The sequence below is a fragment of the Ruditapes philippinarum genome, unplaced genomic scaffold (genome assembly GCF_026571515.1).
Source record: "Ruditapes philippinarum isolate M1 unplaced genomic scaffold, ASM2657151v2 ctg130_1_1_1_1, whole genome shotgun sequence".
Classification (NCBI taxonomy): Eukaryota; Metazoa; Mollusca; class Bivalvia; order Venerida; family Veneridae; genus Ruditapes; species Ruditapes philippinarum.
The window spans coordinates 212,771-284,859 of NW_026852081.1; the positions used below are offsets into that span (position 1 = coordinate 212,771).

General features: G+C 33.8%; 3 protein-coding genes and 1 long non-coding RNA gene across 5 annotated transcripts in view; 3 read left to right on the top strand and 1 right to left on the bottom strand.

Moving 5' to 3' along the window:
* Positions 1–438: 438 nt before the first annotated feature.
* LOC132748655 (uncharacterized) lies at positions 439–28,181 on the top strand. Its single transcript, XM_060738266.1, has 3 exons — positions 439–624; positions 25,284–25,622; positions 27,405–28,181. The coding sequence occupies exons 1-3, from the start codon at positions 526–528 to the stop codon at positions 28,014–28,016; spliced, it is 1,050 nt and encodes a 349-aa protein (XP_060594249.1). The 5' UTR covers positions 439–525; the 3' UTR covers positions 28,017–28,181.
* LOC132748648 (uncharacterized) lies at positions 25,999–27,251 on the top strand. The gene is made up of 2 exons (XR_009628302.1): positions 25,999–26,947; positions 27,099–27,251. It is a non-coding gene; the product is annotated as an uncharacterized LOC132748648 (long non-coding RNA).
* Positions 28,182–36,943: 8,762 nt separating the features above from the next.
* On the top strand, positions 36,944–49,455 carry LOC132748699 (TAR DNA-binding protein 43-like). The gene is made up of 4 exons (XM_060738317.1): positions 36,944–37,304; positions 43,412–43,581; positions 44,726–44,866; positions 47,339–49,455. Exons 1-4 carry the CDS (start codon positions 37,052–37,054, stop codon positions 48,029–48,031), a joined length of 1,257 nt encoding a protein of 418 aa, XP_060594300.1. The 5' UTR covers positions 36,944–37,051; the 3' UTR covers positions 48,032–49,455.
* A 5,815-nt stretch (positions 49,456–55,270) lies between these two features.
* The window catches only part of LOC132748710 (centromere protein L-like), a 22,883-nt gene continuing 6,064 nt past the window's right edge, over positions 55,271–72,089 (bottom strand). For both annotated transcript variants that reach the window (XM_060738326.1, XM_060738335.1), the window contains exons 4-12: positions 71,146–71,258; positions 69,392–69,476; positions 68,249–68,296; positions 65,899–66,056; positions 62,348–62,435; positions 58,703–58,808; positions 57,777–57,879; positions 56,306–56,368; positions 55,271–55,845 (exon numbers count right to left, since the gene is read on the bottom strand). In XM_060738326.1, the coding sequence (XP_060594309.1) occupies positions 55,762–55,845; positions 56,306–56,368; positions 57,777–57,879; positions 58,703–58,808; positions 62,348–62,435; positions 65,899–66,056; positions 68,249–68,296; positions 69,392–69,476; positions 71,146–71,258 (848 nt within the window). In that variant the 3' untranslated portion in view covers positions 55,271–55,761. The remainder of the gene's footprint in view (positions 55,846–56,305; positions 56,369–57,776; positions 57,880–58,702; positions 58,809–62,347; positions 62,436–65,898; positions 66,057–68,248; positions 68,297–69,391; positions 69,477–71,145; positions 71,259–72,089) is intronic.

The following is a 72,089-nucleotide window of genomic DNA, read 5'->3' on the forward strand; positions in this document are numbered from 1 at the left end:
CTTGTCCGGTCAATTATAGCCCGTTTCAAATCAAACGTATATGCATGATACTTATGAATTAATCGGTTAACGACAATCAAGTCGGCATCATACATGTATGAACGTGTCTTTCAATTTATCATCAGCAACATTGTTTTACTACGATTTTGTTGCTGAGAACTCTATTAAGCCTTTATATAAATATTCTTCTATATGATGTAAAATGTTTTAGACATATAATGATGAATGCGTTTGCACATTTGTAGTTATGTGAACTTTCCTCAAGAATCCGAGTTTTTCAATGGCGCCTAGATGTAGCGCCTAGATGTCAGTATCTCCCCAGTTATTTTTTTATTAACTAGCACAAAAGGTTTGTTTTTATTGAAATAATCGAGTATTTAAGGATCATGTTCACGTTATATTGTTGATTTATTACTTTCTTGCCAACCCACTTGCAAAAGTAGGTCGATCAATACCTCCGATTTTCCGAAAATAAATTGAGACTGTTATTGTTAAACTATTTGCGTGTTAAACTTAACAGGAAAAATGGAGTGTCGAATGTGCCGAGTTATTAAGTTACCAAATGAGTTTGCACCGGAGAATGTTACCGAAGAATGTGAACATCCATCTTTATTCTGTTTAAGGGTAAGTTGAATATTACATTTTTATTAATTAGTTTAATAATGCATGTGACGTGGTCACGTGGTCTAAGGTAAGGGCGTACATGTCTGGGCTTATTTTGAACAGGGTTAATAATCTCGTTTTTATTACGCTACATCCCTTTATAATAACTAGGGCGACATTACGCGCCAGTATAAAGGATATTATATCTTGTGTATGCTACATCCGAAATTACACATCATTGAACTTTCGTTTTCGATTGCTTTGCTTTAATTATAACTATGAATTTATCTTAAATAAATCAAAACTAGTTGTTCCCAATGGGTTCTTAATTGGTTCAAAGCAGGTCCAAGTAAAAGGCCAATGCATCTAGGCTGCCTTACGAGACTTGTATTTTCCATTTTGTTAACCAGGTTTTCCAAGGAAAACACTGGTCATTAGGTTGATAAAATATGTCAGATGTTACGGTTCGTACCGAAACATCACTCTCGAGGGTATCCCGCCCATTGGGAAGTAAGGCAGGGGCGTACCTACCGATACGCCAATACGCACGGTCGTATAAAAAGAAAAGAGTTTCGAAAAAGTAAAATATCACAAATAAAATCAATAATTTGGGCGTAGATTGATTAACATATTCGTAGCTGCTTATTGATTCTATAGGTATGCTTAGGATGTTACCTTATTCGAATATGCGTTAACAATCAAGAAATCAATTATAAGTAAAGGGAGTAAGCACATATGAGCAAATTAAAATAAAACAATTGCTTGTGTATATCAACGGGAAGCCATGTTAGAGAGAATTATTCTATTGTTGTGTTAGTCTCGCATCCGAGAAATCAGTGTTTATAAGGGGGTATGGTTTGAATTATCTTTAAAATTTCAGTTTATACCACCCTATGCGAAAGATGAGACTTTGAAACTCAGAAAACAAAATATTCGGCCTTTCAACAGAAACTTTGTCAACAGAAACTTGGAGTGACGTACACAATGTAAAACAATGATATAAAAAATTTCTTTGGAATTTTCTCTTTTTTTCAGATTGAATTAAGCTTTAAAGAATCAATGTTATAATGCTTATAAACCTCGCCAAAATCAAAATAATGATAAAAAATTGTCCAATATATTGCAATCATTTTTTTAGAAGAATCAAAATCAGTGAAAACTAAACATTTATTTCATGTTTTACATCTAGATCTACATATTTATATGCAAAATTAAGATCTTGTCTGCAACTTGGAGTTTGCGGAGTTAGCTGTATGGAATTTACCTTGTAGCTATAAGTCAGTATATTATTTGTTAATTTAGTAACATTCGTTCATCTTATATTCATTTCAAATTGTGTAGAATAGTTTGGGCCCTATGAATCAGATCTTTGCCAGCATCTATCGTTACAAACCGATTTAACCGTAAAAATGAATACATGTATTTACAAAATATATCACTACAGAAAGATGTTTCTACTGTATTATTTTATTGTGTATAGAAATAAGTTGCATACTTCTGCAAACAATGACATATATATATTCTTTATTATACATAGTCTCATCTATACATATTTAAAACATAGACAAATATACAACGAAAACAATGTATAGCCATATAAGACACATCATGTACGTCCCAATTATTTTATTTTCACCAACTTTAGATAACGAGTTGGCGAGCATCCTTTTATGTGCGTGAGGCATTTAACTTCCTGATGAAATATCTTAAATATTTGGAATGGAAACTGAAAGAGTAGAGTTGAGAATAAAAACTGTTAAAGACAATATTTGCTGTCTTCAACATTGACATAATACGAATTTAAAAATATTTTAAGGGACGTAAATGATCGTGCGATACTACATCTTAGCTGATAAATACGATAACATTTCGTTACACTAAGGCCGTGTCTACATCTATTCAAGTTTCTTACATGTCACATTTAGATAAGCTAAATAAATGGCCCTTTCAATATTTTATCAGGAACAATTTTTACTGGGATGTCTAATTAAGATTAGTGTTGGGTATCGGACTCAAAAATCACTATCGATAATCGGATCACCACAATCGATTGTCTTCCGATAGTATAATCGAGTTTTGCATTTTTTTTGGCCTTTTTTCTTTTAAGGTACCAATCCTTGTATGTATTTTTTTATACAGTAGTGACCATATTTTGAGAATAAATAAGCTCTTGTCTCCTTGATTAAAGTAAGATTAACTCTTTGAATTCAAAACAAACAACACAAATACCTAATACTACTTTGTGACAGGCAAGGATGAATTTGCTTTGATGTTCAGGAAACAAAGTCGTTCAAATTGCCCATTTATCACTATCCATGTTTTTTCTGTATTTCTTTTTTGATAACGCAAACAAAAAAGACTTTAGGATCCTCTGGAATTAAAGAGATTTGGTCGGGAAACTTCTATTTGACCGTGTGTAAAAAAGTTACGCCCTAGGCAATTCAGCGGTGGTAGAACATTAAAATAATCGATTGTTAAAAAGGACTATCGATTGTTGCCGATTTTGGGGTGATCCGATTAGTTATCGATTTTCAGAGACAATCGGGACAACACTAATTAAGATTGTCCAGGATTTATACCTTTGTCTTTGCAATGTTATCATGTTTCTGTAAAATATGTGAATAAAAAAGCGGGAAAATGATGCAATTAGCTAAAAACAATGGAGTAAATGAAATTGAAATGTGTACATTCTTTTAAAATAATGGAAAATGTGAGAAAAATATTTTTTGAGCTGATAAATTGATGCAAGTTCTTTATTTGATGAAAGTTATTCACTAAATGAACAAAATCATTTAAAATCTATTTTGACTACTTGAAAAACTTATTTATTTTTTTTGCTCTTCTGTGTATCAGTTTATTGATATGATCCTCTGACCAAGATATTTTATACATTTATTAAAATTTACAGATCATGAACACTGAATCAGTAACAAAAAAGTCAGAAAATAATAAAAAAACAACACTATCACGCCTTCGGGGCACATGTTTTGTGTCAAACCGGTGTTATCAGTGTCTTGACAGCCAAATCTTGTAGAAAAATAGAACGTGTTTTAACTTTCTTGCAAGGAATTATCTTCTTGGATGTCACATAATTTCTCTTTAAAACTCATTCAAGTAGGGTGTCTACACTATCCAATACAAGAGAATATGATACTTGCATTCAAGACTTGGATAGGTGTAGACGGGCTCTAAAACATTAAAGATTAAAGTCATACAGATCATTTTAAAGCACATTTTCCTTGATTGTATCTCATGTTAAGTTATGATGAAACAAAAGAAGTATAACAAAGAAAAAACTTGTTGAACATTTCTATTACAATAGAGTGACACCTGGCTATGTTTTGTTTTCCTATTAGTAAATAACTTTTGAACTTTTTAAAACATTGTCAATGTTAGACTTCGTGAAATTTCTCTTACTTTAAATGCATGTACTTGATGTTATTTTCATAACTATAGATAAAGACAATAGAAGTACAATTATCTTAGATGTCCCCTAAATCCCTCATTTTAGCACATCTAGCTATAGTTTATATATATCTCTGGCGACCCTTCGGCCAAAAAGACCTGCACTCGGCGTACACTCAAAATAAGCCGAGGTAAGCACCTGTAAAGAGGTTTGCTGTCATATTTATTTTCATATTTAAAATCAGGGATGTAATATTTTCGATCCTAAAAGATCGTTTAACACGACATTATTATTGTGCTTGTGGTATTTTTAATGGAAATGTAGGCCAATTTTGTTTTTAGCTATTTCTATTCGACTAATTCTTATCGGGTGGTTCCGGGATTGCTCATTTGAATATTATTTAATCACCCTTAGGATATGTGGCCTGTTTTTTAAAAGTGTCTTTTGACGGCTTGTCTGCGACATGCAATTTCATTTTATTTAGTTCCACCCATTGTTTTCTCGTTTAGAGCACACGCGTTCTTTACACGGGGACCAATAAATTTCCCCGGGCGCTTTAAGCGACGCGCTCCAGCTGTGCCTTAATCGCCAAATCAATCTCACCGCTGTGTCATAAAAGTCACCGCGGCGCTTGATTTTTCTTATCCCTGTTTACAATTTCGTATAGCACTTGCAGAATCGGCCTCCATGATTAATCAATAAACACAGCGGTCGTCAAACAGCGTGTATGATAACGGATTAACAGGTTGTTTAAAGGGTGCAATTAATGACCAGTCTGTGCGAAAATCCGTCAGTCCTAGGTCATGGCAGAATAAAAATATTTCGTCAGTCCTCATGTAAGGCTGTTTTTTGTTGTTGTTTTTTCTCAATGGGTCAGCATTGTGTTGTTTTCTTAATTTTATGATTATAGTGTAATAAATTGTTAAAATATTACATTATCTTGTATCTTTTTTGTTCATGAAATGTGCATAAAACTTTGCAACAGAATGTTTTTGGTCTTAAGAAATGTAGCACATTCAAGGTAAATATTCTTATTGTTATCATTTTTATTTTTGATTATAATTGTCCTTAAAATATAAACCTGGAAGTGTACTTTCAAATGGTTCATCATTTTACAATAAGAGCTTTGTTGTTATACATGTATGATTTTTGGCCTACTTTCACTTTGGACAGACTTTAGTGAAAACAAACATGGCTGACAAAGCGGAATCACCTTAAGCATAGGCTATAGATAGATATCATGACAACAACAGAAACTTTGATCTGCAGTTTGAACATGAAGTGTAATGTTTTTTATGAATGGTTTTAAAGCAATTCAACAAAAAAATATATATTGATCTCCCTAAAAATTAACAGTAGTTTTTTTTATATATTACCAATGGCAAATAGCTTTCATATCTTTGTCTCGCACGAATATGATATTAGTGAATTTCCTCATACCTACCTAAAATTCAGGTAACAGTCTTCTATTATTTTGATAAATACTGTATCACCATGTAACGCGTGTATAACAAACAAAAAAATCCTGAATTTGATCTTTTTGAAATTCATCCCATTTTTTCATTCCATAGTGTGTTCTACTTTCAGTATTGAAAGAAACCATTTTGACATGAAAAATATGCATGTAATATTACTACATGTATATTATAATACTAGTCCCTCTTGTTACTATTTGTATATTTGTTACAATTATAACAGACTTTGATATTTCTACTGACTACAGTAGTGACACAAACAGAACACAGTACAGTCATGTCACATAACATAAAAATATTTATTTATTTTACTTGAGTCTCGTCCATATTTAACAATTAGAAGAGACATATAAAATTACAATTACAATATGGTCATTCTAAAAAGAATTATCTGAGACTATATGTTTACATATACAGTAAAGTTCCACCAAAAAGACCACACAAAATGATGGCCCCATCAGCGGAAAGGTCCCACCAGCGAGCCACTTCAGCTCCATAACTTAAACTCTGGTTCTTTATATTGCCTAAATTTGCATGATCTTGAAACATTCAAGGTGGTCTTATTAGTTGAACTCCACTGCATATACAATTAATGAACACTATACATGTATATACACTAAGCAGTAAGCAGCATTTGTGGAACACCGAAGTGTTAACCTTATGATGACACTTCGTTGCTCCACCCATACCATGACTGCACATAAACCAGACATCAATATTTTCCATATAGTTAGGCAGTTAAAAATTAATAGGACACAGTTGCTAATCCAAACATAAAATTTATCTAAAAACAAGCTGACATGTAAAACACTTAAATTTCTGTCATAAGTAATGATCAGCCCTCTAAAACCAAACTTCCTTACTTTAATAAGATTAGAAATGAGAACTAGATTAGCAACCATGTCTTATCATGTGATAAAAAAACCCTAACTATTATTAAGAAAATCCTACCCATGTATAAAATCAATTTATTTCGACATTTTACTACTATATATCTGGAGACACCGCAAGTCTGAAGATATATACAAGTATTGTCAAAATCTTATATTTAATATACAATATTTATTTTATAATGTTTAAAATCATCTACTGAGTCTCAAGTGTTGTGATACATATATCTATTTCGAATGTTAAGAATTTGATAACAGGATTTTGCCGCACACTTATCAATATTTGGATTGGAGAGTATTACGTATAACTGTTCATCATCACTTAAGTTTTCAAACCCACTATCTATTTCTATAGCTTTTACAAACAAGTCGTTCCTAATGTCAGAATAAACATTTACAAGTCTTGTTTGTACTCAATGGAATTACTTTCCTTACCAGGTAGGCATCAGTGAAAGCATTTTTATATTAAAAATTTTTCCCCTCTTTTTAATTATGGACAGTGCATAAGATAAGTATAATTATGCAAAAAGTGGTTTACAAAACATTCGGAAAAAATCTACAATAGTACCTAATCTGAATATAACATGACCTGTGCGCAGGAATAATTTGGCAAGGTATCTGTAATGAGCACATTTTTTTGCGCGGAGCTTCTCAATTGCTGCATTGCAGCAACATTTGTACTTGTAGGTAATAGTAGTACTGTCGATTCAAATATGATCGAGAATGGGAAATCCTAAATATAAAATTACAAAGGGGTGGCACCGTGGCAGGAAAAAGTCAAATACGAAAACGAACAACAAGGAAAACAATTGAAGCAAATATAACATGGCCTGTTAGAATAGTGGTTTGTGTGCTTGTTTCGCATGCGGAAGGTCGTATGATCAAATCCCATTGGGGTAATACTTTTTTCCAGTGATCATACCTTTATATGGTATTTTTTTAATGTTATTCATTATTTACTTGTTTATGTTTTATATAAATTGTCCGAGAGTGCTAAATAGCGTATATAATAAGTTACAATTCAATTCAAATTTGTTAGCAATTCAAACAATGTGGTCATTTTCTGTGACACTCTCACTCGTGCTAGCGCTGTCAGTCGTACCGGAGTACCCCCCCCCCCCCTCGCTGGCAGTATCGGTACCTTCATCTGATGAGTCAACTATAAAATATATTCTGTCAATCTCCTTATCGACAGCATTATCTAATTCATAGCACCTGCTCATGTTTGACACATGATTTCCAGCCAACAGCGGTAATATTCCCGATGGCATCATCCACAACAGCCTGCAAATCTTTAAACTTAAAGGATAGAATCCTTGCAGCAACCTTCCCTTGGCCCATATCAGTTCGATTGGGTTGAGGTTAGCATGGTAAGGTGGAAGCCTAACACACTCGTGCCCGTGTTGCCATAGGATCAAATCCGTACGATAAATCGGTTCTACTGGCTTGTGTTTTTGACATGGTCAAACAATTCAACCCTGAGCATGTTTTGGCTGAATTGTTTGTTAAGGCGCTGTAACCATGACGTCATCACAATTTTCGTACTGAATTTCGTCTGACATTTGTCATTGCAAATGGTATAATAAGGTGCGTTGTCTATCACCACGACACTATGTTATGGAAGATTCAGAATAAGCTTCTCATTGAGCCACTTGGTGAAAATCTCCCCATTCATTTCCCCCATGGTAGTCACCTTTTGATGTATTTACTTTGAAAATGAGCTTGGCTGCGGAAACGAACCCAGAGACAGACCCAGCGTGAACGACAATCAACCGCTCTCCTTTGCTAAATGACACGTTCACAATTATTTCGTCCGACTGCCAGCATTTCGTCGTAGAGTGTGACGTATTTACGAAGGTCTTGTCCACATACACGATCGGTCTACCATCATCTCGGAGTTTCTTTATCTGGCGAAGGAAACGAAACCTGGAAACCAGCACGTCTTGTCTTGCCATGAGCAGCCTCCTATTGTTTTCACAACGCTTCAACTTGAATCCCTGAATTTCTTATTACACCTCGCAAATGAGCATCTCCAGCATCATATCCCATCTTCTCTTGAAGCTCAGCTAGCATTATTTTCGTCGTTGGAAACCGGTGTTTGACGGTAATAATTTCGTTTACTTTACGTCTAACAACACATAGGTCAAAGTCATCCAAAAATCCTCTCTTCGCCAGGAGTTGCTTTCGCACGATGCGGTAGAAACTCCTGTCCCGGTGTTGTTGGAGGCCCTTTTTACCGCCGTCTCTTCCAATGCCATCGACAGATTTTGCACCTTTTCCTCATACTCGCATACCTGAGTAATAAATATCACAAAAATATTTTCATGAACATCAAAGAATAGCAAAATGTAAAAAGGGACAATTTGACAGAGAGACTATATACATGTAACGAATAGTAAGATGGAACCTTCAAAACTCGTTCAATAACCGCTTTTGCGTGTTCGCAATAAAATAGATGATTTTCGTTGCTAGCCATTATGCCATGTGTAGCACAAAACCTCAATTGAATTGTAACAAACATTAGGTGTGTAATTTATATGCATGACCAAGGCACGAAATACCCGTGCATTGAAAAAAATAGATCAATTAAAAAAATGGAACTACTGGGATTAGCAGCTGCACCAGTATGATTGAGAAACCAACGCGCTAACACAATACACTACAGCGTCTCAATACAAAGACTGTGCTCAATAAGTATTATCATTCTATACATGCAAACTTGACTTACCTTTTTTGAAGTGCATTGGTCTATGTTATATTGACATATAGGCAGCTCTTTACTTGTAAACAAACGGGCTCCATTTTGTTGACCTAGTTTCTATTTAAGTAACGGGCGGCCATCTTTGTTACTATTTATAGTAACGTAATGTATTATTCCTCAATGCTGGGGTCTGATTACAAGTGCATCAAACGTGCATCAAACGTGAACATATAGTCACAGTGTCTTGCGTGTGTTGATTTAGGGACGGAAATACAACAATGGCCCATTCAACTGTCAAAATTTATCGCTTTAAAGTCGCCGTGTCTTTATTATGAATAGGAAGAAAGACGCCCTATTGTGTGGGTGTGTTTACACCAACCAGAGTTATACAAATGGAATTAGGTTTCTTTTTATTTGATTTATTAACTCTTCAAAAGGAACACTATAAAGGCTCAGTTGGATAAATTTTGACATTATGTATCTAGAAAAAAACGCCTTTTTGTCTTTTGTGTAACACTTTACGATATCAGTTTTCAAGATATTTGTTTCTATTGATAGATTAGTTAAAGTCCTTTAAAATAAACCCTATAGGTATTCGATTTTTTTAGCAATTCTCGATTAATGGCCATGTAGCGATTTTTAAACCACTTTTACAAAGTACATACAAAATATGTATTGTCATTGCGAGAAGTAAAGATCGGTAAGTGATCATTAAAATTTAAAAGTCGATCTATTTATATATTAATTCATTCAAATGTTAAACGCAGGGTACTTAAAAGGTGATATTATTTATAAGATATAAATGTTCAAAAGAGATAAAAAGAAAAAAGTGTAAGTGATTGTATTTTGGGTTTAACAAACTCATAGCATTTGTCAAAACCTTTCGTAGGATACCAAACGACGAGGTAATGCCTAAAAATAAAGGAGCTAGACCGCTTTTTACGCATGAGAGATTTCACTTCTGGTTAGACAGTTCGAGCTTGTAGCATTTGTCAAGACCTTTTGTTTGATATGCAACAGTCCTATGTTATGTCCAGTAACGGAATGTTAAATGTATTTATACGCATGAGTGATGTTGTCTGCAATATTCAAATACTCCTATCTCAGAAACGGTAAAAGATTGATCCATATAATGATACATTTTCTGTAACTACTCGCAGGTTTTATATATAAGTACTTATAAAAAATGTTTTAAAAATCGCTGAAAGGTCATAACACTAGAATAGCTGAAAATCGAATCAAGAACCTAAGGTTTTTTAAGCATTATAGTTCTATCAAATAATATGAAAATTTCAAAATGTATATCGTAAAGTATTGTACAACAGACGAAAAACGCATTTTTCTGCTATTTTTGCTCGGTTTTAGTTACCATTGCTGATATAATTTTGCACATTCACGATGATCAGTTAAAAAACATGTTGACATTTTTCTTCCAAAATGAGTTTAAACTAGTGCAATGTACCAGTTTTAAACTGACACTTTAATAGCTTATTGCTAACCGCATTTTCTTTAGACGAATAAACTTTGACAGTTGAATGAAGCATTGTCCGTATATCCGTCCCTAAATAAACATACACGAGACGTCCTTAAATAAATATACGCCAGACCGAGTGGCTACTTTAAAGGGATTAACTTTGACAGTTGATTGGACCATTGTCGCACATCCGTCCCTTAATCAACACACTGTGACTATATGTTCACGTTTGACGCACTCCTGATCAGACCCGAGCAATTAGGGATAATGCACCGATGATTTATGTAATTTGGTTTCGGCCCGCCTAGGAGTAAACGAGGTTATATTTTTTATTAAATGTATAAATATTATTTATTTTGAACATATTTAAAAACATAAGCTTTTTGGAATATTTTGTTTTTAATTCTTGTTTATTTGCTTTTAGTAATTAAGATGTGAAGCACGTATTTATTTATAGACATCTAATTTAGTAAGGCTATAGTTATAATGATGCTTTACCTTTAACCGCCTCCGTGGTCGAGGGGTTAGAGTCGATGACTTCTAATCCAGTTACCTCTCTGGCGTGGGTTCGATCCCCGGGAGATGCTTTGGTAGTTTAGCACGGAGGAAGGTAGTCTAGTACTGGTATAACTCTCCAGGAACGATGGTTAGGAAACTACCAAACTACCCGCCTATATGACTAAAATACTGTTGGGAAAAGGCGTAAAATGTAACAAACAAACAAACAAAACAAACTCTCCGTCTAGGGCCGAGGACCTAACCTACAAAGATTCAAGCCCTAAATTGGGTATACGAGTCAGCTAGAGATTAAGAATAGAACGAGGATGTCATTCGTTGAAATTATTGTTAAAAATGGCTGCTGCGCACATATTCAAATTTAGAGTCTAATATGGCCGCCGGAAGTGAGTCATATCTAAAATGGCCGCTCCGCATGTTCACTTCCAACATATCTTATATGCAAATGAGTTACTATAAATAGTAACAAATATAGCCGCCCGTTACTAACAGAAGAGACTATGTCAACAAAGCGACGCCCGTTTGTTTACAAGTGAAGTTCTGCCTATAATACTGGTAATATGCAAGAAAAAGAATCAAACATTGGCTGCCGGTAGACGGAATATCTAGCTCTAGGGTTACTGTTTAGCTGATAGTAGATATATATTCCGGTCTGTACCGGCAGCCTGTGTGAGATTCTTATAATCTATCTCCAGTCATAACATCATTTGATTACGTCACATGGTCAACAGCAAAACAAAGACAGAAGGGATTTTGTCACAATTCACATGATCTCCAAAAAGTATGTATAGTCACTCATGTGAAGTTTCATTGAAATTCCACCAGAAGCTTGACCTGTAAAAGCCAAACAAGATTTTTCTATTGATAGCTCTGACGGGCATTTTGTGCAGCTAAGCGGGACATGCCGTGATATGCACAACTAGGGATGGTACCGAAATCCTGTGAATTGTAGTGGAAATCCCGCCAGCAGTTCGACCTCTGATAGCCAGACAGGATTTTCAATTTTTAGCTATGGGAGCCATTTTGTGCAGCAAAGCAGAACATGACAGCGATATGCACAGCTAGGGATGGTACTGATCACTCCTGTAAGGTTTGGTTGAAATCTCAACAGTAGTTTGACCTGTGACAGCCAAAAAATATATTTTCTATTTTTAGCTCTGTCGGGTATTTTGTCCACTGTACAGCTAAGCAGAACATGCCGGTAATGTACACAACAAGGAATGGTTCTGATCTGTCCTTTAAAGTTTGGTTGAAATCTCACCAGGAGTTTGACGTGTGAAAGCGGAAAAAGATTTTTTTTTCATTTTTAGCTCTGTTTGCCATTTTGTGCCGCGAAGCGGAACGTGCTGGCAATGTGCACAACCAAGGTTTCATACTGATCGCTCCTGTAAAATTTGGTAAAATCACATCAGTAGTTTGGCCTGTGAAAGCCAGACAAGATTTTTTCTATTTTTTAGCTCTGTCGACCATTTTGTTTACAAAATGGCTGCCAGAGCTAAAAATAGAAAAATATTGCCCGACCTTCACAGGTCAAACTACTGGTGGTATTTCAACCAAACTTTCTAGGAGTGATCAGTACCATCCCTTGTTGTGCACGTCACCAGCACGTTCCGCTTTCCTGCACAAAATGGCCACCAGAGCTAAAAGTAGAAAAATCTTGTCCGGCCTTCACAGGTCAAAATACTGGTGGGTTTTAATCAAGCTTTACATGAGTGATCAGTACCATCCTTAGTTGCGCACATCGCCAGGATGTTTCGCTTTGCTGCACAAAATAGTCGACAGAACTAAAAATAGACAAGAACCGGTTGAACCGGGTGATGCTCCCCGAACAGGTTTTGGACACAGGAAAGTATAACTCTTGTAGTGTTATGTCACAGACAAAGTTACAAAGTTCAAAGTGTAAAATGAACAAAGGGTAATAACTCCAAAATTAAGCAAGGCAGAGTTAAAGTTCTTATGCTCTGCACTTTTTTCAAATGAGTTCAATGTTCCTACACAGTTTCATGTTAATGCCTCTTATGGTTTTACAGTTTTGTCAGGGACAAAGTTAAACAAAAGGCGGAAAGTTCAAAATAAGGCATGACAGGGTTATAATCCTTTTGCACTGCACTTCTACCCAATGAGGTATATCTACCTACAAAGTTTCATGTTGATATCTCTAATAGTGTAAGAGATATGCCCCGGACAAAGTTTAAAGTGTAAAATTGAACAAAGGACAATAATTACAAAATTAGACAAGACAGGGTTATGGTTCTTTCGCACTGCACTTCTATTCAATGAGATCTATCTAACAAGAAAATTTCATGTTGATACCTCTTGTTGTTTCAAAGTTATGTTCCGGACAAGAATAGCGGGCGGACGGACGGAAGTTCTAAGAGTGATCAGTACCAAACCCTGCTGTTCACACCGCCTGCACGTTCCGCTTCGCTGCACAAAATGGCCGACAGCGCTAAAAATAGAAAAATCTTGTCTGGCTTTCAGAGGTCAAACTACTGGTGTGATTTCAACCAAACTTTACAGGAGTGATCAGAACCATCCCTAGCAGTGCACATTACGGCATGTCCTGCTTAGCTGCACAGTGCACAAAATGCCCGACAGAGCTAAAATAGAAAAATCTTGTCCGGCTGTCATAGGTCAAACTACTGATGGGATTTCAGCCAAACTTTACAGGAGTGATCAGTATCATCCCTAGTTGTCCAAATCGCCGCCATGTTCTGCTTTGCTGCACAAAATGGCCCCCATAGATAAAAAAACAGAAAAATCCTGTCTGGCTATCACAGGTCAAACTGCTGGCGCGATTTCCACCACAATTTTACAGGAGTTCAGTGCCATCCCTGGTTGTGCATATCACTGCATGTTCCACGTGCACTTTGCTGCACAAAATGGTCGTCAGAACTATGTTCGTGAAGTTAGCCAGACAGCAGGAGCAGCCGGAACTCATTTCCGTCTACTCTCGCTACTCCAGCTAGTCGGAATCCGGTTCCGGCTATACAGGCTGGCCAGATATGATACGGTAAAACCTGTGCAAAAGACCATTGGCTTATATCATAATGTAGTGTTAAATTACTTATCAAAACGATCTCTGGCTATTCCGGCCAGCCAGAAATATAGAAATCAAGGCTACATAGATGAAAAAAATCCGAATGCAGGTTGAAGAATATATATGTAGTGCATTGTTTGTCCGGTTGTCCGCGGGTATAGGTGTGTCCGTCTGGTATTTTGCGGACGTTGAGCCAAAAAATGTACTATACAGCTCATATCTGGCCAATTCCGGCTGGCCCTTGTGAGGACCTGACTCAATTACGCAAAACCCCATATGGTGCTAGCACAAATATTCAGAAATTAAATCCTGGATTTTTTTCATCTTAGATAGCCTTTATTTTGGTTATTCTTGCCTGCCGGAATGACCAGATTTCGAGGTCATAAGTAATTTCAAACTACATTATGGAATTAACAAATGGTCTTTTGCACAGGCTTTACTATATCTTCTATGGCTAGCCGATTCAGGCGGATTCCGGCTAGCCGGGGTAGTCGGGACAGCCGGACGAGACAAAAGTTCCGGCTGTTTCGGCTACTCCGGCTGCCTGGCTAACTTCACGAACTTGTCAGAGCTATAAATAGGAAAATCTTGTCCGGCTTTCACAGGTCAAACTTCTGGTGAGATTTCAATGAAACTTCACATGAGTGGCAATACATACTTTTTGGACACATATGTTTTTGTGACAAAAACCCTTCTTGTTTTGTTTTGCTCTTAACCATGTGACGTCATCAAATGACATAATGACTGAAGATAGATTATAAGAATCTTACACTGGCTGCCGGTACAGACCGGAATATCAAGGGTAACTGTTTACGGCGGTAACGAGGCTCTGCCGATGAGCACGAAATAATCGTGCTAAACTATGACACAACTAATTTAACCGTATATCTATAACTCTTAAACTGCAATAAAAACATTTATCTTCTAATTCGCTTCACTTAAATCACCTAATAATCAAGAGTTATAAGACCTTTAGTCTGTGGGACAGTGTAAGGAGCAACACTAAGATAGGAAGATGGTCTTCGCATTGTTTCAATATCGAGAAAAAAACAAAGAAGGAGATATTGCCCAACTGCCACTCCCTTATAAGGAAATTGGAAGCTTTTTTCTTGTCTAGACCTTACTTCCGTTACTTACAGTTCATGTAAAAAGGACTTGTGAAAAGTAAATAAGCTTAAATCTCTATTTAATGCACTGTAATTAAAAAAAACTTAAGATTAGAATCGGAGAGAAATAATGTCATTATTGTCTTCGACAACCAAAATTCTTTCTTTAAACGGCATTACCGGATATCTTTAATACAATTGCATAGGCACAAAAACATAATACTAACAAATTTCAACTTCCATTATTTGCTATAACATACTATTGTAAATATTTTGATAATTTAATGGTGTTTTGGCTATTAATTAATTGCACTTAAACATGAAAGCATACAATTATTAACATACTTCAGTCAGTATGCTGCGAGGCGGCGACGCAACACTTCTCCAACGCGGACGCGGGACGTAGAAGGAAACAAAGTATCAAGATCAGCCACCTTCCATAAGTGTCCTGACATGATTTTTTGTACGAAAGAAAACATAAGAAACTAATCCATTAATTTTAAAATTGAACTTAATTTAGATGCCTAAAATGTACATTCACTAAATGTATGCCCTCCATATGTCAGTTTATTGTAAAATGATAAAGTCTTATAACATAAAAATAGAAGTTATGTATATATCTCTTTCTGTATTTTAGCTTTGTTAATAAACCAAAATAAACTGGAAATCAAAATGACAAACCCTTCAAACTATGATATTTCTTAGAACTAAAAGAAAAGACAAAACTTTCTTCACAAACAAACAATACATAACACAGGAATCCTCGAGTCCTCGTAATCCTTGATTTCGTTAATAAGCCCTCGGCTGTACATCTTGACCCTCGATCAACAGTTAATACTGTATTTATTCTAATCAAACAACTTACAATTTCCAATGCTAAGCTTGGATCCATTACACTTGTTTCTAAAACTCTTAATGAGTCCTGCCAAAACATCTTGACTCTTGGTCAAAGTTAATCTGCATCAAATTCAAATCATTCTAATCAACCAACTCACAATTTCAAGTACTAAGTTTGCGTCTGTCATAAAAACATCTGTATCTAAAACTTTTAATAAGCCCTCGGCTATATATCTGGACCCTTTGTCAAAGATAATTCTGCATGAAATTCTAATCAAATAACTGACAATTTCAAATGCTAAGCTTGCGTCTGCCATACAAAACCATCTGTATCTAAAACTTTTAACAAGCCCCCAGCTATACAACTGGACCCTTAGTCAAATATAATTCTGCATTAAATTCTAATCAAATAACCTACGATTTCCAATGCTTAGCTTGGGTCCGTTATACCAAAGAATCTGCATCTAAAACATTTAATAAGCCCTCGACTATACATTTTGACCTTTGGTCAAAGATAATTCTGCATTAAACTCACCAAGCTTGTGTCTGTCATATACTAGAACTTTTAATAAGCCATCGGCTACACATCTGGACCATTGGTCAAAGATAATTCTGCATTTAATTCTAATCAAACAACTCACAATTTCCAATGCTAAGCCTGCGTCTGTTGTACCAAAACATCTCAAACTTTTTTTAAAAAATCACAGAAATAACAAATATTTAAATTTAAAAATGGTGTTTTATTAATTCATAAAGACAATTAAGACCTTACTTGGTGAAAACTTATAATAATCAAAATTAAAGTTTTGTAAAGTGTAGTAACAAATCTCAACGTTGGACTTTGCTCGTAAAAGTCTCGGACAGAAAAGATTATACTAAAAGTCTCAATTCCACGAAATTTTCGAAGCCCTCGACGTTACATTTAGACCCTCACTCTGGTTAATTATGCACAAAATAATTTAATCGAATCACACACATTTTTCCAATGCTATATTTGACTTTCGGTTCTTATCGACAATTATCCATAATCATCTCCTGTATGTTTTGTGATTGATATCGCGTCCGTTTAACTCACAACGAGTGAAAAATGTCCATTGGTAAAAATGTTGTGAGTAACTTCCGTTCCTCGTTGTGAGCACCCATCTATGACGTGTGACACGAATAACAAGGTGAGTTTTTTTCATAATTTTTGAAGATTACAGACATCTATGTGAAAATATCGGAATGCAGTTAGCTAGCGATGTGTTTTCCGTGTATGCACATGTAAAGATATTGCCTGTTGGTGGACAATTTGATGGAAATACCGTGCGACGCAGTCACTCTGGGTACCTGGAAAACTGGAGATAACTTCTCTCCGGACCAAATTTAACATTGAAAACGGCGATTCTGGTGAAGTTTTGTGCATTCTAACCTAAAGCAGATGCTCACAAGTCTTCAGCGTAAATTATTTCCTGAAAGTCTTCATAGAAACGAAGATATACCCTTTTTTGCTTTAATCCTCGTTGTGAGCACCATAACCTCGTTGTGAGCAAGACAAGCGCAGTGCGTGTCTTGTTTTAATATGTAATTCAGATGGTGAAAATATAATTTTCAATCTACCAAAGCAATTAAAACGTGTTTGCACATCGGCATTTCTTTGCAATAGTTCTTTATCTACATAACTTGGTCAGTCTATCAACATGAATGAAGCTCAGGATAAATACATGCATGTTTATATCACACACACGAAGAATATGCAAATAAATAAATAATTTACATCCCCTTACTAGTTCACCACCATTTGCACAAACAGCAAAACATTTGCAAAATCGTAGGTATATGAAGTTTTTTTTGTTTATCATTATCTATTACGCTAAGACAGTAATACATGTGTAGTTTTAAAAGATAAACACACTAAATAAGTAATCCTCCGCAAAAAACGATAGTCGCATAATTACAGATTCAAATAGTTCTCAGCGTCTGTTTGCTCTGTATCTAGAGCATTTTTCATGATTTTAGTTGCACTGTCTTTCCGGAAGCTCATGACAGTCTGTGTTTGACATTTAGAAAGCATTTTCATCATGAAATACAGAAATAGTGGCATTTTTAGAAATCTTCTTGACTTATTAGGTGTTACACCACTAGTACAATTTTGGGTTAGCTGATTTTACAGTGTGTTTGGCTGAAAAGAAAGTTTTTGCAAGAGACATGACCCCAACTTTTCTTTTGATTTTTGTGTTCAAATATGAACCAAATCCGTTTACTAATAAGGAAGTTATGGTCAATGTTAAAGTTTTGGACGGACTGACGGACGGACAGTTCTAAACTTATATGTCTTCCTTCGGGGTATGCACAACGTCTTGCAAAGAAATGCTGCTGTGCAAAAACGTTTTAATTGCTTTGGTAGATTGAAACTTATATTTTCACCATCTGAATTACATATTAATACCAGACAGGCACTGCACTTGTCTTGCTCACAACGAGGTTATGGTGCTCACAACGAGGATTAAAGCAAAAAAGATATATCTTCGTTTCTATGAAGACTTTCAGGTAATAATTTACGCTGAAGACTTGTGGGCATCTGTTTTAAGTAAGAATGCAAAAAAACTTCACCAGAATCGACGTTTTCAATGTTAAATTTGGTCCGGAGAGAAGTTGTCTCCAGTTTTCCAGCTACCCCGAGTGACTGCGTCGCACGGTATTTCCATCAAATTGTCCACCAACAGGCAATATCTTTACATGTGCATACACGGAAAACACATCGCTAGCTAACTGCATTCCGATATTTTTACATAAATGTCTGAAATCTTCAAAAATTATGAAAAACTCAAATTGTTTACCGTGTCACACGTCATAGATGGGTGCTCACAACGAGGAACGGAAGTTGCTCACAACATTTTTACCGATGGACATTTTTCACTCGTTGTGAGTTAAACGGACGTGGATATTGATACTGTGTGTGTACAACACTTGCAAAAAATTATATATGTATATAATTATGCAAATATAACAATTTTCAAATATCGAACAATATGTAAAATGTGTACTGCAAATATTTGTGCACATTATATTTAATCGATAAATTATATGCATTCATTTCTCATTGGAAAATTTGACTTAGAATTTACAGAAAATAAATTTCTAATTACCTCCCTTTATTTACATGAAATGTTACATTCGGTTATATCTTTATAAATAATGCTTATTGGAACTTACAATATTGACAAATCTTAATTTGAGCATCATTATAATGCAAAAAATGTGTTCAGGATCTGTGTATCGAAAATATTTCAACTACATTATTTAGATGTTAACAAAACAGACTGTGTATAAGGGGCCTCCGTGGCCGAGTGGTTAAAGTCACTGACTTGAGATCACAGGTCCCTCACCGCTGTAGGTTCGACCCTCTTACAGGTCGAAATCTTTCATGTGAGGAAGCCATCCAGCTTGCTTACGGAAGGTCGGTGGTTCCCTCGTGCCTGAAATAATGCCCGGAGGGGCACCTTGGGTCTTCCTCTACCAATAAAGCTGGAAACAAATCGACGAAAAATCTCGGCGGGACGCTCAAGGATGGCCCAACTTGAGTGCACGGTCGCCCACATGGGCTTTCCGGCGGCGACCTTTAATAAACGCATCAAAAAAATAGAACATGTATTATTCAACATCCAAAGAAAATTAGTCTTTATCAGTTAATTAAATTATGTCTTTAAAATATGGTAGACGATCAGAATCAATTTAGAATTCCCACTGATAACTTAACTAAGACCGAAATATTCTACCCGTTCTTAATGTTCATACTTTTTTGATGGATGTCCTTATCCAAAATTTGACGGTGTGCAGATGTATGTCCAAATCAGACATTTCAGAATACTTGTGTCTAAAAACTACTCTACACTGTAACTTTTATTTATATATATTATAAAAACGGAATTTCATTCATAACGAACAACTACCATCTAGCATTAAAATAAAAGAAAATGCACTTAAGTTTTAAAAATGTGTACGTAAAAAACGTGAACATGCCGGAAATCTTGCGCTTTATAAAAGCATTGCTCATAAAGTCATGGACAAAATAAATTGGACGTAGAGTAAGTGTAACAAAAGTATCATAAGTATTGTCTGCCATTAATGATACACAATTCTTAGATTTTTTTTCACAGCCCAGTTCAGGGAAAAGGTGTCATCACCCAACGTACATGGTACCATTACGGAAGAATTGAAAGGATATATCAAGTGATTGTTATTATGTGTGCAAACATGTCTTTGTAAAAGAGCCAAAAAGTGTTTTTACGAAACAACAAAACATTCTTAGAAACTTCAGTCAGCCAACTTACTCAAGTAACACGAGTATAAATAATAATCATTGAAAGACCAATTAATTATCATTGAAAAATCATTTAAATATTAGTTATTGTTGATGCTTTAAAAGCATTTCACTCTTCACAGTCAGTCTGAACATTAGTTACAGTGGTTAAATCTTCGCCAACTAACTCAAATGGAACGAACATCTTTGACAAAATGAGAGTCGCATCATATTGTATGTAAGCTGCACATGCATTTGACTATCATCAAAATCCATAGTTATTGAGCAAACATCAGCAGATAAGAATAAGTCGAACTAAACATGCTTTCTCTTAATACCAAAACATGTACATAATCATAATCGAATTCCGAAATGCCATGTTTATAAGGCCAAAAATGAAATTATGCTGTAAAATTAGGGTTGGGTAGGTAGGAAATTTACGTGTGTGTGTGCGTGTGCGTGTGCATAATGGTGGTGGTAGTTATCACTCCGGATTACGACAGTTAGCCACATATTGAATTCACCAGAGCACAGTTCAACCACCACATCGTTCATGGGCTGTCTGTGCAGCAGTTTACTAGTACTACTTGCCTTCACTTTCGCAAGGAACTGAACTTCTGTACATGCCAGAGCAGAGTTACAGTGCGAATGACCGTTTAAAGGATTGCATGATCAATCACAACGAAAGTGACCTGCGCCGTCCGGGAATTGAACCAGGGTCGCCCGATTCACAGTTTAACGGCTAACCGGATAGCTATATGTGCACTACATGTATACTCTTAATATTCAATACTGTTTAATATCTTTTTTTATCAAATTTATGTCTTATTATATCTTCTTTTGTGAAAGATGATAAATCAGAATTTGAACATTTTTGAGAACGGATACATGTAGTCGAATTAGAAAGCTACTAATCATGTATGTTTGAACAGTGACTTGCCCGCTAACCTGATAAGTTGTTTTTCTTTTACAATTCTGTAGTTGATGTAGAAAAGCAAATTGTTCATCATACTTCTACAAAAACCAACACATGTTCATTAATATAATATTGTATATAATATAATAATGTTAAATAAAATTATTTCTTAAAAGATTAATAATATCTGTCATATGGTGCGGTTCGGACCGGAATATCCGTCCCGAGGGGACCCGCCCATTAGGCGGTAACGAGGCTTGCCGAGTTACCGCCCATAGGCGGGTTCCCGAGGGACGGATATTCCGATCCGAACCGCAATCATATGCCAGATATTTTTTCTTGCATATTCTGCCATATTAATTCATATTTAAAATGGTTTACCTCAATATGATATATGTTCATGGAAATTAAAGTCATTTCATCCATAACTATTTTCTTACAATAGCGTATGAACTTATAACTTTAATAACAACGGCGAAATGACGCGAAATGATGCACATAATTCCCTTCTAAAACGACGACATTTTAACGCGGTTCATTCATAAAGCGCGGTAAAATGACGTTGTGTTTGGCACGCGACTCATCTGGCACCCCCATGCCAGATGAAATACCGGCATGGGTAAAACTCACGGAAACGCCATTCTGCTATGCAAGAAAAAAGTTTCTCTTCCATCCTTAAAATCTTGCCAATTATTTACCACGTGCAGAGGTACGAAAACCACAATATATCCTGTACAGTACAATGCGAAGTCTTCGAGTGGCGTATCTATCCGCCTGTCAATTACATACACACACTGCACGAAATAATCGTGCTAAACTATGAAACAACTAATTTAACTGTACATCTATAACTCTTAAACTGCAACAAGTTTGCTTCTTTAAAAAGAAGCATGCGAGAGGTCTTTTTGCTGCTGTGGTTCGAAAATATTTGGGGATATTTTTTTTATAAATAACAACTATTTAACAAAATAGAATTTATTAAATATATTGAATATAGTATCATAATCGAAGTTTGTTTTACACTTCATTTTTTTTTAATGTTTTGATAGATTATGTGCCGGAGAAATGGACTTTTTTCTTGGCGCATAAAAGGATACCTGTTCTACAAAGGGAACTTGTATCATAGTTTGGGGACCTTTCTGTTGAAAATGTGTCAGAGTTAAATCATATACATGTACATATACATGCACAGGGAGTTTACTGGAGTGCAGGTATCAGTTACCGACACTCCAGAGCATACCCATTGATTGGCTCATTTTTGCTGGGATTTACTTATTGTTACGGCAGAGAAAGGGAAAGCGACAGAGATATCATATTCTTATGCTCGTTCATTGGTTTCTTTTTTCTGGGGTATATTGTGACAACAGGGAACGTGTTTTATGTTTAAATATGATACAAAAGAGAAAGAGCATCAAAACACTCGGCAATCTGATTAATACTGGGGGGCTACGCCCCTCATACAAATCAGATAGCCTCATGTTTCGATGCTCTTTCTATTACAATAATTTAAAACAAATTATACATTAATATATATGTTAAAAGTATTATCAAAATAAAAGTTTCTTGTAAAATTCAATAAGCAACTTTTCGGTTGATGTTTCGGTAATTTCTTCTACATTTTCCAAAAACGGGCAGAAAGTATTTAATCAAACAATTTTAAGTCCAGGATTTACATAGAATATGTTTATGTCATTTGACTGAAATGAATAGTATATAAAGCTGCATGCCTCCAATCACAATATTCGATGAAAATCAAACTTGAGTAAAATTTGTGACATTTGCGCAAAAATCTCCGTTGCGTTATTTAGTCATACCAGTTCAAAAGTTTCGGTACACGGTTCACTGGGTCATATAATAATGGATGGTGATTCTGTAGCTATAATGTTCACTGTTACTATGTATTGGAACACGAAATAGTAAAACACTTTTCAGAAAACAATACGGTAATCGACCTATACTGCAGTACAGTTTAAAATATTAATACGGTATGAAACATCCGTTTAGCGACATGCTGGCGGCATCCATTTTTGCGTATCTGATTGTAGATCTAGTGAACCAATTTCATTTAAAGCGTAAAATCATGAGAAGTAGTCTACAAAACTTGTTTTGCGCATGCTCCGCCTCAAAATACGACTTAACTTAAACGAAAATTAACATCGAAGTGAATAAATCGGTACAAGGAAAAATCGAAAAATATCATTTACGTTACTTAACACTACGAGCAATGGTTCATTCCGTTTTTAATCATTTATGAAATCGATAGTTGTTTTCTGAATAGCGTTTTACTATTGTATGTTCCGAAAATTAGTAACAGTGAACATTATAACACTATCACCATGCACTATTATATGACCGAGTGAACGGTGTACCGAAAATTGCTGCTACTTTCACTTTTGAACTGGTATGACTAAATTACGCAACGTAGATTTTGTGGCTTTGTTTGTTTGTTTGTTTGTTTGTTTGTTTTGGGTTTTACGTCACATCGACACAGTATAGGTCATATCGCGACGTTCCAGCTTTACTGGTGGAGGAAGACTTCAGGTGCCCTTCCGTGCATTATTTCAGGCACAAACAGACACCTGAGTAGAACCACCGACGTTCCGTAAGCTAGCAGGATAGCTTCCTCACATGAAAGAATCTAAAGTCCCTGTCGTGATTCGAACCCACAGCGGTGAGGGGCAAGTGGTTTGAAGTCAACGCCCTTAACCACTCGGCCACGGACGCCCAAGATTTTGTGGCGAAAATGGCACAACTTTTTCTCAAGTTTGATTTTCTTGGGGTTGGAGGCATGCAGCAGTATTTATTGTTTATTACAATCAAATGATATATAACATTAGTATTGTAAATCTGGGACTTAAAATTGTTTGATTAACATACTTTATGCCCGTTTTGGAAAATCTCTGGTGCCTTTTATATCTCACAATATTTTCGGGAAAAAAACAGATCTTAAACAGCTGCAAAAAAGACCCCTCGCATGCTTCTTTATAAAGAAGCTAACTGGTCATTTTTATTTCTGTTTTTAATTGTCTTTAAAACATAGACCTGGAAGAGTACTTTAAAATGGCTCATCACTTTACATTGTGAACTTTGTTGTTATATGAATTTTGGCCTACTTTCACTTATTTGGACAGACTTGGTGAAAACAAACATGGCTGACAAAACAGAATCACCTTAACACTTATAGCCTGTTCGATTGATCCTTTAGAAGAGCTTCCGTTATAGGTAGAGGTCTGTTCGATTGCGCGATGGCAAGAAGTGTTGGGTAAAGATATGTCATAAAACACAATAATATATATATATATATTTTCTAGATGTTTCTACAGCTTTTCAATAAACATACGAAATTAAATATGACAGATCGCCTTTGTTCGATTGGGTCCTCTTCTAAGCTGTTCTAGTTATTAAATTCTCTTCTCGAATCTGACATTTAAAATTAAGACGATTGAAACGAACTTCCGACTAATTTAAAGTTGCAACATTCTCCGTGGAATTAGTGTACAGTATCTACTAAATCTTTGTTTTATTCAAATAAAATTCCATTTTGATTAAAATCAAATAATGTAAGTAATATTGTTTAAATATAAGATGACAATTAATGGGGGGAAAACATTGCGGGAATAAAACTATTTAGGACGAATAAAATTTTCTGTTTGTGGTGAGCATGGTTATATAGAGTAGCTTATCCTATGAATGTTAACAAGTTTGACTTCGGCCGAGTATCTTTTTAAAGATACTTCTTGTTTTTAATTTAACTTGTATGTTATTCTTTTTGAAAGCCACAATTCAATTTGGATTGGTTTTGAGGCCAATAAAGTTAGGAATCTAAGTGAGATTTTTAAAAGATTTAATTTGATAAATAGAAAGCGTCTTGGGATTGCTTTAGGGTTCCTTTAGGTTTCATGTTTTTATCATTTACACTGTACAAAGTTACATTGTAGGTTGCATTTAACAACAAAACTTTTCTACAATGGTGATAATTGAAAACCTGGTTTCGTGGCATTGTTTCTTGTTACTCATTTTATCTTTATCTTTTTCAGTGTACTGTAAAAACAGTGAAGGAAACATCAACATGCCCGTATCAAGGATGCGGTCAAAAAGTACAATTAACCGACAAAAAGATAAGATGGTTTCAGGCAATATTAGATGACATGTTCAAGGAGTATGATGCTGGTGATCATGAAGATTTTGATAGCCAGAGTGTTCCGAACTCATTACTTGCTGGAGGTATTATAACAATCAGTGTTCTGACCGGAGAAAGTATGGCTGTACCTTATGATCCGAACCTACAGGTTCTGCAACTGAAAATGCAGATAAGCGAGACAATGGACCACCCTGTCGATAAGCAAAAACTTCTATACATGGATAAAGAATTAGCAGTAAGATTTCTTTAATTGAAATATTAAATATTCTTACATATTATGGTTGATGGAGCTAGTTTCTGATAAAACATATAGATTTTAGTGCAGTTTGGACTTAAAAAGATCCATTTTAGTATTAAGTTTAAAAATTATGCCGAAATTTTTCAGGTTTAACAAGGATAAACACAAAACGCTCGCGTGTATGATTTTTGACAGGAAATAGAACCTCAATCGCAACTTTTCGGCCCTTTCCGTCAGTCTTCGGATAAGGACTATTATAGATAATAGGCGAGGATGTTCCGATTGAATAGAACCTTCCTTCAGTAAACATGCATTCTTCAAAATTTTATGTTTACACACATTTTAATGGTTATGTAGTGTCCATACTTAATTTTTATATGCCCGAAAGAATTTCGGACATATTATGTTATACCCCCTGGCGTCCGTCCGTCTGTCCGTCCGTCTGTCCGTCCGTCCGTCCGTCTGTCCGTCCGTCCGTTAGCAATTTGGTTTCCGGAGAATAACTGAAGTTCCATTTGGCCCACAATATTCAAACTTCGTAGGATGATTGTCCATATTGGGTAGAAGAGCCCTATTGATTTTGGGGTCATAAGGTCAAAGGTCAAGGTCACTATGACCTTAAAACTGAAAACGTTAGCAATTTGGTTTCCGGAGCATAACTTAAGTTCCATTTGGCCCACAATATTCAAACTTCATAGGATGATTGTCCATATTGGGTAGAAGACCCCTATTGATTTTGGGGTCATAAGGTCAAAGGTCAAGGTCACTATGACCTTAAAACTGAAAACAGTTTTTGGAGCATAACTTAAGTTCCATTTGGCCCACAGTGTTCAAACTTCATAGGATGATTGTCCATATTTGGTAGAAGACCCCTATTGATTTTGGGGTCACAAGGTCAAAGGTCAAGGTCACTATGACCTTAAAACTGAAAACAGTTTCCGGAGCATAACTTAAGTTCCATTTGTCCTACAGTGTTCAAACTTCATAGGATGATTGTCCATATTTGGTAGAAGACCCCTTTAGATTTTGGGGTCACAGGTCAAAGGTCAAGGTCACTATGACCTTAAAACTGAAAACAGTTTCCGGAGCATAACTTAAGTTCCAATTGGCCCACAGTGTTCAAACTTCATAGGATGATTGACGATATTGGGTAGAAGACCCCTATTGATTTTGGGGTCACAAGGTCAAAGGTCACTATTACCTTAGAACTGAAAACAGTTTCCGGAGCATAACTTAAGTTCTATTTGGCCCACAGTGTTCAAACTTCATAGGATGATTGTCCATATTGGGTAGAAGACCCCTATTGATTTTGGGGTCACAAGGTCAAAGGTCAAGGTCACTATTACTATGAAATTGATAACAGTTTCTTGAGCATAACTTTGATCCATTTAGCCCACAATATTCAAAAACATCATAGTACGATGATTGTCCATATTGGATAAAAGACCCCTAAGATGATTTTGGGGTCACAAGGTCAAAGGTCAAGGTCACTTTTACCTTAGAATTGAAAACAGTTTCTGGGACATAACTTAAAGTTCCATTTGGACCACAATATTGAAACTTCAAAGGAGGATTGTTATTTGAAGGAGGTAATACTTTATTTTAGTCCCATGTCTTACAAATGCTTCATCTTTACTAAAAAAAAAACACTTTCGGGCATATAATGCTCCGCCTAGCGGTGCTCTTGTTTATATTTCACACCGAGTTCTGGAGAGGGCAATAATTCGTTTATTTGTTTATTTTTTTTATTAATCTATTAATTTTGTACCGGTATTTCAGAGTTACAAGAAGGACGGAATGCCAGCAAGATTACTAGATTATAGTGTGAAGCCGAATGCCACACTTTGTTTAGTTATCGTACTATTTTCTGTCCCAGATAACTTTGACAATGTCGTGTTTGATTTGTTTTGGGGCTACCCGTTAGGTAGGCGGGATTATTTAGATGCGTCATGTCTCATGTTCAAGGGGACCCACTGCCAGTCAATTTGTGACTACTCGAAAAGTAATCCAGTAAAAGCAATAAGGCACTCTGGAGATGTAATGGATGATGTAAAAGAAATTGGACATCATACGATTAATGTCAGTTTAAAAAGTCTACCAACTGATATAACACATTTGTTTTTCACTCTTAGTGCTTGGAGTTCGCCAAATATATCGCGATATCCAAACCCAAGCTTGAAGTTCCATGAGATGTCTAATCCTACGAAAGATTTATGTAAAACCACATTCCATCATGCAGGAGCGTCTCAAGCCGTTGTCATGTGTTCTGTGTCACGTGGTTCTCATGGCCGATGGGAAATATTTGAATCCGGAAAACTATCGGCTGGTAATGCAAGAGACTATAAACCTTTACAGACAACCATTCAGTCATTGATTACACAAGGATTTTGAAAGGAATATATGTTCATCTGATTTTCAAAAATCAGACCGGGTGTGAGAAGTAAACCATTGAGTACTTGACATTTATAGATATATATGTAGATGGCTGTCTTCTGTTGTACATGAATATATTTATAATGTGATGTTTTGAATATATAAACCATATGCAATAATTAAGTTACGTGTAACAATAATAAATGTGTGAAAAGATATAATAACCCTACAGACTCCAGTCATTGGGAGCGGATAGTAAAATAACAACAATATTAACATGTTCCATAGCGGAAAATAATGCTTGTAAGGACAGAATTGTAAAGGAGTCAATTAAATTTAATATTTATTCATATCAAACTATCAGTATGGTGGCCGGTAGCGTCCATTTTAAAGCGGAGTAAAATTTGACCGTTAGTTTATAAAATGTCGCCCCGCGAGATTTTATGTCGCAATTGTACGAAATGTCGCGGCTCATACATGTAGAAACTCTTGAGTTTATCTGTCATGTTTCTGTGTAAAAAGCCGAGTTTTACGATGGAAACCGCTCATTTTTTGTCTACATAGTAGACTAAGTCACGCAAACATATGCTTACTTTAGGTAGCCGGTTACGGCCATTACAATCCCCTATTTTGTTTGGATGCATACCTTGTAAAAAGTTGAGTTTGATTATCAAGCATCGGCTTTTTATGCCGGGTAATGTCTCTGCGCAAATAGTCGCGGCTGAAAATTGCTATTACTCGCTGCGATATTTTATGAGACCGTTGTTGAGGATACAAGAAGCCGCGGCCTACAATTTTTCCTCTCAACTTTATGGATAATTTCAAATTTTTAACACTTGCAAAAAATGTCGCGGATTTCTTTCTGTTCCTCTACTTTTTAACAAACGAGGGATAAAATGTAGTCAAACCATGGACGCCACTGGCCACTGGAGTCAAAATGTTCATAGCTGTTTCCAACAAATGTTATAAAGAAATATCGAGGTGAATACGTCCCCGGCGACATTTTGTACTACTAAGTATTTCCGCAGAAAATCTTGCGGGTTTGTAAGTTACCCTCGACATTTTACGATAAAACTATAATAAAATTCCTCGCGGGTTTGAAATGGGTGTAACCGCGGGTCCACCATATATATGTGAAACTGTGAACAGCGTCTTAACCCTGATTAAGGTTGGGAGAAGCTTCTAAAAAAAATAGCTCATTTTCTCACAATGGGAAATACTGTTTAATTTTTAAACTATGGGTCAAACACTTTTCACTTATAAATGCAGGAACTGTTTAAATTTAAGAATACTGCTTGATTTTCCGCTAAATAGAATCCTCCACATCGGCTAGGTCTACATGTATTGCACGCAGTGACTTTTCTCCTTATATAACGGTATTTTCCCAGTCGATTTTTTTCTTTAAAATCGTGCAGTTTTCCCAAAGTCCTGAACTTACACCAGCTATTTTATATCCCAAACTAGCTATTTTAATGATAATTTCCCCCAAAATAAGTAAGAAAATCCACTGGCACGTTTCGGTTCTTCCGAGAGGGCCATTTGCCTCCGATTTAAAGATTATATTTTTAAACAATAGTATTAAAATAAGGAAAGAAATAAAATTGACTGTTAAAGAAGTCTCAACTACATGTACATACCTTGCTCGCTACTTCACTAAAATTACTAGCAATCTTTCGGATGACTATTCAAAACAGTTTCGGTCACAACAACACAGCAGAGGTCATATGGCGACATTCCGGCTTTACTGGTGGGGAAAACCTTTTAGTAAACTACTTTTTACAAAAAGACATTTCGGGCGCGAATGGGCACCTGAGTAGAACCACCAACGTTCAGTAAACTAGCTGGTTAACTTCCTCACTTGAAAGAATCTAAACTCCATAGGGGTCGACGGCAAATGTTTCATTCAAAACATAAATCCCGTGTAATCACTGTATAGAAACACACATACTCTCTGTGTTCACAATGAATGATACAAACTTGCAAATAACTGATATATGAATATATGATCGGAAGTTAAAAGTGACTGTTGTGCTTGTGTTCTGGCAATAAACGATACAAATTAAATTGTGTAGACTTACACCCTGCTCTTGTGCATTCATAAAATACAGGGTATTAATCGTAAAGTGCTCTTTGGTTAAAATATTATGAATTGAAATGATAGAAAACTATAGCTTTAAGAGTCTTTCCAACGGGTGGGGTTAATCTTAAATTACGCAAAAAGGAATTATAGTTCTTGAACTATGAAGTTTTCTTTAATGAGATCAATCAATATATGAAGTTTTAAATTTATATCTCTAAATACGTTTTCAGTTTGACTCCAGGAAAAATTAAGATTTGAAAAAAAATACAAAGAGCAACAACCCCTAAGTTATATAAAAGAGAGTTATGGTTCTAAAACAGTATGCTTCTGATTAATAAATGAATATATTATTTCTAAAGTGTTTTTTATATGTAGTGTCATTCAGCACTAACATAAAAGAAAATGATAATCATCGACTGGGCCGCATCAGTATCAAACCTAACTATTTTAACTGTACTTGTACGAGTACTGTAAAATAAGTACTCCCACGCGCTTTCCTTGAAAGTGTCGGACATACGGCAAATTTATGTCAATGTCATAACATAGGCAGATATTGAAGTCATCAACCACTTACCCTTATTTGGTTTCTAAAATGACGATTTTGAGTGTAGGCCGAATACTTCATGTATTTATTAATGCTTTAAAAGGCTGTGTTTTAATATTTTCTTGAAAAAAAATCCCTTTTTCATTTCTAATTGATGGAGATACTCTTGTGCAAAATTGTTTTAGGCGCGAGCTAGGCACGAGCATTAAATTTTGTCCACGACTTTGTGTGATAGACCAAGTACAGTTATGACCATTCAAATTGTTAGCAGCAATACTTTATGTTAACACTCTGGACAAAATTAAATATGAAAAAATAGAATGGACAAAAGCTCCAAAATTATGCAAAAGACAGTTTATTATTCTAATACACTGTCGTTTGACTATATGTGGCCTATCAATCTATAAATTTTGAATAAAAAAACTCCTACACTTTCAGTTATACCAAAAATACAACATAATCTATAGTTATTATACATAAAACTGCAAAGAGCAATAACTCCAAATTTAAATTTCAAATGGCAATAACTTCAAATTTTTGCAAAAGAGAAGCATGATTCTTAAGCACAGCACTTCTTCTCACTGAAATATAACCACATGTGACGTTTTAGGTTCCAAACTGAATTAAATAGTTTAAGATGTATGCTACATTCGATTTAGTGACGGAAGACGGACATACGAACTTCATCTGCGGCGGGGGATAATATGTGAAGAGATAGATCATACTAATCATAAATAACCCCCGTAAAAATGAGCCAATCAACGAGCATGCTCTGGAGTACAGATAACAAATACCTGCACTCCAGTTAACGCACTGTGCATGTGTGGGTACACGATTTAACTTATAGAAAAGTCTCAAAACTATGATACAATTACAAATAGAACACGCGACAGGAAAGAAGGTGAAAAACCACTCTTTCTTTACATGTCCACTAAAATTTTATTATTGTACATGTACATTTTTCTCAAGGTTGATTTTCTTGAAATATTTTGGTTCATACCTAGAGGTTTAACGAAGAATAAATACTTCGAAACACTAGTCTTTAATTCAATTCCACCTTCACTTAACTTTACTTTGCTTTACTTTACTATAGTACTTTACTTTACGTTACTTTACGTTACTTTACTTTACTTTACTTTACTTTACTTTACTTTACTTCACTTCACTTCACTTCACTTCACTTCACTTCACTTCACTTCACTTCACTTCACTTCACTTCACCTCACGTACCATACGGTTACCACACCTCACCACACCAAACCATACCACACAACTATGTGGTCCTAGAGCTGGATCAAATTTCACCCCATCGCCCCATTGCTAAATATATAACAACTTAAAAAGTTTTTATGCAGGGAAAAAATCTAAAACGTTAAGGATAATTGACCCTTATTTGCAATCGGCTTTTCGATCGTCACTTTTATTGTTTTCTTGAAATTAAAAAGAAATCATTATATAGACACAAAAAATATATATGCCCGTAAAATAGCCTTCCCTTTCCGCAGAAATAAAAACGGCACATCTGTTTAACCAACTAAAACCAGTGCCCTTATGTGAGGCATCTTAAATTAAAAACTTTCTTCAAAGAGATGTAAATAGATCTAAACAAGTTGTAAAGATGTGAAAAATGCCTTAAAACAGTTTGATTTCGATACATATGTTTTTGTTTGACCGGAGTTTCTAATTGGTCTTCTTCCTTATAAGATTTATTTTCCAATACCATTTTATTTATACCCTTTATAAAGGTGTTATACTTTATACGATCCCATCACAAGTGAAATTATATACTCAAAACTCTTAAAAACACGCCTTATTGTGCATCAATCAAATATGTGTCACTCGTTATAAAAGGCACATCCTTTGCTCCTAAATTACGCTACGCATTAAAATAAGTAGATCGGAACTTTAGTCAGTTTGCTAGCAGATGCTATAGTTGCTTTATTAGTCGCCGGTAGAAACCGGCGACTATATTTGTAACTGTTTAATTATACCTATGGTAGGAGAAGCCCTTAAAATCTGAAAATAAAAGCATATCAATCATTGAACAATTAAAGACAACAATTATTTTTCAGGAATCTCAAAAATTCAAACATATGATAACTTTACTCAGTGAAATGAAATATGCACATATTAACATCTTAAAAAGCAACATTACAATTTTCATAAAATGAATCAATAACGTATCCCCAAGGATCAGTCATTGAATATTAGAGATACTTTTACTTTTTTCTATGTGTCAAGCATGGCTATTTTATAATATATAAATCATGAATTATATTTAAAATGACACTTTAAAATTATTTGGTTGTTTATATTTTATGAGACCTATTATATTACATTATTTTATCTAATTATAAACAAATTCTCCCTGGTGTTTCGTAAGAATCACGTGACTACATGTATATCGGTATAAAATCTATTAATAGTAACATATTGCTGATAAGACATGCAGGTTATTGTTAATGGTTGGCAAAAGGTGTGGTATAGCTGATAAGATGCAAATCATTGTAATTTTGTACAGATAATTACATAAGTAATTTTTCATTAATCAGTTGCATACTTTATATCATTAGAAAAAACCTGTTTACTCATATTTAACACATTAAAAATAAATTTTCAAAACCTTTTCCTTTCTTCTTGGTAAATAGTTAAACTTGGCCCTTTCTGTCAAACTTTCGACAAGAAAGTTCAATAGTTTAGTTTAGGTTGAACCAGAGACATAGATAACAGAGATAGGCTACTTCCTAGCCAGTTAAAATATCACGCGTGCCTACTAAACTTAAAACTTGTAGCAAGTAAAACTTATTAACCAGATATCAAAATCAGTAAAGTAATACATTTTCTGAAAGCTTATGCATTTGTCTATGGCTGCAGGTAAAAATATTTACAGTTCCCATTTAAATCAATGTTGTATCATATTTTTAAAGAGAACTACTTAATATTTTTTGTTAAAAAACTATTCATATGACAAAAAACTGGCTCAGTGGGTATGTTCTGCCATGTTTTTTTAAGTGAAAGGCATGGAAAGTTACCAATATTTTAACATGCAGCCATAGATGAAAGATTTACCTTTCAAATGGTATATAATATTAAAGGATCATATGTACATCCATTAAGTTTTATTTGCTACAAAATTCCTAATTTTCCACTTTTTTATAGGCATGAGTGATATTTCAATGGAGTATATAGGAGCTGCTTATCTCTGTTATCTATGTCTCTGGTTGAACTTTATGCCTAAGAGGCACATTATTGAAATATATAATGGTAATTGTTGATTTCGGTATATTCCGTCGGTTTCCGTCACGCAGGTTTCCAAAACGGTATGACGTTAGGGGCCCTGAATCGTATTAGATACATAGAAAAAAATAATATACTATCTTTGTGTTGATAGTTTATCGCACTGAAAGGCAATTAAACGTTAATTTTATATATCGTATGCAACGATTGGAATACATGTATTGATTTCAACTAAATTTATATATTTTTTCTATAGCACATATTAATAATGATGTACAACACTTTTACAGTACACTTGTATTGTTTCATGAAATCATTAAACGTACATATTTTCATAGTCACTTTGCAAATATTCGATGATCGGTAATTATTTGTCGGTATTTTTCTGAATCTGAACTAGTAACCTATACGGATTTCAATGTATGGTACAACAGTATATATGTATAAAGTACAATTACAAGAAGAATTACCAGCATAGCACTTGCCTTACAAGCCTCAGTGGCAAACATTACTCAGCTCATTGTTCCTCTTATTTTTATTCTTGAACCATTAAACTTATGTTTTCTTATATTAATGATAATACAATCATTTTCTATCCGGCGACTTGATGCTTTAGCATCAAAATCTCTACTTGTATATCGTGTGTTAGAAATTAGAATGAGCCTTCCAAATGCAAAGTATCCTCTTAAACTTCATAATCAGATATGTAGATAACAGCTAGAGATCGATAAGCAGACCTGTCCTTCGTTGTAATATCACACATGTATGCCTATCAAAAAGTGAAAAATTGGGCATGTTGTAGCAATTAAGACTTAATTGATGTAGAATTGATTCTTTTATAGTTCACGCCATTTGAGAGTTAAAATATTTATCTACTGCGGAAACTTTCTATGCCTTTCACTTAAAATAACGTAGCAGAACATTGAGCCACTGAGCGAGTTTTTCAGTAGTTAATAATTAGTTTTCTTCAGAAAATGATCTATAATTTATTTCAATGGAAACTGTAAGTATTTTTATCTGTATATATAGCGAGGGACAGTGGAGAGGGGCAATTAACATTTCAACGGCTTTGACTCTATATAAAGAAATCAAACAAACTTTTGTAATGTCTGAATACTTGACAATACTTAACAATAACAAATTCAGAAATGTCTTGGCTAATCGCACTGTTTAGGCATAGAGCAGGGTCGCCATAGAAACCAGATAAGAAGTGAACGAAAGTGTGTTATATGTACCAAAGACGATATTGAAGACGAATTTCATTTTGTGTGTATATGTGAGAAGTATAAGGACTTGAGAAAATTATATATTCCTTACTACTTCAGAAATCGTCCTAACATGTTTAAGTTTATTGAACTGTTAGATTGTAATAATCTCAAAATATTGTGTATGTGTAGACTGTCAATATTTATTTCAAGAGCTCTGAAAGTAAGAAACAATCACATTAATCTTGAAGTTTAATTATATCAAATGTTGGCCTGTGTGTAATATATATTTGCCAATTTGATTTTATGCTTACTGATTACGTTGAATATTATTTTCCTTCTATGCAACTGACAACTTGTTTAGCCATTTTCATTTGCATGCGATTGAATGTACATGTATCATATTTTCATGATTGATGATAACCTGTATATGCTTAAGTCAAAATAAATATTCAGTTCTGTTCTGTTCTGCCATAGACAAATGTATAAGCTTTCGGAAAATATAATATTTCACTGCATTTTATATCTGGTTAATAAGTTTTACTTGCTACAAGAGGTCTAAGTTTAACAAGCACGCGTGATAAATAATTAAGTTATAACTGGCTAGCTAGGAAGTTGCATATAAACTATGTCAGATTGTCTGTGTTATAATCTTATGGATCTAGAGCAAAACTATTTCAAATACAGATTGTACAGTCAGAAAAAGAGCAAAACTTATGATATATTTTTTTGGCTAACATAGCCTATTCATGAAACAGTGTCTAGCTGTCTCCAATCGCAAGCTCTTTTTATAAATAGAATATGATGATACTTGAAGTTGGCAAAAATTCAGGAAATGGAAAAGTAGATTTACAGTAGAACGTAATTAGATATGTATTATTATTATTATTATTATTATTATTATTATTATTATTATTATTATTATTATTATTATTATTATTTTATTATATTATCACGGACTGTGACAAATATTGACATATTGACAAAACATGTTCTAAGCTTGCTTCTAAAATATCTCTGCTGAAAAGAATTCAAATATTTCTTACACCTGAAATGAAACAATTATTTATAACGCTTACATTGCCCCTACTTTTGATTATGGATGTAATTATTTGGTCCCAATGTAACAAATCAGATCTAAATAGAAATAACAAAATTACAAAAAAAGAACCGCCAGAATTATTTTAAATAAACCGTAAAAAACAAATTCTCTAAATATGTTTCAAATATGAAATGGTTATCTTTTCCATCTAGATGTAAATACTTTTCTGGAATCATGGTATATAAAGCGATGAATGAATTAACGCAGCATATATTTCTAATCTAATTCCGTTATCTCAAAATAAAACTTACTTATTAAGATCAACACATAAAAAAGATATCATGCATAAACGACCTAAAAACAAATTATTTGAAACGTTACTTTTTTATTATTCTAGTATGGAGTTATGGAACACTATTCCTTTAAAAATAAGAAATCTTTCAAGTCTTAAATTGTTTAAATCACATTTCAAAACATTTATTATTATCTAGAGATGAATTATAGAAAATTTACCTATACTATAATATAATATTATGTCTGTCTTCTTGTTTATTAAGATTTACTGAAATGTTTGTAAATCTTACAATTGCTTGAATATGTCCGTTGTTATGTTTATGTTTTATTGAAGGCCTTGTTGAAAATAAGATTTTGCATTATATGTGTTGTATCTAATGCTTTGATGTATTGTCTTAATAAGTTACCTTCGTTAAATAAAGAGTTTATTATTATTATTATTACTGTATCCGTGTTATCGGCTCTTAATAAGAGATAAATGTTCGATTAAAAAAAATCAAGTCCAAAATTCTGAACATGTTCTCTGTAATATGTTTCTGTCGTATGAAGAAATAATCAATACAACCAAGGACGCCATATTTTACGGAATTCCAAGAAAACGTGCATTAATTTTCCTAGAAAAACAATTAAATAGTACATAAACCAATTAACATGACTAGTTTTGTACGCGTAACAGATGATGAAAATGACGAAGCAATAGAAATTCCAGCTGAAGATGATGGTGGGGACCACGATGGAACTTTATTGTTGTCATCGTTGATAGCTCAGTTTCCGGGTGCTTGCGGCTTAAAATATCGCTCTGAGACAGGTGGTTTAAGGGGAGTACGACTAGCAAATGGATCCCTTCATCCGCCAAATGGAGGATTCTGGGGCAAAACAACATATATTGTTAACTTTCCGAAGGGTAGGTAGTTTTGTTAACACTGGTTAATATAGGACTTTTCTAGACCCGGTACGGTAGTCAGACTATTCTCTCCCTGACCAGTTCCTCCCCTGACGTTTCCTCCCTGACGGTTCTCTCCCTATTTTGGGGGAGAACCGTCTGTATATTTGCAAATAATGAGACAGTTCCTCCCCATCTTTATTTTTATTAATACATTATTATTGAAGTATTTAGATGTTTAATAAATGGATACGTTTATTATTAAATTATAATATTAATTGATATAAATTAGAGAAAAAATATTTTATTGGAGTATTTAGATGTTTAATACATGGGTATGTTTATGATTAATTGATATAGATTATAAATTTTAATTGCTAATATTCATACTTTTGTATAATGAAGAAAGGAGTTCAATACACATGTGCGTTAAGTTTACTGTCAGAGTAGCCTAATTAATTTGGCGTGAACGGTTTGACCTATTTTACAGACTTTTTTTTTCTTACTGTCAAACCGTTAGACAGCGCCTGTCCAAAATTATCTTGGTGTCTCTTTGACAAGTCTAATTAGTCAGAGATAATTAAGGTGTTTATTAATTCTTTATTCAAGAATCAAGGTGTAATCTAATGATTAAAATAACTGTGAAAAGGTGTTGATAAACAAATATTTTATTATTTATTTGGTAATATCACGGATTTATGTAATATAAATCCGTGGTAATATATATTGTTTCATGTTAATGACTACATGTTCTTTAATCAATTTTGTATAAAAGTAAATGTGAAATGTGATTGCATACCAGTTGTTGCTTATTTATTTATTTTCTATAACATACTTGTTACCACCTTATTCCCTATTTAACAAATGAATGAATATCACTAGACCTTCACACAATTACAGGTGTATGTATATCAATCACTGTCCAATAATCTTAACCTCTCACAATGAAGGTGTTAATAGGATTAAAATATCTGAAAAAGGTGTTAAATTTACAAACACTTTTCAGAATCAAATAAACATAAAATGCACTTTACTTAATATCAAATACATTCTTTTAAAAATCTTCAAGAAATATTATTAGATTAAGTTGAAACTAAAATGGTAACAAACAAATAAAAATTGGGGGAGAACTGTCTGCATATTTCAAATTTGGGAGAGAACCGTCAGGGGAGGAAACGGTTTGGGAGAGAACCGTCAGGGAGAGGAAATGGTAAGGGAGAGAATAGTCTGTCATTCACCCGGTACCACTAAAATACGCAACGGAGATTTTTTGGCGCAACGGGCGCAACGGAGATATTTTTTTTAGAAAAAACGGCACAACTCCTTTTTTTAAAGTCATTGTGCTATATTTAAGCATTTAAAATGATTGTTTAGCACTATTAAGTAAGTATGTTTTAAAATGTTTCATAAATTGTATATGTTTAATTGCACTGAAGGGTTATATGCCTGGCGAAATGGAAATTTCATGGCGCAACGGAGATAATTTGGAAAATCGGCACAACGTATGTACTAATATATGAAATTAATTAACACCAATGTTATTTGAATCAATAAATAAAAAAAAAAATTAAAAAAAACCGTTATCGTATAAGCTGCAATGTTGATGTTGTAAAGGATTGTGTGGCCGGCGAAATGGACATTTTGTCTGCGCAACGGAGATTTTTTTTTTTTTTTTTTTTTTTTTTTTTTTTTTGGCGCAGTAAGAATTTAAAATGGCCTAATTAAGTAGTAATATGACGAAGTAAATCATTAAAGATATTAACTGAATTACTGAAGTGGTGTAATAAAAGTCTGTTTTATTAATTTAAAAATGGAATTAAATACGTTTTTATCGTTATGGCTGACACTGGAAGACAAATATGGATTTTACAATCTGTTTCATTTTTTCCCGTTCAATTCGTTATTTTTACAAAAAGTACTGTAATAGCTTTTCTATACATAATTTTTAATTGAATTTGCATTAGTATATACTAAATAAACTCATATGTTGATATTACAGAATCAATGTTCAGTATTTTTTTATTATAAACATTTATTGTATTGTTGTTATACCTTTCATAAACTCCGTTGCGCCGATTGATTATTGAGAAACGGAGATTTTATTTTCAAAACTGTGTACTGTTTTTTTTATGTCTAAAACATAAAATAATCATATAAGTTGGTATTGTTGATATTTCATACATATTTTTTACATATACTGTATAAGTTTGATTTTATTAGGTAGAATACTGAATATATCAGATTCTAAATGGACGGCGAAATGGACATAATTTCGGCGCAACGGAAAATGAAGATTTTCATAACGGGTAGATCTTATGTTTGAACATAACTTAAGAATTTGAGAATAATAAGTGACACTCTTTTAAAAATGATCTACTTTCCTTTATTTTAGAAAATGTTGAAAATAGGATATTGTAAAAGATATTTAAATTACGGCAAAATGGAATATTTCGGCGCAACGGGGATTATCATAACAGTTTTATCATATCATATTATTTTATTAATTTATTATCTTTCATTAATCATTGTGTACTTTTTCAATAATTGTTTGTTGCGTATACATTGTATATTTCATCAAAAGCAATCCAAATATTTCATTATTATGATATTGACAATTTTAAATTTTTAAGGTAATCAATTATGCGAGAATTGTTAGCAATTAGCAACATATCGTGCACGTGTATGGCACGGGTGTTGTTAATAATGTTTTTAACACTTGTAATAGAAAACTTGACCGTCATCAGTGGCGGATTCAGACTCCAAAATGTTTTATTACGTCTCACATTATATATACACATTGTTTTCTCATAGTTTGGTTATAAGCTTCAAAAGCAATATTTTCGACAATAACAAGTTATAAAAAATATTTAATACCTTAAAGTCAATACACGTTCCTCTTACATTATTTAAATGGTGTGAAAACGCGTGTCCAATAAACATCAACCACGTGTCATTGGTAATTTAATTATCGGTACTTAACACCCGTGATAAACATTCTTCAAATCACCAAATTGCTGTTGTATCGCTAAATAAACAGTAGCTGCATTTGATTTTAACGGGGTTTTCTGATTGGTAAGTAACGTTCAATTTAATTATTTTATGTGTTTTCACTGTTTTAAAATGGAAATAGAAAGAACATCAAATTCTACATGCATGACATTTTACTATTTTAATAATTTCATCAAACAATTAATATTTTGTATAGTTACTATTTTTAATTTTAAAAATGCATAAAATATATCAATCATTATTAGCAAATTGCTTGCTACTGGTCATGCTTTTAACAAATAAAGTGCAGCAGTAAAGCCATTAAGCAGCTTTTTGTTGAAATTTGGTAATTTATTGTTAAGATTACATTAAAAAGTCCACAGCGTATGCATTACGGACTTTTCGTATTTTTCAAGTAAAATTCTGAAAATTATGTATAGAAAAGCTATTACAGTACTTTTCGTAAACATAACTGTTTGAACGGGAAAAAATGAAACAGATTGTAAATATCCATACTTGTCTTTCAGTGTCAGCCATAACGATAAAAACGTATTTAATTCCATTTTTAAATTAATATTACACCACTTTAGTAATTCAGTTAATATCTTTAATGATTTACTTCTTCATATTACTACTTAATTAGGACAAACATTGTTTTCTTTTTAAATTCCGTTGCGCCAAAAAAAAATCTCCGTTGCGCAGACAAAATGACCATTTCACCGGCATACAATCCTTTACAACATCATCATTGCAGCTATTTGATTATTTGATATACGATTAAGGTTTTTTAACTTTTTTTTTTAAATTTATTTATTCAAATAACATTGACCAGTGTTAATTAATTTCATATATATGTACATACGTTGTGCCGATTTTCCAAAATTATCTCCGTTGCGCCATGAAATTTCCATTTCGCCAGGCATATAACCCTTCAGTGCAATTAAACATATACAATTTATGAAACATTTTAAAACATACTTACTTAATAGTGCTAAACAATCATTTTGGATGCTCAAATACAGCATATTGACTTTAAAAAAGGCGTTGTGTCGTTTTTTTTTCTAAAAGAATATCTCCGTTGCGCCATGAAATTTCCATTTCGCCAGGCATATAACCCTTCAGTGCAATTAAACATATACAATTTATGAAACATTTTAAAACATACTTACTTCATAGTGCTAAACAATCATTTTAGATGCTTAAATATAGCACATTGACTTTAAAAAAGGCGTTGTGCCGGTTTTTCTAAAAAAAATATCTCCGTTGCGTCCGTTGCGCCAAAAAATCTCCGTTGCGTATTTTAGTGGTACCCATGTAGACCTAATTAACAGTTAACTTGTCGATTTGAACAGTTTGACGTTCCAGCTTTACAGGTAGAGGAATACCTCAGGTGCCCTTCTGTGCATTATTTCAGGCTAGAACGGGCACCTGACCTGAGTAGAACCATCGACATTCCGTAAGCTAGCCTGATAGCTTCCTCACATGAAAGAATTCAAATTCCCTTTCGGGATTCGAACCCACAGCGGTGAGGGCAGTGATTTTTCTCACTTAATTGGGAAGAGGCATGAGCCTCTTGATTTTGGGAAAAATTATCGCTAAAATTGCTAATTTGGGAAGTAAAAAAGCTGGTTTAAGTTCAGATTTTTGGGAAAATTGCATGATTTTAAAGAAAATTTCAAATGGGAAGAGGCCTCCTTTCGGAGTCTGTTATATAAGTAGGAAAATCACTGGAGGGGCAAGTGGTTTATAGTCAATGACCTGAACCACTCGGCCACGGACGCCCCCCCTTAAAATATGAAATAGACATTGCACCTGTTTTTAAGTTTTAATATGAAAATAGTCTATAAACAGGGAAGTCAAATTTATATAAAGATAGAATTCCCTTTTTTTCGATTAAAATGTGTAATATGATATTTTATGCATTGCTTCGGTTTGAATCAGAACACCTCTACAAATATTCTTAAGCAGAAAAGTTGATTTACATTAAAAAGTGGTGGTGCCAATCTAGAAATGACACTGAAATTTCAATGATAGGTATAGAAATCTATATATTTTTAATTGTTTTGTTTTTTATGTGTAGTCTGTAGCCAGGTAAGCCAAAGCCTGGGCCTGCTTTGTGGACCTGACCGTTGACTTTCCCATATTATATATAGAAAATTTATCAGTTGATTATAAATGGCCTATTATCTTTTTTTTGGCATTGCTGTACGGGCCCCTATTGCTAACCAGAAGTTAAAGTCGTTAATATGAGTTTTATTAAGTAGATTTTGTGGATTGTGCAAACTGTTTAATCATGAGCAAATGGAGGCTTTCAACAATTAGTTGTTCTTTTGGGTTTTTGTTGGGTTTTTGTTGGGTTTTACGGATTATCAACATAGTTTATGTCATATGGGCATTTTCCAGCTCAGGTTCCCATCCATGCATTACTTCAGGCAGGAAAGAACCTGATGTTTTGTAAGCTAATTGGATAGCTTCCTCACATGTAGGACTCCAAAGTTCCTACCCGGCTTTGAATTACCCACATCAGTGAGGACTGAGGGGCAAGTGGTTTAAAGACATATCTACCTTAACCACTCTGCCAATGACGCCCAACAATTAACAATTAGTGAAAGCAATTTTCTTCAATGGCCACTACTTGCTTTAAAAGTGTTTCAGATAGAATTTCCTCTCTTATGATTAATACATATTTTCCATAGAAATAATTATTTTAATATGTTAGAATTTAACACATTAGTGTTTTCATAAAAACTCTTGACGATAATGTCAATCATGGCTTTCATTGAAAATTAAAGTTTTCTTTACATTTCTATAGAGGTTCTTCTAGAAACACAAGTTTGCATGTTCATTATGTTGTTGTTGATTTTTTTGTTGTTAAATATAAAAGTGCTTTATGGCTAGCCTTAACAGTATGTATAGGCTAGCATTAAGTGACTTGCATATGGCTAGAATGTACAGCTTTTTGACATTTAATTACAGAAAGCATCAATAAAAACATTAATTTATTACTAATTTCATAAAAAAAATTTTTTGTTGAACTTCATACATCAAAATTATGATTTATTATTTTATGTACTCAGTTCACCACAAACTTGAATACTTAATGATACCATATTTATTGTAAATCTGTTTATATTTTATAGAATCCAAAAGAAAGGGTGATGAGGAAATTGAGAACCCAGTATCAACAAAAATGAAGAAAATTGAAACACAAAGGCCCAGTGACCTAATTGTACTTGGTTTGCCGTGGAAAAGCACTGAGGATGATATGCAGGAGTATTTTAAACAGTTTGGTGAACTTATTTTAGTGCAGGTACTACACTGTTTAATCTAGTATGCTTATATTAAAACATATACTGATCATTAAGACAAGTAATATGTAAGTTAAGACAGTAATATGTAAGCAGGGCCAGCAAAATCAGTTGTCCGTATTGCCCAGGTTGTCCCACAGGACAAGTGAAAAATTTTAAGAATAAACTATGTAAATATCATACAGACAAGTTAAAAAATGCTTCACGTATAAACAGACAAGTAAGTCAAAATCAGATTTTGCCGGCCCTGATGTAAGTAAATGATAGGATTTGTCTGCTTGACAAAATCAATTTATACCAGCTCAGCATCTACTTTTCTCGAGGAATTTCAACCAAATTTTTACAGAATAATTGTCAACAAATTTCTGAAGTGAATGAGAAAAGGAACTTGTAATTTGATCATTTTTTGCAAAAGATATGGACCTTTAAATCTTTTCCACATATGTAAGTTATATCGTGGAAAACTTGCCTTTCTGACAATATCCTGTCACTCATTTAATCTGTAAAATTTCTTAAAACCTCAAAGTTTTGTGTAATTCATGCCATTCAAGCTAGTCTAAAAATAATCAAATCAGTGTCATGCATGTAATTAAGATGTCCAATATGGGTGATTATTTAAAGTCGTTATAAAGATGCCGACTTCAAATTTTAAAGATGCTGACTTCAAATATATAACGCTTTGTCATTACAAGTACGAGTTTTTTAACTTTTAAAAATTCTTTTAAGGACTTATAAGCCTTGCTGGATACAAAAATCTTGGTTTATCTTCTCCAGTGCCTTAATGGTGCCAAAACCTATGAATGGTAGTAAAGACAGTAATTTAACCCTTAACCTACTGAATTTATGTAATTGAACAGTCGTGGTTTGAATTTGAAATATTCTAATCTGTTCCAAGGTTAAAGGAGTTCAATTATCAAAATACTTGATGTACAAGATTGAGTTACCAACAGACTACCACTTACTTTACAAGTGTAGATAAGCATTTCCATTATGTAAATTCAGATTCTTGACCTTGCTGCTGCATTCCAAATACATGTACTTGTATATAAAGGATAAGAAACAATGAATTTTCAAAAAAAAAAATCATCATTTGCATAAAGTATGACACAAAGCAAATAATCGTGTTTTAATATTTTAAATTTTCAGGTTAAAAGAGATCCTAGATCTGGGCAGTCTAAAGGATTTGGGTTTGTGCGATTCAAAGATTATGAATCCCAATTAAGATGTCTTGCTGCACGGCACAGGATTGACGGGCGATGGTGTGAGGTCAACTTGCCAAACTCACATGTAAGTTAATGCATCACTATATATTTGATGGTATTTAATATGATTGTATCCTGATGATCACAAAGATATCGTTGTGTAGTTTTTTAGCTCACCTGTCACAAAGTGACAGGGTGAGCTTTTGTGATCGCTTTTCGTCCGTCCGTCATCCGTCCGTCCGTAAACTTTTACTTTAAATGACATCTCCTCATAAACCACTAAGCCAATTTCATCCAAACTTCACAGGAATGTTCCTTTGGTGGTCACCTTTAAAAATTGTTCAAAGAATTTAATTCCATGCAGAACTCTGGTTGCCATGGCAACCGAAAGAAAAAACTTTAAATATCTTCTTTTAAAAAACCATAAGAGCTAGAGCTTAGATATTTGGCATGAAACATTTTCTAGTGAGTGTCTATCAAGTTTGTTTAAATAAAAAGCCCTGGGGTCAAAATTGGCCCCGCCCCAGGGGGTCATTGATTTTCCCTATATGCATATAGTAAAAACTTAAAAAATCTTCTTTTAAAGAACCAAAAGAGTTAGAGCTAAGATATTTAGCATGAAACATGTTCTTATAAGTGTCTACCAAGTTTGTTCAAATAAAAGCCCTGGGGTCAAATTGGCCCCGCCCAGGGGGGTCATTGATTTTCCCTATATGCATATAGTAAAAACTTAAAAAATCTTCTTTTAAAGAACCCAAAGAGCTAGAGCTAAGATATTTAGCATCAAACATGTTCTAATAGGTGTCTACCAAGTTTGTTCAAATAAAAGCCCTGGGGTCAAAATTGGCCCCGCCCCGGGGGGTCATTGATTTTCCCTATATGCATATAGTAAAAACTTAAAAAATCTTCTTTTAAAGAACTCAAAGAGCTATGGCTAAGATATTGAGCATCAAACATGTTCTAATGGGTCTCTACCAAGTTTGTTCAAATAAAAGCCCTGGGGTCAAAATTGGCCCCGCCCCGGGGGTCATTGATTTTCCCTATATGCATATAGTAAAAACTTAAAAAATCTTCTTTTAAAGAACCAAAAGAGTTAGAGCTAAAATATTTAGCATAAAACATGTTCTTATAAGTGTCTACCAAGTTTGTTCAAATAAAAGCCCTGGGGTCAAAATTGGCCCCGCCCCGGGGGGTCATTGATTTTCCCTATATGCATATTGTAAAAACTTAAAAAATCTTCTTTTAAAGAACTCAAATAGCTAGAGTTAAGATATTTAGCATCAAACATGTTCTAATATGTGTCTACCAAGTTTGTTCAAATAAAAGCCCTGGGGTCAAAATTTGCACCGCCCCGGGGGGTCATTGATTTTCCTTATATGTGTATAGCAAAAACTTAAAAAATCTTCTTTGAAAAAACCCAAATAGCTAGAGTTAAGATATTAAGCATGAAACATCTTTTAGTGAGTGTCTACAAAGTTTGTTCAAATAAAAGACCTTGGGTCAAAATTGGCCCCGCCCCGGGGGTCATTGATTTTCTTTATATGTGTATAGCAAAACTTAAAATCTTCTTTGAAAAAACCCAAATAGCTAGAGTTTAGATATTAAGCAAGAAACATCTTCTAGTAAGTGTCTACAAAGTTTGTTCAAATAAAAGCCCTGGGGTCAAAACTGGCCCGGCCCCAGGGGTGTCATTGTTTTTAACTATATGTGTATAGTAAAAACTTTAAAAAAATCTTCTTTTAAAAAGCCCAATGAGCTAGAGCTTAGATGTTTAGCATGAAACATCTTCTTATGGGTGTCTACCAAGTTTGTGCAAATAAAAGCCCTTGGGTTAAATTGGCCCTGAAACGTTGGGGGTTGGGGTGGTGGTTGGGGGGCCTATATACAGGTGAGCGACCTCAGGGCCATCATGGCCCTCTTGTTTTATCATCCAATACTTGTTGGATATGTTAATGTATTTATATATATGTATTTGTAATTTAAAAGTTATGCAAGATTTAATATGAGGTTGTAAAAAAAGTAGGGCTGTCATTGAAGGAAAATTTTGTATTGATATATAGAGAGACTAATATCCATGATATATCGATATTTGACTTTTACAGTAGAAACAATGAAAAACACTTAAATATGTGTTATAAATTGGGATCAAATTGGTGTAATGCATGCTTGTATTAGACATTACAAATACTACAAACCAACATAAAGTTGATTTTTTTCTGTTATCTTTGTCTCTGACATTTGAAAACATAGTTGAAAGATCAAGTTTAAACATTTAGAAAACTTGCTAAAGTGACTTCTCTTATTAGGCAAAATAGAAAGGTATATTCACAAACAGAAATAATTTTTTAGCTTGTATCAATATTTGAAAGTGTGTATCAATATTGTATTTGATGATAAATATGGATGATATAATGATATTGCAATATTCAATGACAGTCCTAAAAAAACGAATTATTATAACGATAGTTCTGAAATGTCTCTGTAGTAATAAAAAAACTTTGAATGTCTAAGGTTTGCATGTTGCTAACATACAGGTAGCTTAAACATATACTTTCAGAATGAGAATAGTAATGTGTCTACAAACAGGAAGATATTTGTTGCCAGATGCACAGAGGATATAACTAATGAAGATCTGAAAGAGTACTTTGAGGAGTTTGGGGAGGTTGTCGATACATTTATTCCAAAACCCTTCAGGGCATTTGCGTTTGTCACATTTGCTGACCCGGCTATAGCACAGAAAATGTGTGGAGAAGACCACATTATCAAAGGGGCAAGTGTCCATATAAGTAGCGCTGAGCCCAAGGGTAAAGATAGTAGTAACTTTCAAGGGGATAGGCACATGGGTGGTAGAGGGGGTAAACAGAGAATGAGGGAGGAGCCAGGTGGTAATTGGGGTCAACCAAGTCCCCGACAGCCAGAAAATATGGCTGTTGAACCAAATATTAACAACATAGGTATGAACATGTTAAGCTCTGCAATGCTGGCAGCTGCTCAAGCTGTTTTTCAAGGGGCATCTAATCCCAATGCATCTGAAAGCTACCAATTAGGGCCGGGGTTCGGGGGCACTCGGGATAGTCGCAGCAGTGGGGGATATTCATCAGGTAATTCGTGGGGCAGTGGGGATAACGCACAAGGCAGTCAGTCAAGTTACTCCTCATGGGGTAATAGGTCAGGCGGTGGTGGGGGATATTCAAGCAGTTCTCCATCACAGTGGGGGGCTCAAGGATCATCCAGGGGATCATGGAATTAAAGATTTTGGGTTGGGTTTCTATTTATATTTTACAATTTTATTTTTTTAAATGGACAGATGTAACTTTTAAGAATACCTTCTACTTAAAACAATCTTTAAAAATTCATTTGATGTATTTTTCAGACGGAATAAGATAAAAATTGAAATCTACAGGAAGGGAAAGTGATGGGTTTGGGCAAAATATTTTAAGGGGGGTTTAAATATTTGGCATACAAGATTAAATGAGAGTCACAGTAATCAATTTATTTAGAGTCTGCACAGATTTTAGATGTTTACAATTGTTAGCGATCTTTTATAAAGCCATCTTTTATAACTGATCTGTTTTGTATCAAAACACTTTATACCATTTATTTGGTGTTAGATGCCGGACAAAGTTTCTTAAATCTTTTACATGTGACTTATCTGGCATAAGATTTTTGTTGGATGAATTTCTAATTATGATTATATTATTCGTATGGTTTGATTGGACTTTTGAAAAAGACATAGGTAGTAGAAAAGAGGTAGCAAAGAATGAGACAAGGGCAAATAGGGGGGAAGATGGGTGCTAAGTAGCAGGGTGGTTGGTAGTTTGGAAACAGTAACCATAGAGAAAGGGTCTGAGAGAATATTACATAGAGGGATATGGGAGTGAATACCCAATAGGCTATGAGATGACAAAAAAAAAGAATGCAAATTAAGAGTGACTGCACTACAGATAGATGTTTGTTTATGCAAGAGAACATATCTGAGTGAGAAAGAAATACTAACTGCTCAAAAAATATCTCATAAATTGGAGGTAAACTTTTGAAAAAAACTGATGATGATATGATATAGGAAAACAATAGACAGATTGGAGTTTTGTGTGTAAATAAAGAAAATAACTGAATGTGAAGTTATCAACACGCTGTGTTTATTATATCCGAGTGTTAGAGCACGAACATGAAAGATAAATGCTGAAAACTGGTTAGAACGAATGTATAGGATGATTTAGTTGATTGGTGAATGTTGTTTAGAGAAAGTTATAGTTTGATGTTTTTACTGAGAGTTTTCTGAATGTTGAGTTGTTGACATTGTTTGAAGTTGAGAAGTTGTTTGAAAAAGAGAGTTCTTAAATTTAATTTTAGATTTTCATTGAAATAACCCTATTTTACTTGTATGTATTTTGTTAAAATTATCTGTTATGATTGGACGGTTATGTTTTAACAAAGTTGAATTTCAAAAGACACAGGGGTACATTTTTGTATATACATGTATTGGGGAATTAGGGGATTTAAAATGAAGTTTATTGAAGTAGGGTTATTTCAGGAAATCATGTTTTAATCATGACTAAGTCGAATCCACATCTTTGTCATATTGTTAAGTAACATTGTTTTGTATTTTGTTGTTAATCATGATGTAATATGTAAATGGGAGAAAATAAAAAAAAAATTAAGTGTGAAAGATCAGTGACTTTGTGATAGATGTGCAAAAATATTGAGCAATGAAAAATATTACTAGTATATAAAAATAGTGGGCCATACAGTCAAACTATTATCAGAACAAAAGAAATAATTGACCACAATCTGTCACAAAAAATATTAGGCCTAGAACCCCTGTACAATAAGCTGATGTTCGCCCATATGGTCTCCTTGTGGCGAGGGTAAACAATCTCAAACACACACAAGTACAACAAAGAAAAATGACAAAAAAAAATAGCTCTTTAGTCCATTTTAAGTGGCATGTCAGTACATTTAAGTAGCATGTCTGTACATTTAAGTGGCATGTCTGTACATTTAAGTTAAATGAGGCATGTTGGGCCCATTTAAGTGGCATGTAAGTCCATTTTAGTGGCATGCCTGTTTTAGTGTCTAGAAAAAATGATCATGATTTAACGACTGTGTTATTATACAGATTTTTTATATTTCACACTTGTATTGTTCCATGGACTCTTGAGAATATAACTTTAACACAATCTAATTGAGCAATACAACCTATCAGCATCTTTAATATATAAAAGAGAAACATGACATGCACAAAATATTAGCTACAAAATTCTTATTTGAATTAAATATTTGAAACTAAAAATCTCTAAAATGTGAAAACTTGCGATGACATGAATATGGAGAACCTTTGAACAGGAGAGAGAATTGGAAGGACTGGAGATGAGAGAGTTTGAAGGACTGGGTGATACATGTATGGTGTAGAACTAGAAGACTCGATGTGCATCAAATGTGGAGTGAGAACTTTGTCTGAAAGAATGATCTACGTTTGTACTAGTGGCTTGTGATGTCAGAGATCAGCTTGTGCTATGATGTCAGATTGCTGGGCAAGATGTTGAGGATGGTTGGACAAAAGGGAAGATACATTTTGTTACTGGAAGATTAGATAAATGTGAAGTTCTGTGCTAGATTACCGTATGAATGAAACAGATCCATTTCAGAGATGAGCACTGAAAGAGAATCGAACAGGTTGAGGTTGAATGGTGAGGAAAATGGGAGGAATGTTTACCGCTGCGAAATGTGTGGAATGTATATATGTGTGATCATTAGCACTAAACCTGCATAATTTATGTAATGAATTGGACCAGCTTTGTATTTGCGACAGTTTTTTTGAAAAATTCAGGGCTTTCAATATCGAAATACAATAATCCTAGTTCCATCAGCATAGAGCCTGGACAGACTGCAGGGATGTGCAGGTTCGTCTGGCTCTATACTGGTGGCAAAGGCATTTGGTTCCAGCAGGTAAAGGGTACATGTATGTCATGTGTGTGGAAATCTTTAAACAAAAAAAAAAAGAATTATAAAAATGATGTCTAACTTTTCAGCAGATTAACTATGATATATAAAAATCATTGCAGATTATGTAAATGGATTAAGCAGGTATGTATAGTAGAAGGTAAGTACATTATTTATTTCTTGATAAAAATAAAGTTGTATTGAAGTTAGTAATAAAAATTTTTATAATGCCAGGTTTGGCACAAGCTTATTTTTGTTGGTGGGCTTGCTGGCTGCAAAAGGCTGGCCCCCCTAGTATTGTACTTGTCTTTTCATTGATTAATCAACAAATGAGAATACAAAAGAAAAACTGGCATTTTTAAAATTGACCGATCTAAATAAAAAAACTTCATAATGAAGCCTAGATTAGCATTGAATTGCCTAATCGTCTCGGATGATAAAGGACTGAATATATTCATTTTTATGCTCCCTTAAAGAAGTGCATTGCCTGTAACTCTTCTGGACCTCTACAAAACAATTGCATAAATCATACCCCTTAGGTAAAAAATGGCTCCCCCTTTATTGTGCCCTCACTTTAGTGGAGGGCATTTAGATTTACCCTTGTCCGTCCCTCCTTCTGTCCGTTCTCTTTTGTGTCGCACGTAACTCAAAAAGTATTTGACCTAGAGTCATGAAACTTTACAGGAATGTTGATCAGCATGTGTAGTTGTGCACCTGGGTATTTTCGTCTGGATATTTTTAGAGTTATTGCCCTTGACTTAGTAAAATTTTGCAATTTTCAACTTGTGTCTCATGTAACTCAAAAAGGATTTGACATAGTCATGAAACTTTACAGGAATGTTGATCAGCATGTGCAGTTGTGCACCTGGGTATTTTCGTGTGGATTTATTTAGTATTTTTAGAGTTATTGCCCTTGACTTAAATTTTTTTTGCAATTTTCAAGTTGTGTCGCATGTAACTCAAAAAGGATTTGACATAGAGTCATTAAACCTTACGGGAAGGTTGCTCAGCATATTTAGTTTTGCACCTAGGGTTTCGCTAGTGGATTTATCTAGTATTTGTAGTTATTTCCCTTGACTTAGTAAAAACAGTTTCGTTATGTTGTTATTTGTTCCTTGAGTGCTTGAGCTAGAAATCATAAACTTTACAGGAATAATGATCAACATCACTAAATTACAGGAATAATGATTTTCATGACTGTGAAGCTATGCACCTGGGACTTTGCATGTGGATTTTTTTCAGTTTTGTTAGAGTTATTGCCTTTGACTTACAGTAGTATAAATTTGCAATTTTCAACTTTTATTAAGTTCTGGGAAACTTAATGCCCAGAATTAAGTAATTTAGTATCTCCTTCTGGTCCTCTGCAAAAGTTACAAAAAATTGTGTCCCTGTGATCAAAATTTGTCTCCTTACCTTGGTTCACTTCATTTATATTATTAGTTATAAAGGTTTTTGACAGTTTTTATGGTTCTATATAATTTATAAACCGTTGTTTGGAAATAAACAACAGTTAGGTGTTTATAATACAGCGAACTTCCTTTTATTTTAAAAAAGTGTGATTTCTTTATATATTGACACAGCTGTGTATATAAAACTTTATAATGCTGCATGATTGTAACATTGCTTTTCTTTGGATAATTGTGACATTTATATAGTTTTATATACAAGGCTGTTGTCGATTTATGAAGAAATCTCACAATATTTTCTTATGAAAAAGTTTTGCATCACATTTTTTTATTCTCTTAAAAAGGTCCACTGCCTAGCTAGTCATTTTGCCCAGTTGTTAAGTCAATAATGATATACATTGTCTTAAAATATTATTCTCTTCATAGTCAATGTAGCCTCATTGAATATTAAATGAAGATAAAAAAATATTTTTTAAACAAAATGTAATTATTGTAGGTACAAATGAGCCACATGTGTTCTGCTGTAGGCCTGCAGATAAATATGTACTATTTAAAATGCCTCCTATGTCGTGGAATAGCTTGTTTTATCATTTGATATTTTAATGAAAATTTAAGACTAATTATGCAGGCTTTTACTTGTCCAAATATCTAGATCTAGTCAACTTAAGTTTTACTGGTCCTTTAAATTAAGTTGTCTCCGACTGATGGACCAGCCTCATCAAACAGTTATAAGATGCAGCGTATTGTAGAGAACAAAGGTACTGGGTTGCGTTTCATGGAAAGTCCTTAGTCTAAATCAGTCTTAAGACCAAAAATTGAGAAAGTTTTGTGTCCTAACTTACGACTCCTTTATGAATACTTGTTCATTTTCTTAATAGCTATACATGTATAGATAAGCATGAACAGATGTCGTATCCTGGGAGAATAAAAATTAATTAGTCTTTGACTACACATAATTTTTTTTATTGAAATGATCTTAAGTTAGTCATATAGTTGGTCATTAGTCCTAGGACTTAAGATACACTTTTGACTTCCTATGAAATGCAGCCCAGGTATTTAAAAATTTTGCAGCATGAATAACTAGAAAAAAACATATGTTTTGGTCAAATCAGTGTGACAAGCACTGTTGGCTAAGAGAACAGGTATAATTTCAGCTTGCACCATTTACACTTGTACAAGGAATTTAATACAGGGATTTAATCTGTGATATTAATTTTGTTGAATATAATTATGTGTGTATTATAAATTTATGCAGTAATTTGGAATATATTATATACATGTATTCATATACTTCTTGCTTTGGTAGAAAATTATTGTTTTTTACATGAATAAATCTATGACAAAAATGTATTTTGGTTTTGTAGTTTATTGCTTGTATGAACAAGTACTGTGGCAAAGTATGAGATTATAAACAGAATATAGCAAGTACAGTGTTGGAAAATTTCAAGAAAAAAATAACAAATCTCAATACACATTCTTGCAAGTTACATTGGTGAAAATTATAAATTTTATTTTTTTCTTGCAAAAATTTGTTCAAGAAGATAAATTTTACATGTATTTAGAGGCAGATTTGAATTGCTTTGTTAGTTTTAATCAAAAACTGTACTTTTTGAACCATCTTTATATGGCATTTGGTATTTTTTATTGAAGATTTTCAAAGTCCTCCATATAATAGAGGAAAAAAGACCCCACTGGTGATGTTTTTTTTAAAAAATCAAACAGGTTTTTTTGCTCACACTAGAGAAGACAGAGGTGAGCTTTTGTGTTTGGAAGTTGTAAAATGTCCGTCTTTGTCTATCTTTTTCTAAACCACAAGGTGGATTTTGACCAAACATAACAGGAAATATCCTTTGGCAGCCCGCAAAAAAAGTTTCATAAATAGTTGTATTTTGATGCAGAAGTAGGTCACAAGAGCTAAAAAGAACCAACTGAAGCGGGGCAATGTTTGACATTTTTATATTTCCTATTAAACACCCATTGGAGGATGCAAAAGTGGAAGAAGCAAAGTGTAATGAGGGTTATGCAGGGAAATATTACTTGAAATTTTGTGGAACTTTCCTAGACATATCCTGTCATAAATGCTGTATTTTCAAAGAAAAAACAAAAACTACTGCACAAAATTTAGCGTCCTGTAGCCATAGTCTAGGTCACACAAAGAGGATTAAAATCAGATGAAAATATGTGTGCATGCCTGTAAGACATCATGAATTTACAGATATAGTCACATATGTACACCATCACAAGACTGTGACATGCTCGGCCTATGTATGTATGATAAAAATCACTATAGTAATAGGATGAAATGTCCAGATTTTATCCCGAGCATATTGTCAAAGGGATATAAATATTACTTGATAAAATGTTCACCATTATGAGACAAACTGTTACACACAGGATCCAGACATCTTTGAGTTCAGGAGAAAAGGCTTGTCCAGATCAACATTTCTAAATGCATCGAGTTTATTTTAACTATAACTTATCATAAAGATAATGTTCACCATTGTGAGATATAATGCATGTGCATCCAGGTCTCTTTATAAAGGTCAATGTCACACATAGAGGTCAAAGGCTAGATAATAAGTATGAAAATGTGTTACTGTAAGGGCCATTTCATCATCACAAATAAATTGATTATAACACAAACACCATTATAAAGACTATGCATCACAAAGGTAATCTAGATCAATATATTTATGATGAATGTTACAGATGATGATGAAATGTCTAGATTTTGTCTTGGGCATATCTACGTGCATAGCAGGATTTCAGTATTAAAATGTACTTATTGCATCATCATGAGATGTATATCATACACATATAAACTAGGTCATTATGTAAAAGGTCACACATATAGGTCAGAGGAAAGAATTGTCCATATTACATTAGTGCCATGTAGTCTGTGGAATATTCAGGACCCTGTAACTGTTGTGACAGACATTTTTTTATGACAATGGCACCTTATGTAAATCATTAAATTTCTTTTAAGCAAACAACTTTAAAATGTGAGCTTTAAATTAACTATATGGGGTGTTAACATATTTTATATAGCCAGTCTATACCAACTTGAACATTTTTTTAAACCATGCATGTCCAGACATTGAAATGTATTTGCTTTCTAAGAAAAACTTATGGACAAATAATAATATAAATTATTATATTTTTCATATTAGTACATCATACAATAAAACTGTGCTCAGAGCATGCTCTTTGCACCATGATTATTCCAGTAAGTCAAAATTATGTCTTACAAATAAAATATAATCAAATAGTGAACATGCATCATAGGACCTTTTTTGGGCCACATTTCAAATTGTGATTTTTTTTTGATAACATTATCATTGCTGCAATTCAATTTTATTTTTATTTTTTAAAAATTCAAGGCATCCTTTTCTGAAATAACCTGATATTCACTAGGTATAATCCTTTGACACACCAATTTTGTTTTCTACTATCTTGGCTTTATTTTACCGTAGATCATGCATCTTTGCATACTCTGATTTTCTTCTTTCCAGTTGAATAGACACTAAGTAAATTAAAATTGCAAAACAATTAAGAACTGGAGGACCACATCACTCCAGACAAATATGTACACAGTATCACAGGAGATTCAGTCAGATAAGTCTGTAGTCATTCAGAATGTCTTTAGCTGGTCCAGGGCCAAATCTGTTAGGTGTCTGCAAACTTTTAAAACATTCTCTGGAGTCCTAGAGTATATCTGAAAGTATAAATGAAATGTGCCGCGTCACAATAAAACCAACATAGTGCTTTTGCGACCAGCATGGATCCAGACCAGCCTGCGCAGATGCGCAGGCTGGTCTGGATCCATGCTGTTCGCTTACAGGCCCTTTAACAAGTAAAACTGACAGCGAACAGCATGGATTCTGATCAGACTGCGCGGTCTGGATCCATGCTGGTCGCAAACCCATTTTGTTGGATTTGTCATGATGCAGCTCATTTATGTGCTATTTATTTAGTAATTCCAGTAACATTACTGGCTAACCAGATGTCACACTGAATCACCAACGTTAGAAAATTAAATAATGACTTTACTATGATACAATGTAACTCTATTTAGTTGGACAAAAAGTAACATTTGCCTCGATTAAGCAATGCCGTCATAATTTTAGTATCTTTAGTATTAAAAGTTAATTGGAAAATAATCAAGTAGAGTATACCTTTAATTTTCCATCTCTTCCAACAAATGCCACTGATGTTCCAATAGTCAACAATGGCATCGCCTGCATAAAAAAAGAACAATGTAAATAAAATTAACAGATATAATAGAATTTCACAAACAATGGACTATCTTTAAAGCCAGCTTGTCAATTTTACACTTTTACAAGTCCTGAGTTTATAACCTCATTAATTTAAAATCATTAATTTCATAAATGCTAAGATCTTATTCATAGAGATGACAGATACTGTATAGTGTATTTAAAAATTGTATTGATGTAACAGATTTCAGAATCTGTAGAACAAAGAAAGTGACATTTCCAAATTTGCTGTCTATTCTTGGCTTTTATAATATTAACCGAAGTATAGTATGTAAAAACGAATAAAATTTTTTTATTTTTTTGTGGTATTTCCAAAATGATTAATAAATTAGGTTGTTTAGTAACACAAAATGCCTCCAACTTATCCTTAAATAACAGCCCTCGGGGAAATTTTCTGATATGCACAATAAGGTATGATACTGATCTCTCCTTTGAAGTTTTATTAAAATCCCACCAGCAGTTTGACCTGTGAAAGCGGGACAATATTTTTCTATTTATAGCTTTGGCAGCCATTTTGTGTAGCAAAGCAGCATGTGCTGGCAATATGCACAACAAGGTATGGTACTGATCACTCCTGTGAAGTTTCATTAAAATTTTCTGAACTTTAAAAGTCTTGACTACATGATATCAAGGTAAATTTTTTATAGGTTTTAAGACACATTTTTAGTGTAGAAGTCCTATGGCAACCATAACCAGCTTTATTGGTAAAGAAAGACTTTTGGTGTCGCTAATTGTATTATGTCAAGCTGGTATCTGAGAAGAACCATCAACATTGCAAATTTGCGAAAGGTATCTCTCTGCTACAAACAGTTGAGGGGCAAATAATTCAAGTAGGTGGCCTTACTTACATACAGGTATGTAATGCCAAAGTATGAAAGTCCTTAGCTTAAAGATGTTATGGTCAAGGTGAGAACTGTCCAAAGAAGGACAATCTAATAAACAATATTTTGAAATCATCTTAGTCTGCATAGGGCAATTTTTTTACATATATTGTGGTGGTGTTGGTAGTTTTCACTCCGGATCACGGCAGTAAGCCACATTGATTTTACCAAAGCAGTTCAGCCACTGCATCGTTTTTGGGCAGGCCGTCAAGCAGTTTACCAGTACTAGTTGCCTTCACTTTCGCAAGGAACTGATTACTTCTGTACATGCAGGAGCAGAGGTACAGCGCGAATGACCACAGAAAGGTTAATATGATCAATCACAACGAAAATGAACTGCGCCATTCTGGAATCAAACCCTGGTCACTCGATTCACAGTCCAATGCTCTACCTATTGAGCTAACAAGACGGCTTACATATATTTTGTATTTTGCCCTCCGGTTATCTATTCATGCAAGGACCTTACAAAAAGCCTCATCACTAATACTTACATTTAGTTTAACATGAAATATGTCATAAAAATGTCCCTCTAATCCAGACATAAACATCTGAGCTTCTTCTGATGTAAAACTGTCACTTTCTGACATGTGTATTCTACAACAAAAAAAGAATTGATTGAAAGTTATTTAATCAACATGTTACAAAGAAAAAAACAGCTTTTTTTCTCTTTCCATTGCAAGAGTCATTCATAGGCATTTTTCCCTTAGAAAAAATCTTTAAAATCATGCATTTTTTTCCTGAAGTTTTTCTTCTTCCTCTTTTGAAAAAAAAAAATGTTAAATTAAAAGGAAAGTCCTTTCCACTACCTGTTCAAAAAAAACTCTAGAATTTTAACAAAATGGGCTTAACTCAACCTCTTGATCCAATATTGTACACAATAAAAACTTTTAATTACATACAGTTATGCATTATTGAAGAATCATGAAAGTTAAAACTGAGAAAGAAAAGAAGTCATCAGTTTCAGTGACTTGAGTAATACAGTCTAGGTCTTTAAACTACTTAATGCTGCTTGATTTAAGACAATATTACCACTGAGAACCAGTACATTTTATCACATATAACAATACTGAATAAATAGATTTTTCTTTAGAAAACAACGAAAACACAAATTAACAAGCATCACATTCAGCACAGTGACCATAATGTGAAATGATCATCAATTTTAAAGCATATAGCACGCATGTTCATACTATGCGCATAAAAATTCTAGAATTCCGTTAGGCATGTAGAATTTGGTTTATACAGAATTTATTTTAGATTGATTGTGTAGGAAGCTATAAGCTTATACACACACTCTAACAGAAACATTGCAACACTCTAGAATGACAAAATAAGTTCAGAGCTGTCTTACTAAATTCATATACTAGTATATGAAATTTTAAAACAAGTCACTGTTGGAATGTAAGATTTGACATACTTGTTCCATAACCTAAGACAGTCCTCGGCCTTGGTAGAGTAATCTATGTTAGAAAGTCCTTCTACTTCTGTAGGTATACCATACACCAACTCACAAGGCTTGTGTACTGAAAATTCAATATAAATTTGCATCGATCTAATGAAAATTCTCCAAAAACCTTGCCATTTTGGTTAATATTTTCTTTCTAAATTCAATATTTATTTACCAAGTCACATGAAAATAAGGCCATCCTTAAAAAAATGTTTGTTTGCAGTAACGCGACCGACTCACAAAATTTGCTCCTACTCAAATTTTTTTTCATGGTCTGGATAAACAAATTTTTTTTTTTTGAATCAGAAAATTATGCCTTGTGCTTTGTTTTTGTTCTTTTAAAGGTTAATAGAAGAAATAAAATGTAGTTCTTATTAAATTAGAATTCAGTTATCAATTTATTAATTGTTACCAGATTATCAAAGCATATATTGTCCAGCATTTTGAAATTCCATGTTTATTTGGGTTCAATAAAAAAAAAAATAAAAAAAATAAAAAAAAATCGACCTACCTACCCACCTTGAAAATTCTGGGTCGGGTTACTGCAAACAAACATTTTTTTAAGGATGGCCTAAAGTTATGAAAAATTGGGTGTACCATTCATGAATGGGATCACCGTAGGGAACGTGTTACAGTATCGCGTTTTTGGGTTACAGTATAGAATTTTAAAGATGGAGGATTATTTGTTGGGAGGACAGGTAGGTGATTTTTATTCCGGTCCATACTACAAGTAGTTTAGTTTCTAAAAGACGTTTGTGTGCTTTGCTTGTAAGGAACAGAATGCGGTATCTAGTCATATATTTCTTCAGACTCTGCACCGCAGATTTATCGCTATATTGTCTCATAAATATGCAGATTTGACAGTTTGAAAATTTGAATCGAGAGACCAACGCATTTTTCTCCAATTTCGACATTATTTATGCATGCCTAGAAAAAGTAAATCTGCAAAACGTTAGTCCTTTATGTTAGGAAACGTTTATAAAAGTAAATGACCAGTTGAACCTATTTTCCTGTTCATTAAATGCGTTTGAAAAAATAAACAATGTTACAGTATAGAGCGAGGTGATTTGTGCAGGGTTACAGCATAGACCTAGCGATTTTTATCCGATTTTGTTACAGTTTATACCCATATTTCAGTTACAGTTTAGACTTCGATATTTTCTATATATACTAGGTAAAATGTATGAATGTTACATAGACTTTTAAATCTCTTGTGAGCTTATTGGCCCGATGGCTATTAGTCCGTCTGTCGTACACATGTATGTGCAATTTCATCCGCTCAGTATAGCAACTTGACTAAATATGATGAAATTTACATGACTTTCTACCTAAGTTGTTCAAATGGTTTTGGTTGTAATCGGGGATACGAAAACTCAAAACATAGATTTTGAAAAAAGGCAATGTTTGAAGACCCTTCTCATCTCGAACCAAAAGCATTCAAATCAAATCATGATCATGGCGTCATTTCGAATGCTTCTTTGTTGAAGTTACGATTATTTTGTCATTATTAAATTAAAAGTCGTTTTTTTTTTATTTCAGACATCCTGTATAGCAGTTTTCATGTTTCTGAAAAAGAAAATAATATTGAAAGTTATAGAGTATAAATTAAGGTCAGACAATTACAATATCTTCTCTAGTGAGCCTGATGGAGGTACATAATAGTATAGTGGCAGAGTCGGGATAAGGCCGTCGACTTCAAATCATCTTTCATTTACTGCTGTAGTTGAAATCCAATCATGACTTTGGATTCTTTGTATGTGAGGAATCTATCAAGCTAATTTACGGAAGGTCGGTGGTTCTAGTCAGGTGCCCGCTTGTGTCTGAAATGTTTCACAAAGGGTATCTGGGGTATTTCTTTACACTAAAGCAGGAATGTTTTCACATGACCTCAGTGTCGTTGAAACTTAAAATCCAAGAAAGCCAAACGTAACAAACCCTTTTAAATACTTACAAAATACATTATGGTAGATGGAAATTCCAACTTAAAATAAAATTTAAGATTGCAGTATTGCTCACTCAAATACTGTTTAATCATTCTTAGGGTATTGCCTACTTGTTAATTGTGTCTTTTGACAGCTTATCTATGGTATGCAGGCTTCATAACCTCCGATCCCCTCTCAAAATTTCATTTTATTTAGTTTCACTCATTGTATTCTCGTTTAGGGCACACGCAATTTTTAACCTGGTGGTAATATGCCGCTTTTCATAGAATGGCAATAACGTGTCACATTGAAGGTTCCATGATAACCGACATATGAACACATCCACAGATGTTAAAAAATCTAAAGTGTACTAGTTCATGTTTAATGTGAATTCTGCTGAAGCCCATGCTAGGAGGCGTGGACGGTAGCTTGCAGTTACCACTACCGTCCATAAACAGGTTTAATCAAACTGAGTCTGCAACATTTTCATGTTTTCCGTGTTGGACTTCTGTTAAGGATTCTTTTTTCTCTATTTAATTACTAATAGGCATTATTATAATGTGTAATGAAATCAAGCAATAATCTTTCCTCTCTCAATACAATTCGATAAAAGTTACTGTTGTTGTCGTGAAAACAGTCCTTACTTAGGACATTACTTATTCTGCAAAAAGTCTCAATCTGAAACTTAAAGTAAGAAAAATAGCAAACTATAACTTTTCTGCTGAAAAAAAGTAATACAACCTTTCAAGAATGTATTAAATAGAAAGGTATGAGTTATTTCATTAAAATAATGGATACACAAACTTTGTTTGAAATTTGGCAAGTATCTAAACTGTAACCGAACTCTGGGTATAAACTGTAACATAATTGGATCAAAGTCGCTAGGTCTATGCTGTAACCCTTCAAAATTAACCTCGCTCTATACTGTAACATTGTTTATTTTTTCAAACGCATTTTACCAACAGGAAAATAGGTTCTACTGGTCATTTACTTTTATAAACTTTTCTAAACACAAAGGACTAACGTTTTGTAGATTTACTTTTTCTAGGCATGCTTTAATAATGTCGGAATGGGAGAAAAATGCGCTGGTCTCTCGATTCAAATTTTTAGACTGTCAAATCTGCACGTTTATGAGACAATATAGAGATAAATCTGCGGTGCAGGGTCTGAAGAAATATATGACTAGATACCGGATTCTGTTCCTTACAAGCAAAGCACAAAAACATATTTTAGAAACTAAACTACTAGTAGTATGGACCTGAGTAAAAATCACCTACCTCTCTTCCCATAAATAATCCTCCATCTTGAAAATTCTATACTGTAACACAAAAACGCGATACTGTAACACGTTCCCTACGGTGGGGATGTTGACAAGCAAATTTTTTTCTAAATAATTTTTTGTTACTGCAAAAATTATGACCATATTTCCTTGTAAGCATAAAGCTATCAGCACTAGTACACCAGAGAAGCTGATTTGAGATTGATAAAAAGTTCAGAGCTTACTAAATTTTATATGTATGAAATTCTAAAACAATTCACTGTTGGAAATTTGAAACTATTTCTTAACTTATGCAACTCCTAATACCAGACACAATACATGTATGTAGACCAAACTCTTACATAGACAAGACAATATGAATAACATATTTTCTATTTCAGTAAAACAACATGGAATAATCAACTAATATTATACCTTCATTAAATCCTGTAAACATGGCTGCCATGAAAGACAACTCATGTGAGGTGAACGTCTGTAGGACAACTTTACAGTCGAACTGAACCTAAAAGCAATAAGAAAGTTCTATTATTTAACCATTTCTTTCAAATTTTCTACTACCATTCATAGAAGTATACTGTTCAAAATCTACTGAACAAAATAGTGCAATATGATATATTCTAACACGACCCGCATTTTTCCCTATTGAACATAGAAGAACCGAAAGTGTGTATTATTATGCTATAAAATCACTGTTTGACGTTCTATATTTAGATATGTGACGTAATCGTTATACACGTGACGTAACCACTAAAAATGTGACGCGCTGAAAATAAGTACGGAAACAAATCAGGCGCAGTTTATCTAATTATCATGTACGGCAGCATTTATTTGTTGATGTCGTGTTAGAATCGAAATAATATATCCAAATCGGTGATTTTATTGCTTGATAACATCACTGTTTGTCGTTCGGATGCGCATCATTATATCACTCGGGCTACGCCCTCGTGATATAATTCCCCGCATCCGAACTCCAAACAGTGATGTTATTGAGCAATAAAATCACAGTTTGGGATATATTATTTCTTAAGTAAAACAAGAGACTGGATAATGTATGATTTTCTGATTTCAAATGGGGCAATCATTATGTCAAAATTCATGAAAGAGTTATGGGTCTTTATAGTTACCACCTATTATGCTCTTAAATAAGTGTGTGAAGTTTAAACTCATTTCTTTTAGTAGTTTGGAGATACCAATATGCACACAAAAAACCTTAACCAAAGAGTGATGCTGACACCGACACAAGGTTAAGCACAATAGCTCTCACTATTCTTTGAAAATAGTCAAGCTAAGAACTGAAATCTTGGCTACTTAAAAACAATAATTTAACAACAAAGAAAGCGTAGTTTCTACTTCAAATTTCATATAGGTATATAATAATATATAATATATCCTTCTACAACAATTTCCAAACATCCAATAATATGTTAAACATGTACTGCAAATGTTTATACGCATTATAAGTAATCATTAAAATATATGCTTTCATTTCTCATTGAAACATTTGGCTTAGATTTTATCGAAAATAAATTTCTAATTACCTCTCTTTATTTATATGAAATGTAAATTTGTTAATATCTTTACAAATAATGCTTTTTGGAACTTATAATATTGACAAGTCATCATTTGTACATCATATACTGTATTCCTAGAATAGATTTCGCACATTTTAAGTTAGCGGTTTTCGCGGTAGGCATGATTCCGCGAATTTTTATAGCCGCGAATATGTCACTTATAACAAATCCGCGAACATTTCTAGCTTCAACCAAATATAACATAAAAAGTGCAGAATATTTATTATTATCTACTTACACAAAACAACATATAAACACAGGTTTTAGAGAAATGTGTAAAGAATTATTTATGTATGTTTTTGATACTAGTGTTCACGTTGAAAAAGAAAATATCAATTATTAGTAATTAACATGCTTATTGACATTATTTGCTAGTCACGGCGTTGACAAACACATTTACAGTTTGCGAACATTGAATGACTTGGATTTCATTTGCTTGAAGTAGGTGTAATCCTTTGTTAAAAGTACAATAGCGATCAAGTGCTACATTGATAAACAGCTGTTATGTTGTTAAATGAAAGCGATGTACAGTCCGATAATGTGTAAACTAGAACTCCGCGAGTCAGATGTGTCGCCTTGTGAACAATGTAGTTTAGGAGAAATGGCCAGGAAAAAAATGAAATATGAAAAATAACAAAGGGCAATAACTAAAAGAAATAATAAGTGCAGAGCAGCAGTTTCTGTGCATTGCACTTCTTATCAATAAGATCTATCATTGTATGATGTTTAAAGTCCATAGCTTTCATACTTGAGGAGAAATGACCAGGACAAAAATAAAGTAAGAAAATCAACAAAGGGCAATAACTCAAAAAATAAGAAATGCAGAGTATCAGTTCTTATGCACTGCACTTTTTCTTAATGAGATCTATCATTCTATGAAGTCCATAGCTTTCATACTTGAGGAGAAATGACCAGGACAAAAATAAAGTGAGAAAATCAACAAAGGGCAATAACTCAAAAAATAAGAAATGCAGAGTATCAGTTCTTATGCACTGCACTTTTTCTTAATGAGATCTATCATCCTATGAAGTTTCAAGTCCATAACTTTTATACTTTCCGAGAAGTGGCTTGGACAAAAATTAAGTATGAAAATTAACAAAGGGCCATAACTCAAAAATTAAGAAATGCAGAGTACCTATTCTTGTGCACTGCACTTCTTCTTAATGAGATCTATCATCCTATGAAGTTTCAAGTCCATAGCTTTTATACTTAAGGAGAAATGGACCGGACAAAATTAAAGTATGAAAATAAACAAAGGGCAATAACTCAAAAAATAAGAAATGCATAGTACCTGTTCTTGTGCACTGCACTTCTTCTTAATGAGACCTATCATCCTATGAAGATTCAAGTCCATGGCTTTTATACATTAGGAGAAATGGCTCGGACAAAAATGAAGTATGAAAATTAACAAAGGGCAATAACTCAAAAGATAAGAAGTGCAGAGTACCAGTTCTTGTGCACTGCACTTCTTCTTAATGAGATCTATCATCCTATGAAGTTTCAAGTCCATAGCTTTTTTAGTTGAAGAGAAATGGCCCGGACAAAATTAAAGTATGAAAATTAACAAAGGGCAATAACTCAAAAAATAAGAACTGCAGAGTACTGGTCCTTGTGCACTGCACTTCGGGTTATTGAAAGAAACATGCATACCAAGTTTGAAGTCAATCAGACTTATAGTGACTGAGTTATGCTCCGGACAAGCTTTAGGGGACGCCGACACCACCGACACAGACGACACCGCCGACAAAAGTAATCCCTATATGTCACCTTTTCAAGGCGACACAAAAAATACGTATCTACATTTTGGAGATAGAGTCAGTGATTATTCAAATGACAATAAAAGCTAACTGGTCTGATTAAATCTTACTTAATAACATAATGAAAAAGGTAAGGAAATATGAAAGTGTTGACGGAACAACCGTCCTTGTTTGAGTAGTCAATAGATGAAAATGTATCGAGTAACGTTGCGCTTTAGGGGTGACTTGAAATAAAATAATTAAAGCACCCACCAGGCAAGGTCATGCATCAAAAACGTAACCTTCAAAAACTGTAATTTAGGCCGTAGTGACTTAACATTCGCGGAATTCGCGGTTAGTACATATCCGCGAAAGTTTGTCTCCGCGAAAATGCCGACGTTGTGAAAAACGCGAAATATTGTATCCGCGAACATTTCTAGGAATACAGTATATGATATGCAACCATAAAAAATTGATCTTTAAGACTGATTAATACTAATACAATGTGCAGTTATCAATATATGATAGATAGGTTATTGGTAATTTATTTGATGCTTTTGATGCAAACAAACAAGATATTACCATTTGTGACATCTAACTGAAAGAAATGCTTTTTAAACTGAAAAAGTACAACAAAAAATGGCGTTTAATACCATACCTCCATCCAGTTCTGTACGGTCTGTGACAATGTTTCTGGTCCACGAACCAACATGTTAGAGAAGTATGTGAAATGAGACTGTAGTGAAGGTTTCAGTGGATTATACTCGAGGTCGGTGCAAAACAATACTGCCTGACTTATCACTTTCTCTACTTCTTCTGTAAAATAAATTCAACATATTCTTAAAATCTTAATATCTCAGTATTTGTAATTCATCAAAGGCTATGACACATGGCTAAGTGTTGTAAAAAGATATATGTATATATAAAAGGGTAACGCTTGACTATAATTGTTCACTTGAATACAACCACCCCAAAAAACAAGGCTACATAAATATTCTTACAATATAAGTACAGACACATTAGTATCTAAATTTATCAAAATTTGCCTTGCAGATGAGATGTCATTTACATAATTTCCTCTTCATTGTACTCATAAGACATTGGGGCCCACAAAAACAAAACAAAAACTGATTTAAAATAAAAAACAAATTGAATTTGAAATATGGTAATGGAAAACTAATTAATGGAAAAAAACAAGAACTAAAAAAACTAATTGCATGAAAATTATCTGAAACTCTGTTGTGAGTAAGCAAAATACAGCTAAAATAAAACAACAATAAAATCGAAGCTCTAGCTCATTGGGTTTTTTAAAAGAAGATTTTTTAAGTTTTTCCTGTACACATATAGTTAGGGTTTCTTAATCGGAAAAAAATCATAATCGATCATCGAAAATAATTGAACAACCTTTTTCGATCAATCATCGATTATATAATCGAAACATTTACGATAACAAAGTAAATATGTACAATGCACATACAATGTATCATGCTTTAATATTTATAAGAATTCCATTAAAAATCTATATTTTGTGTAACTACCACTTAAGATTAAAATAAACTAGTTACTCATGCTTATGTTCATCCTTGAGTAAAATATTTTAATCAAATAAATTCATTATATCTATGAAATTATTATGTCTCAATTCCAATAAACGAATGAATAAGCTATGTATGAGAACAAGAGAAGTTGGTCATTAACAAAAATTCCAGGTTTTTTTAGTGACACTATATATTGATATTGTTACCATCTTCAGTGTGTAGAATAATTTTATACATATCTTCTTTGTTTGAAGTCAAAACATGTTTATTTCATATTTACAAATAGACTGTGTAGACATTTTCTAATTTTAAATTTGAGCATAGTATGTTTTTAAACTAGAATGCCTCACTGTCAACTATTAATCTCATGGTCACCAGTATGCTTTCTCATTCATTTTAATGAAAGTTATTGGGTACACCAAAGCTGGCTTTAATTTAAAGTGTTGTTATAATACAGCGAGTCACTTAAGTAAGAGCAAGAAGATAAATAACCGATGATCGATTATTGAACTTTGTATTTGATCATCGCTAATCGGTCCTATAAACGATCAATTATCGATTATACTCGATCATCGTTTAATCCCTACATATAGTTAAAAACAATGACACCCCTGGGGCGGGACCAGTTTTGACCCCAGGGCTTTAATTTAAACAAACTTTGTAGACACTTACAAGAAGATATTTCATGCTTAATATCTAAACTCTAGCTATTTGGGTTTTTTCAAAGAAGATTTTTAAGTTTTTGCTATACACATATAAGGAAAATCAATGACCCCCTGGGGCGGGGCCAATTTGACCCCAGGGCTTTTATTTGAACAAACTTAGTAGACACCCATAAGAACATGTTTCATGCTAAATATCTTAGCTCTAGCTCTTTTGAGTTCTTTAAAAGAAGATTTTTTAAGTTTTTACTATATGCATATAGGGAAAATCAATGACCTCCTGGGGCGGGGCCAATTTTGACCCCAGGGCTGTTATTTGAACAACCTTGGAAGACACTCATTAGAAGATGTTTCATGCTAAATATCTTAGCTCTAGCTCTTTGGGTTCTTTAAAAGAAGATTTTTTAAGTTTTTACTATATGCATATAGGGAAAATCAATGACCCCCTTGGGCGGGGCCAATTTTGACCCCAGGGCTTTTATATCAACAAACTTGGTAGACACTCACTAGAAGATGTTTCATGCCAAATATCTAGCTCTTTGGGTTTTTTAAAAGAAGATATTTAAAAAAAATTCTTTCAGTTGCCATGGCAACCAGAGTTCTGCATGGAATTAAATTCTTTGTACAATTTTTAAAGGTGACCACCAAAGGAACATTCCTGTGAAGTTTGGATGAAATTGGCCTAGTTGTTTATGAGGAGATGTCATTAAAAGTAAAAGTTTACGGACAGACGGCGGCCAGACGCCGGACGAAAAGCGATCACAAAAGCTCACCCTGTCACTTTGTGACAGGTGAGCTAAAAACTTACTATTCCTAGCTTTTCCTTTAATTTCTATAAGAACAGCCTTGTGATCCTCTGAAACAATAATTCTGGTAATGTATACAGAAATAAAACATATTTAAGAGTTCTCCCTATAAGAAGAGTAAAACTAGCATCTGGTTAGAGTATTAACTCTATACCATACATTATATCTTAAATGGACTTGTCCATTTTTCAATCTGGACAAGACCAATCATTATTTTTTTGGGGAAAAAATTCAAAATATGAACCAATTGAACAGCTAGGCACAATTGAGGTGTTTGACTGTGATTTAAAAATCAAATAGTCCACACCGGACTAAGATTCACCTCCGGGAAAAAAGCCTCAAAGTGCAAGTCCTAAATAAACTATGTGTAAATAATTTACGTAACTAGTGCACATATTGAATTCTGAGTAATTCACCCAAATGATTTCCAGGATCCATCTTCCTTAACAAATTTTACAGTAAATAATATGCATAATTGTACTAACTGACTACAACATTGAAAATTACACCTTCATTACCAGTTACAAAAACTGGTAATGAAGATTTCTAACTTATTACATATTACAATGTAATTTGTTTTAATGACCACTCTGCAATACCAACAAACAGCATCTGCAAAGTTTTTTTGGAAGAAAACCTACATACAGTATATTTAATGTCACAAACCATCACCTGTGTAAACAACTGATACTTCCATAGTGTTTATGAGAAGTAAATGATGGATAATTATTTTTGTTTGTTTTGGGTTTTACGTTACATCGACACAGTATAGGTCATATGGCGACGTTCCAGCTTTATTGGTGGAGGAAGACCTCAGGTACCCTTCCGTGCATTATTTCAGGCATGAACGGGCACCTGAGTAGAACCACCGACTTTCCGTAAGCTAGCTGGATAGCTTCCTCACATGAAAGAATCCAAAGTCCCTGTCGGGATTCGAACCCACAGCGGTGACGGGCAAGTGGTTTGAAGTCAACGACCTTAACCACTCGGCCACGGACGCCCCAAATGATGGATAAGATATGACAACCAGGAGTAGATAATGCAAAGCAGTTTTAATTTGAACAAAACTAAGTCTAGTCATGCTAAGCCTAGTATTGCACAAGTTTTTAAGTTTTTAGAAAACAAAACTGCTAAAATTGACAAACCTATCCCAACATCGAGTCCTGAAAACATGCCCACAGTAGCATCTCCAGGTTCACTTGTGTCTATAAATGTTCCACGTTTACTCTCCTGTAATGTATAAATGACACAATGTTCAAAGAATTATTAATGAATACACAATTTTGAAACAGAATTTCTGAAAACTTCAAACATGTTACTTGTTCATGATATAGGAAAACCATCTGTTCAATGGCAAAGGCTTAAAGTATACATTATTAAAATCTGGATGAAGGAATTATGAGATCCACATGTTACGTTACTTTTATGGTTATAAAAGAATTATCTCAGCTCAAACTTTAATATGATTGGTCAGAAACTGGCATACACTGACCAATAAAAATTCTGAGAAAGAGCTCAGAGACAAGTTTCATAACACTGAGATTACAGCACAAATTCCCAGAGCTTTAAGAAAATAGATAATTAAGCCGTGCCATGACAAAACCAACATAGTGCGTTTGTGACCAGCATGGATCCAGACCAGCCTGTGCATCCGTGCAGTCTGGTCAGATCCATGCTGTTCACTATTTGTTTCTTTACTTGTTATAGGGTTTGTAAGCAAACAGCATGGATCCTGATCAGACTGTGCACAGACTGGTCTGGATCCATGCTGGTCACGTACGCATTACGTTGGTTTTGTCATGGCGTGGCTCATATTATTATTTCATTCATTATCTAAATGACTTGTGCTGTACAACTTGTGAAAACAGATAAATATTCAATCATGATTTTAAGTGCATTAGTTAAACTAAATGTAACTGCTTGACAATTTATGTTTGAAACATTGCTGATAGCAGTCAAAAGCATCTACTATGTTAACCTTCCCTATCCAAAACATATTCTGCATACAGTAAATAACTAATTTTAATTTCATATATACATACTTTGCTATCTGTTGTCTAAGGACAGGGAGCATTTTACAGGTATAAAAGCAAAACTTATCACTGTTTGTTTTATTATTTTATTATCTTTTTATTTCTGAGCCACACTAACATTTTATAAATTTCGCATAGAGACTTCCCAGCTTTACTAGTGGAATGAACCACAGACCATGGTACAGTTTTTAACATTTTTTCAGGCACAAATATATGTATAATCTTGCATTTTGTTAGTTTGTTTTGTTGGGCTTTATATCACACAAATACTGGAAAGGGCATATATATATGCCAGACATACAGTTTCTTTTCAACTTGAATGCTTAAGGATGACCTCAGGTGGCCCATAAAGTATTTGAGAAACATGCGGGCATCCAAGTACAACCGCTGACCTTCTGCTAGCTGGTAATTGTATTTTGCTGTAGTGAAAGTTTCTTATGAATCACAAGCCAGTGATTTTTTTCCAGTATTTTAAAGCCGAATAAAGGCTGTTTCCCCTAGCTCAAAATATGTATATTTTCCCCTAAAAAAAGCTAATATTTTCCCCTGAAATGTCCTGTGCATTTCTTTTTTCCAGAACAATTACTTTACAGCATCTGACTTATTATATCAGCTAGAAGACAGAAAGCTGTCTCTATAGCCTTTGCTATGTACCATGCATGTTAAATTGAATTGAAATTGAAAATTTTATAAAATGTGTGGGTAAATTCCATTCTAAGTTGTTGGAATTTGATTTTCCCATTTTCTGACTTATCGCCCTATATTGACCCCTTCAGAAAGCCACAGGTTGTTTTGAAAATTGAAAAAAAAATCTCTGTTCAAGCAGAAGTTTGATATAAATAAAAGTAGAAAGAGGATATGCTTACTGCTGCTACATGTGAAGATAAACTTTTAGAATAATGCTGCAGATCTGACTTCTTCTCACAGAAATTGTGAAGTGGTGTCAAGCGGAACACCCTCCATACCTTCTTTGTCAGTTCTGAAACAAACAATTTTGTCTCAATAGCTTGTCAAGAAAGTGGAAATGTACAAATACAGATATTCTTTAATGTTATTATTTTCTTACAAATTTTACAATTTCATTAAGCAAAGATGGAAATGCATCAGGAAATATTCCAACAATTCAAACTCGCCACTGGCCTACAAGCAAATAAAGACAATGCCAGGGACATTTTCCAGGATTTTGGAAACATGACTCATACCCATAGAATTGGGAATTTCAGCGGTGTTTTGTTAAAAATTTGGAAAAAATGCATGATTGAAACTTTACAGTGATTAAATGGATTCTAGGATGGCATCTTCAAACATTTAAGCACTATTACAGTGAAGAAGCCCTTATTTTCAAAGATTTTAGAATTTTTATTCATTATTTTTATTTTGTAACTTTCAATTGGGAATTTTTTCCTGTGGATTGGGAAAATAATATACTATTTTCAATAGGGAATATGACGCAATAACAGCTATAAAATAAGCCAAAAAAATCCCTACATGCTAACACAATCAGAGGTTGTTTTCATAGTAATCACCTCCAGTGTGCATTCAAAAGTAGGATTAAGAAAGTCTTCATTAATGATGATGAAAAATGAGGTAATTGATCAGGTAGTGTACCTATTAAAGGAGATTTAGCATCTATTTCCATCTAAGCATTGATAATTATAGCAAAATTACTGTTAAATTATTAAATACATTTTGTACAGAATGGCAAGTACACTCATCCTAACATTCTGGATTCCAGCAGCTTGCTATTCATTCTCATTGATGGCCATAAAATTCACGTACATTTTGTGCCATCATATATAAAATTTAACAA

Excerpts from the sequence above, each read along its gene's own strand:
- LOC132748699 (XM_060738317.1), top strand. The coding sequence starts at position 37,052 with ATGACTAGTTTTGTACGCGTAACAGATGATGAAAATGACGAAGCAATA. Across the intron at positions 37,305-43,411 it reads TATTGTTAACTTTCCGAAGG|AATCCAAAAGAAAGGGTGAT; the intron begins GTAGGTAGTTTT and ends TATATTTTATAG. Across the intron at positions 43,582-44,725 it reads GTGAACTTATTTTAGTGCAG|GTTAAAAGAGATCCTAGATC; the intron begins GTACTACACTGT and ends TTAAATTTTCAG.
- LOC132748655 (XM_060738266.1), top strand. The coding sequence starts at position 526 with ATGGAGTGTCGAATGTGCCGAGTTATTAAGTTACCAAATGAGTTTGCA. Across the intron at positions 625-25,283 it reads CATCTTTATTCTGTTTAAGG|TGTACTGTAAAAACAGTGAA; the intron begins GTAAGTTGAATA and ends TATCTTTTTCAG. Across the intron at positions 25,623-27,404 it reads ACATGGATAAAGAATTAGCA|AGTTACAAGAAGGACGGAAT; the intron begins GTAAGATTTCTT and ends CCGGTATTTCAG.